Below are 72,089 nucleotides of genomic sequence, written 5' to 3' on the forward strand. Positions count from 1 at the left end.
AGTCAACAAAATCGGTCAAAAGTCAAACTGTCCAACCAAGTCAAACGATATATATCAAATATGTCAGAATATATCGCCGATATATATCTTTATATCGGTTTAAAATTAATTTAATTTTCAGAGTCGATATATTCTGACATATTGTCCTCATTGCCACTCTGAAAATTAAATTAATCTAATTATCTTCTTGCATGAACTATATCCACGAGTGGAAAAATATATCAGATATGAGGACAATATGCAGAAGAAATCTAAGAGGTCAGGGAAAGTAGTGTTATTGTTGGAGAAAGACAGGGAACACCGAAAGGCATGCGTAACCGAAAAGGAAGGCGGGGTACCGGATACCCACCAAGGATAGAGAGAAGCCGGGAGGGGATTCGAAGAGAAAACAGAGAAATGAAGTTATACCACGAGATAGAAGTGACGCCATTGAATAGACCCCTGAGTGAAATATTATCGTTGATCAAGAACCTGCAGAGATATGAAGGGTCGTGAAACACCCCAGGAGAATTACCTGATAAACCTTTATGCGGCTATCACCAGATACGTAATCATGAGACCGACGACTGTTATGTACTAAAGTGGATGGTTCAACGTTTGGTGGAAAAAGGGAGGATGAGAGAGTTTGTAAGGGGAGCGCAGAATGAGGAACGGGGGCCGCGTCAGGATCGTATACTAGGAACTATTAATGTGATTTTCAGTGGAGAGGTACTAAGTCATAATGCCCATAGAGACAGAGTGAGGAGGACCGCAAGCATCCAACAAATCAATGATGGGTCAGAAAGGCCGCGACCTAGGGTAGTGTCAGCGGAAGACAGAGACAGGATTGTTTTTAGCAATGCGGATCTTCGGGTAGTGGATTCCCCCCATGAAGACGCGTTGGTCATCATAGTAGCAATGGGCAATTATATGGTGAAGATGGTCTTTGATCGATTGTGGTAGTGCAGTGGATTTGCTGTTTAAAGGAGCTTTGGAAGAAATATATGGGGATTGATCCTAGACAATTGAGACCTCCGCGAACCAATTTGTATGGGTTCAATAGGAGTATGATGGAGCTTATGGGAGAACTCTTGTTGCCGGTAGCTACGGGACCAGTGACGGTTATCGCGCGGTTTATGGTGGTAGATTCCTCTTCTCAGTACAACGCGATTTTAGGGAGACGGTAGATTCATGAGATGAAGGTTGTTCTGTCTACATACTACCAAGTGATACAGTTTCCTACCACGACAGGCATGTATGAAGTTCGCGGAGATCAGGTGACATCCAAGAATAGCCATCGGGGTACAGTGAAACGGTTAATCCGCGGACTAGAAGAGGAGAACTCAAACCCCAGGAAGAGGCAAACATAGCAATTACAGTGTACCACTGGGGAAATGGAAGAGGAGTCAATGGTGGGGCCGAAGACGCTAGATGAGATTGAAGTAGTAAATATAGGAGAGGGGGGGGGGGGGAGGAGAAGTTCACATCGGTAGGGTCCAGTTTGTCGGAGGAATGGAAAAGTAAGTTAATACAATTTTGTTAGAAAATAGAGATGTGTTTGCGTGGACAATTGAGGATGTTACGGGATTAGACCCAGAGTTCGCATGTCATCGGTTACACATGAAGGAAGATGCCAAGCCAGTAAGGCAAAGGATGCGGAGCATTAGACCAAAATATGTAGAGGGCATTTACGAAGAGGTGGCGCGGTTAAAAGGGGCTGGAATAATACGAGAGACGGGATTCACCAATTGGCTATCCAATGTGGTCGCGATACCGAAAAAGAATGGCAAAGTTCGTATGTGCATCAATTTTACAGATGTGAATGCAGCGTGTCCGAAGGATAGCTATCCCATGCCGCGGGTAGATGAGTTGGTGGATAGGACGGCAGGCTACAAAATATTCTCATTCATGGATGCATCTATGGGGTATAACCAGGTCGCGATGTAGGGACTGAATCAGGAGAAGACAACATTTGTGGTAGAAGGCGGCACGTACTGCTATACAAGGATGCCATTTGGGCTGAAGAATGCCAGAGCCACTTTTCAACGGTTGGGAGAGAAAATGTTCGAGAGCAAGATTCGGAAGGGATTGAAATATACATAGATGACATGGTGGAAAAAAGCATGTCTGAGGAGGAGCATTTAGAAGGCTTAAAGGAGACATTCGGGATACTATGGAAGTATAATTTGAAGTTGAATCCGGAGAAATGCACATTCGGAGTGACCACAGGAAAATTCTTGGGCTACATCGTTACTCATCGGGGAATAGAGGCTAACCCCCGAACAGATAAGAGCCTTGATAGAGATTCCTTCACCGCAGAATATCAAGGAAGTGCAGCGGTTTGCGGGCAGGGTAGCGGCTTTGAATAGGTTCATTTTCAAATCGTCTGATAAATGTAGACCGCTGTATCGGTTGTTGAGAAGCACCCCTGATTTCTCATGGACCACGGAATGCGAGGAGACGTTTCAAGAGTTGAAGGGTTACTTGGACAAGGCTCCTCTGTTGTCTCGGCCAGAATAGGGGGAAAAGTTGTACTTGTATTTGGGGGCTACCGAGTATGCAGTTAGTTCAGTTCTTGTCCGTCTAGTCGACAGAGTGGAGAAGCCGGTGTATTTTCAAAGCAAAACATTGCTGGACACGGAGGCGCGATATAGTAGAATTGAGAGGTATGCCCTTGCGTTAATCTTTTCGGCCTTAAAGGTGAAGCCCTACTTCGAGTCACACTCGGTGGTGGTGGTGACAAACTTGCCTCTCAAACAAGCATTAAGGACTGAGAAGTCAGGGAGAATGTTGAAGTGGGCAGTGATGCTTAGTGCATACGAGATACAATACCAGATAAGGACAGTGGAGAAGGCGCAGGCGGTAGCAGAGTTTCTAGCTGAGTTCCCCGTAGAGGATCCCACTTGGGGAGAAGAGATGTTCATAGAACCGGAGAAGGATGGGGATCCCAACTTACTAGATCCTTGGGATAAGAAGAATGGGTGGAGAGTATTCGCGGATGGATCTGCCACTGACGCATGTAGCGGCATAGGAGTTGTGTTGGTTATGCTTGATAATAACATAATAGAACAGACCATGAAATTAGGGTTTGTGACATCCAGTAACGAAGCAAAGTATGAGACAATGATAGCAAGATAGAGAATGGTCTAGGATTTAGGAGTAAAGGAACTGACTGTGTATTCTGACTCGAATCTAGTGGTGTGTCAGGCTAATGGAGGGTTCGCTGCTAGGTGTCTGCGAATGGCTAAGTATTTGAAGGTGGTGCACGAAAGGTCCAGCAAGTTTGCGAAGAATTGATTTGTACACTTGGGTCGTGGAGAGAATAGGCATGCGGACGCCCTGGCATATGTGGCTGCAGCCATACCTGGGTCAGAGGAAAGAACAATTCGGGTAGGAAGACTGGATAAGCCAAGCACGGAGGAGGTGACAGAGGTGTGTCAGATTGCAGAAGAAGAAGGAGAGTGGATGGATCCTATAAAACAGTTCTTAAAAGGAAAGGAGGTGACCGATAAGAAAGAAAGAAGAAGGTTGGAACAGACTGCTCAGCGATATGTTTTGTTGGAAGGTGAACTGTATCGAAAGAACTTCAATGGGCCACTGTTGAAATGTCTAGGACCGCGGTTAGCCTTGGAGGTGCTCATAGAATTGCACGAAGGGGACTGTGGGAGTCATTCCGCTGGGAGAACTACGGTACACCGGTTATTAACGCAGGGCTATTTCTAGCCCCACATGAAAAGAAATGTAGTAGAATTCGCTAAAAAGTGTGACAAGTGCTAGAGATTTTTGCAGCTGATATTTGCTCCTGCGGAACCTCTACATAATATCTCAAGTCCGTGGCCTTTCGCTATGTGAGCGAGGGATATCGTAGGACCGTTGCCCATGGCGAGCGGCAAAAGGAGATATATGTTGGCAGCCACGGACTATTTCACCAAATGGATAGAAGTCGTACCTTTGCAACAGGTGAAGGAGACGCAGGTGATTAAATTTCTATGGGAGAACATCATATGGCGGTTTGGGCTGCCACATACCATCATTGCGGACAATGGGACACAGTTCACGGGAGCGAAGGTGACTAAATTTCTTCAGTCATACAAGGTGAAACAAGGGTTCTCTGCCCCATACAACCCCAAGGGCAACGGACAAGCGGCGTCTTCCAACAAAATAATAATGAACAACCTGAAAAGGAAGTTGGAAGACAAGAAGGGCGCGTGGGTGGACGAGTTGAACCATGTTCTCTGGGCTTATTGAACCACACCTCGGACAACCACCAAGGAGACCCCATTCGCCTTAGCATATGGCGTCGAGGCTGTAATTCCTTCAGAGATGGTGGTAGCTACAATGAGAGCCAGGGCCGTGGAAGATGGATCGAATTGGCGCATCCTGGCAGAGGATTTGAATTTGGCAGAAGAGAAAAGAGACTCAGCTCGCATCCGGTTAGAAGAGTACCACAGGCGACTGCAGAGACAGTACAACAAGCGGGTCAAGCCGCGTCAGTTCAAGATAGGAGAATTGGTGCTCCGCCAGGTTACTCCAAGCACAAAGAGGGAAAGGGATGGGAAGCTGGGCCCAAATTGGGAAGGGCCGTACACCGTGGTGGAGGTGGGAGGATCTGGAACTTATAAGTTATGTACAATATATGGGGGACAAACTGATAGAGAAGCCTTGGAATGTAAGAATGTTGAGAAGATTTTACAATTGAATGTAACGAGGTTACAAAGCAATGTAAGGAAAGTCCAGAGCAGAGGACTAGAGCTGTTTATAAATATATAAAACCACAGCACTTTTGTGAAAGTAAATTTGATTACTATGTATGGTGTCTTAATGAGAATGGGAATCACGAACAAGAGATATGAGAAGCACATGGGGCAAGGAGAGTGACCCCGTCGGGCTTCAATGCCCATCAGAGGGAGAAGCAGCGGAGGGGACGAGCCATTCGCTGACATTAGAGCTGGGGGGAGCCTGGAGCAAGATGAGATGTTCTAGCAGGCTTCATGGCCTGATCGAGCCACGGATCAGAGAGGCAAGAGACAAATGGGGCAAGGAAAGTGGCCCCATCGGGCTTCCATGCCCATGAAAGGGAGAAGCAGCGAAGGGGATGAGCCCTTTACTAACACTAGAGTTGGAGGGAGCCTGGAACAAGATGAGTTGGTCTAGCAGGTTTCATGGCCTGACCGAGCTCGTGGAGCGGGGTGAGCCCTCCATGAATTAGGGATGCAAGAGACACCTAGGGTAAGGAGAGTGACCACATTGGGCTTCTATGTCCATCAGAGGGAGAAGCCGCGAAGGGGATGAACCCTTCGCTGGCACCAGAGTGGGAGGGAGCCTGGAACATGATAAGTTGTTCTAGCAGGCTTCATAACCTGATAGAGCCCGTGGAGTGTGGTAAGCCCTCCGTGGGTTAGAGATGCAATGGACACATGGGGCAGAGGAGTGACCCCATCAGGCTTCTACGCATATCCGAGGGAGAATCAGCGGAGGGGATGATCCCTTCGCTGACACTAGAGCTAGAGGGAGCCTGGAACAAAATAAGTTGTTCCAGCAGGCTTCATGGCCTGGACGAGCCCGTGGAGTGGGGTGAGCCCTGCGCGGATCAGGGATGCAAGAGACAAATGGGGCAAGGAGAGTGAACCCACCAGGTGTCCACGCCTATCCGAGGGAGAGTCAACGGAGGGGATGAGCCTTTCGATGACTCTAGAGTTGGAGTGAGCCTAGAGCGATAGGAGTCATTCTAGTAGGCTTCATGGCCTGATTGAGCCCGCGGAGTGGGGTGAGTCCTCCATGGATCAGAGATGCACGAGACACATGGGGCAATAAGAAGGACCCCATCGGGCTTCTACGCTTACCAGAGGGAGAAACTGTGGAGGGGAAAAGCCCTTCGCTGACACTAGAGCTGGAGGGGGCCTGGAACAAGATGAGTTGTTCCAAGAGGTCATGGTGTGATCGAGCCTGTGGAGCGGGATGAGCCCTCTGCAGATCAGAGATGCAAGAGATACATAGGGCAAAGAAATTGGCCTACGTCTTACTGTGCCACCTGACTGGGTACGTCGCACAACTCAGTAGAGTCAGCAGAGTGCCCTAATGAGAGGAGGAAAGATTCGGGGGTGAAAATTTTAGGAATGCGCTAAGGAAAGGGCAAAGGACTGACCAGAGATGTGGAGAATTACATGTGAGTAGACTTTGCAAGTCAAACAAGTATATAGAGCTCGAAGATAAAAGACAACATGCATGGTAAGAGTAATCAAACATCAAAATCGCTAAACATGGGGTGAATCAAATTGCGAGTTAGTAACAAGGTTTTAATACAAAAGAGATCTAGGGCATTCCCTAGGTGGACTCCTCAACAATCATCTCCTCGGTAGTTCCTTCAGCAGTGGCAGCGGGGGTCTCCTCAGTGGCTGTTGCGGGGGAGGTGTCTTCGCCCATCACAAGGTTCTCGGGAGTGACATCAGGGGCCGAGACTCCTTCCCCGGCGAGCTCCGGGGATTTGATCCCCGGGATGGCAAGTCTTTTGGGGAGAAGGCGGGCTTCCTGTGTGAGCCACTCAAGTTCTTCCTGGATCTTCCTGTCCACCCTCTTGTCAGCCAGGGCCTTGAAGCGGTCGCGAAGAACCGTCATGTCCGATTGGTGCTGCTCCATCAGCTTGGCGGTATCATCTTTATGGGTCTGACTGAGGGCATCCACGGTCCTCTGATGTTGTAGAGTGAGGGCGTCCAAATCGATCTGGTGTTGTTGGAGGAGCGTTTCTCTTTGATGGCTCAGGCGCTCGTTGACTGTATCCATGTATCATTGGTGAGATGACTCCGTAGATATGAGTTCATCCTGTGCCTTGAGTTTGGCCAAATTGGCAGCTGCTAGATTTGATTGAAGTCTGGCATAGGCAGCTCTCAAGCCAGTTGGGCCGTTACGTTCTTGCTCTAAGGCTGTCACCTTAGTCTTGGTGCTGAACAGGCCGCGGATCATAAAGGAGATATCCAGGCTCACCTGGGATCAAAGAAGAAGATAGATATATATATATAAAAGAGAGAGAGAGAGAGAGAGAGAGAGAGAGAGAGAGAGAGAGAGAGAGAGAGTTGTACCCTTTCCCAGTTGGTATACAATAAGGTACGTGCTGGTCAAATGAACCCCCGTCCGCATAAGCTATGTCTTTGGGCAAGTGAGTGTTATAGAACAAGGAGGAGGTTACGGCAGCATTGTCCAGAGTGGAGTCCGTCGTATTCACCTTACGGTTGCGCACCTTGAAAATCGGACAGAAGTCCTCTGCGGTGATAAGATCAGATGCCGGGACAGTCGGCGGGACGGGTTCTTTGCCAGACCGGCATGTGCGGGGGGAGGAGACGGTAGGGTGAAGGGGTGAAGAGGTAGGGTCTTGTTCCATGGAGGCGGAGGCCCGCTGAGTGGTATGGGTAGGTTCTTCAGATGCAGTGGTCCGCTGCCTCTTGGAGGGAGGCTGGTCAACAAAAGTTTGCACCTCGCTGGAAGGAGCTTCCATCACCACATCTTCATCAGAGTCACTATCGAACAACTTCTATTTATGAACATCCATGTCCGCAGAAGGTGAGTGTGGAGAAATATATTGGTCGCCCAGGTGGAGATAGAGCGGTATGATGGGACGTGTTCTGGGACAGAGGAGTGGGGAAAATCTGGAGAATCAAGGGAGGCGGGGGAGTGAGGGGAAGGTTGGAAAGGCTGGCGGCGTGAAGTATGGGGGCGATGCCTATGCTTGTGAGGAGGGGATGCTCGGGGCTTGCGCTCCTTGGGAGGGGGAGGACGGTAGAAAGGTGCAGATAGACCACTGATATGTTGCAGATTGGGGATGGGCAATAAGGGAGTCGCGGTAGTGGGATGTATACCCAGTTGATCTGCCTGAGCAGAACCAAGGTCGCGAAGTCTTTGAATGATAGGGCAAGAGATCCCGGCGTAAATTTGGGATTTTAAGTCTGGCCGCCAACCTGCAAATAAGAGAAGTTGTGGACTAGTGGATAACTTGAAAAGCGCAACAGGAAAAGGGGAAAGATCTAGGATACTCACCATCAGTGATGAAGGTGAGATGATTTAATATTAAGTCAGAAGGAAGGTCCGCAGATAGAAAGTTGCCCGATACATATAGCGGGTAGTGATGCCACACCTTGTCAAAGATAGTGACACGGAGGACGAATGATTGCTTCGAAGGACGTACATAGAAGGACTGGTACCCGACACCTACATCTTTGGTACTTTTCTTGATGTAGTATTGATAAAAAATATCACGGCTAGTTATCTTGGGTTCGCCGGTTTTGTTATATGAATTCGCAGCATACATAATCCTCCAAAAATTTCTGATGCCTTGGCAGGGGGGGATGTTGAAATGGTTACACACCTCGACATCAAGGAGGGTGAGTGGAAGCCGCAGATTGGTGACAATTTGGCCTACAGTAACAACAAGATACCTTGGGCGGCGAGGAACCAAGTGAGGGTAGTAGGTGACGGAGGGCACGTGCTCCAATTCTATGTTGGCTGGGATCCCATAGGTAGCCCTAATTGCATTCAAATTAGGTCTACGAAACCGGGATGGGGGTGGTAGTAGAGTTCCCTGGCGGCCCGAGGTGGAGGGGGCCGCAGCAGGAGGAAGAAGGGGGGAGACACTACCTCAATAGAACGGGGAGAGGAGGAGGCGCCAAAACCAAGGTCCGACATCGGAAAGGGAGATGAACAAACTCTAGATGCAGACGTAACTCAAGTACAATACAACTTAAAGAGGATAAAGCCTAGGAAACTTACCGAGCAAAGGGAAGAATGAGATGACAAGCCTGGAGGAAGAACCCGAACGAGGAAATGGCCACCAAAAAGATCACAACGGAAGGGATCACTGTGGAGGTGGAAGTGAACCGGAGAAAAATCGTGAAAATAAGGTAAAATGGGAAGGAAAGCAAAGAAAGAGGGAGAAACTGAGAATAAAGTGAGGGAGGAAGGAGAAGGAGCGAAGTTTAAATAGACTGAGGGTAAAAGGGTGAATTCCAAGGGGTGAGAAAATCGAAGGGTCGGCTGGAGCTCCAGTCAAAGGTTGACACGTGGAGGTTCGAGAAACGAGGGGTTGCAAAAAACACGCGAGATGATTTCCCATCCTATCACACACGTCTCGAGAAGAACTGACCTCGGTTAGAGAAACGAGGTGGTGGGAATTCTCGACCCTGGACCAATTAAATGGTCGTGGTGTCGAGAAGGGGCATTTGTAGTAGCCTAATAATGAATAGTAGACTGGGTCAGTGGAAAAGGAAGTGGGGGCAGCATAATAAGGGACGTCGGGAGTATGGAATAATGTCCGTGGAACCCTAATCAGCGGATAGGGACCGTGTACGGTTAGAAGATGAATCGAGGGATGGAGGGAGAGACGGACGGACTAGCTTGGAGTGACCCCACATGGGGATGGAGACCAAGTCAGCAGGACAAAGAGTGGAAGGCTGCTTAATAAGATAACCTGGGGAGCAGGAGAACATAGCCATGGAACCCTAGGTTGCAGATGTGGCCTAAGTATGACAAAGAGGGGAGCCACCAGATGAGAGGACAGATGGACGGTCTAGAAACGAAGGGAAGGGGTATAAAAAGAAGAGGATAGGGAGAGAAAAGGAGGAGGCCGCACAGGAAGAAGGAGAGGAGTGAAAAAAAAGAGTGAAGAGTAAGTTTGAGGTTGTAATCTTAATGTTCTTATCATTATAAGTTTGTTTAGATTTTAGGTTCTTACAACAACCATAACCATACATCAAATACTAAACATTGTAAAATTGAAAGAAGATAACTAATCTGAAAGTTTCGTACTTCCAAATGGAACTCGACGCAATTACTACAGCAAGTCAGCAACAAACCATTAAAATTTCCACATTACTTTGTAAAGGTTCTATAAAAGTCACACTTCAGCTATTGGTATGACTTTTACTAAAAATAAATATTTAAACAAATTAGAAAAAATAAATATAAAATTTGTACTAAAAATTGATTGACTTAGATCCTGCCCCTAGTGTAATGGAAGTAGATCCAAAATCGTATCATAAATAGTAGTGTAACTTTGCTTGTAAGCGGTACACATTATTGCTCCTAGTAGTCCCAAGAGCACCGGGCTTCATTGCTAGAGGATCCTCCATCAACTTCTTGTTCCTGATTGACTTCAAAGGTGACCTCATAAGGATTAGGCAAATTGGTAAATTCGCTGTCCAATGGATGTAGACATGTAGTTTATCACTTCCTGACGTATTGTTAGTCTTTCATTCGCCTTTTCGATTTACCCTTATAAGAACTCTTCTCAAACTACTTCGTTTTTTACTATTGTCCCAGAGACTTCCTGTCATTGGATTGGGGAGTGGAGTTGCCACTATTATGAGGGGAAGTGACATCCCTATAGGCTCTCCTGTCCAACTGGTCCTCCTCCAATTTGGCATACTTGTCGATCTTTACTTGTAACTCTGTTGTGTTCCTATGCTTATTTATATTCAACCCCTTCCCAAAAAACCATAATGGCAAGGGTCTCATCGACATTGTCAAAATGCAATTAAACTTCATTGAATCTCTTGGTGAAATCCCTGATAGGCTCATCCTTCTGGATACTCATGTTAAACAATGCGTCTGCGATCTTCGTATATGGCTGGTTGCACTAAATTTTGCAATGAAGTTCCTAGATAGCTCGTTGAACTCGTAAATGCTGCCTCTAGGCGTTGAAAGTCAAGCCTGTCAAACTTGAAGCGAAATACCGACACAAGTAATGGTCTTCATTTGAATGACTAACCATAACTTAGCAATAACTATGCACATGAGAGGTTGGATCTCCTTTGCCATTAAACATAAAGAATTTTGGTGGCTTAAAATCATAAGGGATGTACCCTTTCATGATGTGTTGTGAAAATGGAGTTCCAACATCTCCTTCAATTGCTGATTGAACGAAAGTCTCGTTCATCTTAGTTCGTTTGGAACTTTTTAGTTCCTTTAGTAACTACCCCTTTAGTTCCCAAAAGTAGTTGGCTCAGGAACTCATATTTTTTCATTGTTGAATCCATTATATCTCAAACCTAGACTTTAGTAGTTTACATATGGATGATATCTCAGCTTCGACTCTAAAGACCTTGTGGAAGTTCCTCTAGAATTTGATTGCAGAATTGTGGGAATTCTAGGAACTTAGAGTTGTCTAGGAACTGAAGGTCCTCTAGGAACTGTTGGTGACTTTGAGAGTCGAATGCTTCGATGGAACATGTTAAGAAGTTCACGTCTATTACCTTAAGAGCTTGAATACCAAGTGAAGTCAGTTGTGTGTGAACTCAAGTACTAGGTTGGGTCTAGTTCTGGATTATAGTCTAAATCTCGTTGGTCAGTTAGTACTCATCGAAGTAAGCAACATGGGCTTTACGAACTTGAGGTTCCACCCTAGGGAAATCATCCATCAACACGGCAGAGACTTGGTGGCAAGAACTGCCCCCCTCGAGTTCTCATAAGTAGGCAACGTTCTTGGAGGTGAACGTCCCTCCATCATTCGGTAGTAATCATGGAAAAAACGCAAACGAACATCATGGCATCCATGTTCGGCCATCACATCATCCATGATGGCTTGGCTTGTGATAGCAGATTCGGGAGTGTTATTGTTGGGCTCTTCTTCACGCCCTTGCAAAAAACGACGAGCTCCTCTATGTCAAGATTGTTTTTTTATCAATAATATATAGGTGGGTTATTGATCTCATCACCTTGGCTCTTGTAATAATAACCATGATTTTGAATCAAAGTGAAGAAAAGAAAAAATATCTTTTTTTTCCAAGAACAAAAAACCCAAGAAAAATTGGTGGGTGGAGAACCTAGAACGGAAAAAAAATTCGACCAAAAAGTCAAATCAATTATGTATACTTCCCACAGACAGTGCCAATTGTGTAATGATTTTTCCTAATACAGAAACACAAATATTTTGTTGATGATCAAGGAACAATTAGATGTATTGAATCAAGAAGAAGAAGAGATCTAGAAGATGATGAGTTAAACCATGTTATTTAATGGCTGCCTACGTATCTTGTGAAGAGAAATCAAACTCAAAACGGAGTTCAACTATTCTATTTATAAGAATAGAGTCGGTTTCCCATAATTACTTGTGAATTAAGTAATTAGTGTTTAACTAGAAAACAATATCTTATTAAGTGTTATCTAGACTTTTCTAGAAGATTATGTTTTCCAAGTTAGTAAGTCTTCTTTATTGACTTGAATAACAAGGAAGCATGTTCAAACTCGGATTGGGAGTTGGAGTTCTGAACTTGGTAGTTCCGGATTTGGAGTTCCTAGTCAGGAGTTAGTTCACCGAACCTGCTACTCCAACCAGTTTCGAACCTCCTTTTCTTATTTCACTTATGAACCTAGGAAGTGAGTTAGTCAGGACTTGGACTTGAAGCGTGTTTTGGTACTTCCTACCCACACACTTGAGACCATATTCGAGCAATAAGAATATGTTGCCACGTGTCATAATATATGTAAATTTGTTGTTATGTAAAACACAACACTAAACCTACACGTGTATCAATACCTTACTCACAAAATCATGTTGTCGTATAACTTGAGCAAGAATTCGTACCCATACCTAAGAATTGAGCATGTTAATTATGATAATAAAGATGAATTATTCTCTTGGGAAACCTTGTGGTCCTAAACACGTTGAACTTATCTTTAAGAACAACCTGTTAGTTTAAGGAATTGAAGTGATATTTCATCTATGAAATATCCCTTTAACTCCTAGTCTTACTCTATACCAGACATCCAAAAATTAAAGTCTGTTACTACAAGGGAGTAGCGCACGCGATGCGTCCCAGTGTCACCTGGGTTGTGCGCATTACTCGAACTTGCATTCCAATCTCCAAACTTGGACGTACTATGAATATCCCTTTAACTCCTAGTCTTACTCTACACCAGCCATCTAAAAATTAAACTCTGATACTACAAGGGAGTAGCGCATAAGATGCGTTCCAGTGTCACCTGGGTCGCGCACGCTACTCGAACTTGCATTCCGATCTCCAAACTTGGAAGTACACTATTATATTATGACAGGATACAAACTAAGGCTTGTTCTATCTAAGCAATTTACTCCAACCACTACAAATCAAACATGTTCCTCACATTAGCTTCATCAACCCTCCACAAGGGAGGGTTTAGCGCTTATGATCCTAGGAAATAAATAACTAGAAAAGAATGAAAATAAAGAAGAAGAAGTTTCTTATTTCCTAAACTATATAATTATTTTCCTAAAAATGAAACTAAAATAGAGAGAAGAAAAGAGTAAAGGACTACAAGGCCACAAATCACAAGTAAATTGGCAAATTTATTTAGAGCACCACCCCTTCTATTTGTAGTTACAAAGGAGTGAAATGGGTGGCCAAGATTACATCTTACATTTTCAATCCAAATGTTACAAATTAATCTACTTTTATATTGAAATTTATTTAATCTAAGTGGAGAAAGTGGATGAATAGTAATTTCCATTACAAGATAAATAATTAGGAGTGGTTTGTGAATTTATTAAGTGGAGAAAGTGGGTGATTACATAAGCTTCTACTTGATCATGATGAATAGTAATTAGATTTTTACTTTGTCTTAGTTCGGACATGTTTTAATCCCAGTCTAGTCAATTGATAGAACCTATATACCATTGCGTAAATCTTGTTGCGCCGATCGTTTTGATAGGTCACACGCCCAAAACGGAGTTCGGAGTCAAAAGATATGATTTTTTGAAGTTTCGTTGATTTTTCTACAAGATTTGACCAGGGTTGACCTGGAATTAACTATTTTGACCAAGCTTCATGGGATTGATTATGATCTTTTTAAGCTTCCCATGGGCGTGCTTTGTACTTGATAAAAAGGCTTTGTCTCCAATTAGCATATTCACCTTGTTTCCATGCTAAAATGCTGATTTTTTCTGAAATTTTATCATTATGTGTCGTAATCTGCAAAAACATAAAAATACAATTAATTTGCATTTATTACACACATAATTAACCAATATGTAATATCTTTACGTGGTTTATATTACAGTTTTGGGTGCTTATCACACCACCCCCAAACAACACTTTGCTTGTCCTCAAGCGAAAAAGAGACACTAAACAGATAAATGGGCAAAAATGTGTAGTCTAAGCTAATTCTCATTTCGTAGAATGCGATTACATTGACCATATGCAACAAGGCCTTAAACCACTAGGAATTCCCTAGTGGACGATTTATAGCCTCGTGAGAGTTTTCTAGAGAGGATACTCACAAACTTCACTTATACTACAACGACTTAGTAACAAGGGCTTGTTCCTTTAGTTAATCTCAGATATCTATATATCTCTTTCACAGGGAACAAGAACTAATTCCTTTGAGACGTAAGTTAATAAATACATAATAATTAAAACATCTACATGCATGCAGTAAAATTTTACAATAAAATGTACCAGCAGGGCCATTTCTGGATCCTTTGGAGAGCATCCTTAAATAGGTACGGTTCTCACAAGCATGTGTCGAAACACAAATTTTCTCATAATTTCCACTCAGGGTTTGCTTACTCCAGTGTGCAGTAGGCACACGTTTCCTCACATACTCAATGACACATTCAGAAGAGCTGAGGTTGATAGATCACAACTACTACTTATTATCATATACCATCCTACTCCTAGTTGAGCTGGAGGTCTTTAATATAAAAGAACTCATATATCTTAATAGTTATTTTCCACTAGGTACTTTAAGGGAATAGTTGTTTCTCATTGATGAAGAATAGATTGCTCAATAAATAAAAGACCTGATTCTATGTGTGTGGCAGGGTAACAAGTCTCTTAAAGGCAATAAACTGAATTAGATATTATATATGCACACCAAGTAAACAGAGAAAAAAGAATGAGCATAACAAGTTTTTAATGCAGACATATATATTTATAGTGAATGGCCGGATTAGACAATATATATGTTAAGATATAATAAAATAATACCTTGAATGTGTGTTGCATTAAAAGCAACTAATAGATAAATGTACTGAACAAGAATATAAGAGTACAAAGTTATACATAAGCCATCAAAGCCAGCACAAAGTCATACATAAGCCATCAAAGCAAGTTATATAAAAGACATTGACTTCACTCACAAACAAGTGTTGTAATGGTCGAATTTGCACAATCATCACACAAATTCAATTCCAATATCCAAGTATTCAGACCAATAGAGATTCCACGACAGTAAATTAAAATGTTCCAGAAATAGAAGCCAATATGACCCATGTGTTTCGATCAAATATGATCAAAATACTAAGTGATGATGAAAGAGATGAAGAACATAGAAAAGTAGTTAGAAAAGTAATGGTGATTGGGAGAATGATGAGATTGTACCTTTCAGTTGCCTATGTACCCAAATTATCGATGGGATTAAGTCTCAAGAACGTAGTTCTGTATGAAAAATAGTTTGGTATTTATATAGGTAGAGTAGAGACTCCTATAGCTCAAGTATTCTTGTAGCTTAAGTAATTGTAATTGAATATAACATACTCTCAACTGATAATTATCCCTTCGATAAGAAACGAATCTGGACATAAATTAATGTACGTTAGTGGCAAGCCATGTGGCTAAGGTTCAGCCTTAGACACATGAGTTAATGGGCCTGTAGATTGATCCATGATATTGAAAATTGGGCTTTAGCCCTGTTGATTAAACGAATAAAATGGAGACTCCTACTAATGGACGTTTGCCACGTAGGTGGGGGTCGAAACATCGCCCCCTCTTTGGTATGTGAACGCAGTTCATATGACAAAGAAGAGAAAAGAAAATCAACGAGGAAAAGTAATGAGAAAAGAATAACCAGGAGTTTTGTGAATTTAAAAGAATAGTTATATGTGAAAATGCAATGGGTTGGTAAATATGATAAATATGCGTGAATCAATGTAAAACGAAATAATTTGGGAAATCTAATATGCATGAAACAATAGAATAGAAGGCAAGCTCGAGAAATAACAAAAGCGGCAAGGCCAAAAACCGATGTGAGAATTGGATTTAAATAAGTAAAATCAGGTATTGGCAGGAGTGCAGGACAAAAGGGCATGAATGCACAAGGTACTGGAACACGGAGGCATAAACAAGATAACACCTTACTTGGCGTAGAATATAAACACGAGGAATGAGAAGTGTATAATATTAACTAGAAACAACAAAGAGATAGACTAATGGGTCCCAAGACAATAAAAGACAAAAACAAAAAAACTAAGGGATGTGGGACACAGTACCCAAAGGATTGTAGTACCCAAAAGATTGTATAAGGAAATGGATTGTATAAAGGAATTAGTGTCTGTACATGATTAGGGAACTTCTTCTTAGCTTCACTAAGCTATATATATATATATATTATGCCTTGTGATACTGTAGAAGAACGGACGTCCTCTTTTCTTTCTAATAATAATATCTGAGGAGTATTATCAGAACATATATAGATTCCGATCTTCTCGACTTAATGGATCAGATTAAGGATGTAGATGTAACATGCTTTGGAAGTCTAATGAAGTTGGACCAATGTTTGCATGTCATCATATGGACAAGAGGATTCAACGAAGAAAATCAAGCAAGTGTTGCTAGATACTGGACGAGCTAGGCCTAAAAAACTAATGGACTAGCTACGAATCTCAAACAACAACGAAAACAATATCGAAAAAGCTTTGAAGCCAATCCTCAAGGCAATCTAAAATTAAGTATCGAAAAAGCTATATATGTCCAAGTGTAACGCACATTGAAAGTCATGATGTTAGATTTTCTTCTCTTATTGTTTTGTACATGATACTGAGCTAATGAAACTTATAGGTGGGGTTGAGATATTTAATGCTGGGGCTAGACGAGGAGAACTATAGATCACCGGCAAAGTTAAGCACATTATAACCGAACATGTGTCGAATTAAAGAACAAATCGTCGAGATGACGGGAAAAAATTGAAAAAAGAAACGAGTGCAGAAAAAAGGGCCTTGCACGCGAGCTAGAAAAATAAAAGAACCAGATTGTAAAGGAAAGAATGATAAAGAATGTCGGGCCGACTATTCGAAAAGCAATGGCTAAAGAAAAAGTGTCGTTCACCGTGGATGAGCTCAAAAAATACTTTAAGCGGTGTCAATGATTGTCAACAGCATGAAATAGGTATGTTAGTATTTTTTATCAGTTATCTTAAAATTTTGGTTAAGTCTGAAAGACTGATGAAAAGATTTGTATTTTTGTCGCAGGTTGAAATGGAGGAATTATGAGCAAAAGATATTGAAGAAAAATTTCGAGCGGAAAGATCTCAATGCCTTAGAAAAAATAAAGAAGTTGAAGAAAGGTTTTGCTCAAGGTGATTATGCCGCAATGCCGTAGCAGAAATAAAGAAGTCGAAGAAAATTTTTGCTTAGAAAAACCGACAAAAAGTCTCTCTCAGAAATATCGGCCCAATGCCTTAAAAAAAATAATGAAGTTGACAGAAAGTTTCACTCGGAAAGTTCACTCAGAAATATCGGCTGAAGGCCTTAGAAAAAATAATGAAGTTGACGGAAAATTTCACTCAGAAAATTTCTCTTAGAAAGATCGGCATAATGTCTTAGAAAAAAGAAAGAAACTGGAGAAAGTTTACGCTAAGAAAGTTGAAGTAATGCGAATTTTTGCCGCACGGAGAAACGGCGGTATTACGAGCAAATTATATTCACAAAGAGTCGACGGAGAAAAGTTTCGCACAGAAAGGGGTCAATTAATGTCGTAGAAGAATTAAAGAAGCTGACAGAAGTTTCGTAGAGAAAGTGCAGCGCAATGCCTTAGAAAAAATAATGAATGTGGAAGATAGTTAACCGAAAGTGCTAAGCGAAGCGAATGCAGATTTCGAAGAAGAAAACGAAGATTTAATCGAGCGACCATAAGACAATTGACAGAGACAATTGATTAGATAATTGTGTGAATGTAATACCATAGAGCTAAAACTTCTTTTAATAAAAAATAAAAATAAAGTATGGGTTTGCTATTGAATATTGTTGTTGTGTCAGATAACATACCTACGGAAAACTGACAATGTTGTCGATTTATGTAGTTGAAATGAAATAGAACGAGACGCCCCCAATGCTAACTTAACTTGGCAAAATTAGACAAAGCGAGCGTAAAAACGTTCAAACTTAGACTAACGAAGCTAAACGTGGTAACTTCGTCAGATTTTGTCGTAGTAATAGTAACGTACTAAGCGAGCGTAGAAGCGTTCAAACATAGACTGACGAAGCTAAACGTGGTAACTTCATCAAATTTTGTCTTAGCGATAGTAACGACCTAAGTAAGCACAAAAGCGTTCAAACTTAGACTGACGAAGCTAAACGTGATAACTTCGTCAGATTTTGTCGTAGGAATAGTAATGAACTAAGCGGGCGTAAAAGTGTTCAAACTTAGGTTGACGAAGCTAAACGTGGTAACTTCATCAAATTTAGTTGTAGCGATAGTATTGAACTAAGCAAGTGTAAAAGTGTTCAAACTTAGACTGACGAAGCTAAACGTGGTAACGTCATCAGATTTGTTTGTAGTGATAGTAATGAACTAAGTGAGCATAAAAACGTTTAAACTTAGACTGACAAAGCTAAATGTGGTAACGTCGTCAGATTTGTTCGTAGCGATAGTAACGTACTAAGCGAGCGTAAAAGCGTTCAAACTTAGATTGACGAAGCTAAACGTGGTAATGTCGTCAGATTTGTTTGTAGCGATAGTAACGTACTAAGCAAGCGTAAAAGAGTTCAAACTTAGACTGACGAAGCTAAATGTGGTAACGTCGTTAGATTTGTTCGTAGCGATAGTAACGTACTAAGCGAGTATAAAAGCGTTCAAACTTAGACTGATGAAGCTAAACGTGGTAACTTCGTCAAATTTTGTCGTAGCGATAGTAATGAGCTAAGCAAGCGTAAAAGCGTTCAAACTTAGACTGACGAAGCTAATCGTGGTAACGTCGTCAAATTTTGTCGTAGCGATAGTAACGAACTAAGCGAGCTTAAAAGCGTTCAAACTTAGACTGACTAAGCTAAACGTAGTAACTTCGTCAGATTTTGTCGTAACGATAATAATATTGCGATGGAAACAAAATTATACCATTAGAACTGAAGTGAAAGAAAGACTTTATTAATCACCAAATCTTGGAAAGTGCAGAGATAATAATGGAAAAGAAACTATTAAACTAGAAACAGACTAACAAATTTTTGTCCGGTTTTTCGTTCAACTTGTCTATTTTGTCCGCTCACTTAGTAAAAAATAATTTGTTATGATGAGCAAGAAACGAACACTGCCAGGGCTGTCGGAAATAAACCAAAGTTTATGGATTGGATAACGCTTCATCGCGGGAAGTTTGACCCATATCACATATCATGTTTTTGACAAGGCATACACTTTTTGGACAAACGCTTAACATCCTTTGGTATGTATGGCCACCAATATCATTGGGTCATTGCTATGTGAGTGAGACTTTGCCCCCGGGAGTGGTGTTCACATAGTCCTGAATGAATTTCTTCGAGGCCTAGTAAATTGTCCGTTCTGCCCAAACAACGAAGGATAGGATTGAGACTTGTGCTACTGCGAAAGAGTTTTTGGTCATCAGGAATTTCGGAGTATCGTCAGCTGCATGTCCATCGTCGGTAAATACCGAGACATTATCAGTGCCAAGTTCATTGGAATCATCTGACAGCATAAGTGGTTAATCCAGTGTTGTCATGATAGCGATGACTTGATTTTTCACAGATAAGTATGCGATAGAATCAGGATGTCTTACATCATAACACGGATACTATATAATACTGATAGATGTAAAATTTCATGCAATTCATTGAACTAAGTCCAAATAAATGCCCTTTCTATAATCGCGAGCTGCATATTATCATTCAAAGTGGGTAGTGACTAACTTAGAATAATTAATTATAACTTAGTCGCCCCCAGCTGAAGAGTTGTGCGTATATCGCAAATGACAGTTTCGTACTTGGCCATATTATGTAAAGCGTCAAAACCCAAATGTAGAGACCTCCCAATTATGTCTTCATTCAGCTTTAAAATGACAAAACCAAGACCAGAGGCAGACTTATTATGCAAACAATCGGTGTAAATCTAACAATCAGCTGATATATCCGATAAGTATTTCAAGTCATCGCCCCTGGGAGGTAATGACAATTAGGGATCGATGTGTTCCTCATCGAGTAATACGTTCGACATAGGAATATCATTGATAAGAAAATAAGCCATTAGCGAAACCAAAGTTTGTCTCTTTTTAACTGAATGAGTGTCAGAGACAATATTGTAAGCGCTAAGGTAATTTTTCCATTCTGCGACTCAATTCGTAGACATTGCGAAAAAACTTGCGCAGTGGATATTCGATAAGTATAAACTTTGACTATTCCTTATTTGAAATAAGCTTAAGACGTCTGACAGCATGAAACAAGTCCAATGCAATTTTCTCAAAGCAAGAATGCCTCCATTCAGCTGATATAAGAGTCGTACTAACAAATAATATAAGACGACCATTGTCACTATTAAACGACAATGGACAAATATAAATTAGATACGCTTTGCTGAGATTTGTGAAAAGTAACTATTGCGAAGTCCGTATTTATTGTCTTGAACTCGTAGGTAACCTATAACACCCCGTGTTTTTATTCTTTTATTTTCCTAATAATAATAATAATAGATAATAGATAAAATAAAATAGGATAAGTGTTAGTGGAAATAGGAGACGTGGGTTTATGGGATAAACCTTCTTTCCTATTTTGGGGGTTTTGTTTTTTTTAACAGAAAGGAAACAGAATAGGATTGGTAAAAAAAAAACACAGCGAGAGTTTTAGAAAAAAAAAATGGAGTTTTACTGAAAGAAGAAAAGGTTTTGAACGAGGAAGATTGTCCTTTCGTGCAACAGTCGACTTCGGTCTTTCAGGATTTTTCTCATTGTTCGGTTTATAAACAGTGAATAGTTTTTCTATTTCACTGAATCTAGAGTTTGACATGTATAAAGAAATAATTTTGCTGTCTACAGTTTCTACGCATTTTACTATTATCCTTGTTACTGTCGTTGTATCGTTAAAACTTGTTAAATGCTAGGATATTGCTCGATTGATATTAAACCGTGAAACTCTGAAAGTGAAGTGTTTGTTAACTCTGAAGTGAATTGTTAACCCTGTTGAACTCTGAGATTTTAAAGTGAACTGTTAGAAGTTGACTAGTGAAACTAAGAAGTTTACTCGTTAGAGCTCTGACGAGGTCGTTAATGGCGCCGCCAAGCCAATGTAAGGAAATTGTCGAAAATTGTTTTAGTTTGAACTTCTTTTGTTTTGATTGGAAATTGTTGGTGGTCTATCGGTGATGATTTGTTGTTGTCGCTGATATTGGTCATTGAAGTCTCGGAGGAGCAGTAATGGCGTCTAAACAAAACCAAATCATCATGATTTTGATTGTTTGAATAATTTGGTTTGTTGGTTTTGTTGTAAGTTTAGGCTATAGCTTTGATTGTTGATTGTTGAAGGAGAGATTAATCTTGGAGAGTGTGAAGGGAAGCTTTTACAGACATTAATGGCGTAGGTCGCGATTTTTACAGTATAAGGAAATTATGATTTGTTGGTATAGGTACATAGGGTTTTTCCCCATGAACCAAACCGCTGGGTTCTTGTTGGATATGGATGGGCGGTGGTGGCTGCATAAGTGGTGGAAGCGCTGGTGAAGTGAGGAAGAAGAAGAAGAAGACACAGTGTTGGTCGTTTCTTTTGTTGGGCTTGGGCTTGGGCTGAGAAGGCTTGTGGTCTTAAGTGTTTAGTTGGGCATGGAAAGGTTAAGACTTTGGGCTTTTGGGTTAGAGGAGTTTGGGGCTGGTTGACTGCTGTTGACCCTTGGCTGGTCGACTTTGACTTTGACCAGGGTTGACTTTGACCAGTTGACCCAATTTGACCTTTTAACTCGGATTATGATTTGGGCTATTAGGATAAGTCTAGGGGTATTAGCATGCTTGGCTTTAGGCTAAGACCTTTATATATACGTGTGTATGTGTATTAACTACTATGTGATATTTGAGTTTTTATGTTATACAACGCTATGACACTTAGACATCGATATATTAATAACGCGTAAATAATAATACATGAATCTAGATACTCCTTCGTTCTCTGAAATAATATATGCAATAAAGTTCAATAATGCGTAAACAAATTACCACCTCTTTTAGAACTCTCCACGCCTCAAGTTTTGGAATTGAGTTTTATGATTGTTGATGTCATATGTTAGGTGGGTATTTATTGAATGTGCCATAAATGGCCCGTTAGCTTTATCTATGGGTATTCATTGAATGTGCTATGAATGACCAGATTCTTTGGACTGCCCTAGAGAGGAACTAAGGTATTCGCCTTGCGGGTTAGTTGTATTATTTGATTATGCGAGTGTTTGGGTTTACTTTTGAATACCTAATATAATATCTACGTAGGTTATATAGAAGTTCTAACTTTCTTTTGCAGGAGGGTAGGACTTAATAACATTTTGTATAGGGACGCGGTCCTACCCTTATACAGCAGTGGATATCGGTAAGTTTTAATTCAATGATTTAGATATTAAAACGAGTTATTAGAATGAGTTAATATAATGGAAGTTTTGGTTGGGAAGAAACTATGCCGGTTGAAATGATGGACCTACCTGTCTTCCAAGCTGAGAATGATTAAGTTATGGAAAAATATAACGTGATTGTTTGGATAATTAAAGTATGATAATGGTTATATGTGGTTAGTCTACTCATACCAGCAAATTCCATTTTGCTGACCCATGTTTGCTTTGTTTTGGCAACGTGGGTGTGCTCTTGGGAACATAGGTGGAAGGCAGTGGAACCACGGCATTTGATTTGGATTTGTTCTGGAGCAGTACGGGAGTTTATTTTATTAGGTCTGATCTTTTGGAAGTATGTAATAACGTAGTTTCCTATTCATATGACATGAAAATACGATGTTGAAGACCTGTTATTCTTAGAGTGGTTTGATATTTTATTGGGATGGAAGATAGACTTTTTATAAAGTAATAAAGAGAATTTTTGGAGATTATTTTGTTGTTAAGTTGATTCTTTATGATGTGGGTTTTAGGTTTTGACATGTGTTGTATCCACCCCGTCATAGCCTGGGTTTTTAGACAATTGAACCGAGTGATGTTTGATATATTTATATTTCAAATATTCATTTTTTTTAATTGTTTAGAAATTCGGGCTGTGCCATAACCATTGTGAACAATGAGAATCTAATCATCACCACTTAAATGATCTCACACGCAACTATGTTGTTGGCGTGTGTTACGTTGTGGTGTGACAGATAAGACACCATTTTCGAGAACCTGTGGATGACGTACGTTGCGAACAACAAGAATCTCATCCTCACCACGTAAACGATCCCACATGCTACGATGTCATTGGCGTGTGTTACATTGTGGTGTGACAGATACAAGATCATCTTCGAGAGGAATGGTTCGTTTTAGATGACGTTTGTAGTAGTTGTTATGTTTGTCGTACACTCGTGCACTTTTGAAGAAGTGTTCCTTGAGATATATGACTGACATTATCCGCAACAGATGACAAAGAATCGTCAGAGGCAATAACTTCGTGCTGAATAATTTGGCGCATCGGTGGAACGGTAACCAGGTCGCATGCAATCGGGTGTTGAAAAGGAATAAGAGGGAGTATTCCGATATCGCCAGGTTGACCTTGAACCTCACATTCGCGATGATCGTCAGTAAGTGCATCGAGAACTTAGGCTTGTCGAGTATTCGTCATAACTTTTGTAGAACGTGATCGTCGGTTTTGAATAAGAACCGCAGACGCCGCCAATTATGTTTCGACCAAATATGATGAAAACACTAAGTGGTGACGAAAGAGATGAAAAACGTCGAAAAGTAGTTAGAAAAATGATGGTGATCGGGAGAATGATGAGACTGTACCTTTCGGTTGCCTACGTATAGACCTAAATTATCGATGGGATCAAGTCTCAAGAACGTAGTTCTGTATGAAAAATAGTTTGGTATTTATATAGGTAGAGTAGTGTAACGCCCCGAGACCCATCACACATCCCGAGGATGTGGAGATGAATCTCGAGGCAGTCATTAACCATCTCTGGCCCCAACATAATACTATCTCCGATTTCAGTCCAGCAGAGAGGTGTTCTGCAAGGTCTGCCATACAACGCTTCAAACGGTGCCATACCAATACTAGATTGGTAATTGTTATTGTAAGCAAACTTAGCCAACGCCAAATGAGTCTTCCAACTACCCCCAAAATCAAGCACGCAAGCCCGAAGCATATCTTTTATGATTTGAATGACTCTTTCCGATTGCCCATCGGTCTACGGATGAAATGCTGTACTGAATTTCAGTTTGGTCCCCAATTCCCTTTGAAGACTTCTCCAAAATGAACTAGTAAATTGAGTACCTCTATCTGAAATTATCGATAATGGTGCCCCATGCAATCTCAGTATCTCTGACATGTAGATTCTACTTGGCTTTTCAGCAGAGTAAGTAGTCTTAACAGGTATGAAATGGGCAGACTTGGTCAACCTATCAACAATGACCCATATAGAATCCATCCCTTCACTGGTCCTCGGTAACCCGGATACAAAATCCATGGTTATATTCTCCCAATTCCATTCCGGAATCTCCAGAGGTTTCAGAAGACCAGGTGGTCTATGGTGTTCAGCTTTCACCTATTGGCATGTGGCACACTTCTTAACATATTCCGCAATGTGTCGCTTCATACCCGGCCACCAAAACTGACGACGCAGATCTCTGTACATTTTGGTACCGCCAGGATGAATTGTATACTTCGATCTATGTGCTTCGCTCAAGATATCATTCCTCAAAGAGTGATCAAAAGGTACCCAAATTCTTCTTCTAAATCTGATACTTTCGTCTCCGTGTTTTTCCCAATCGGCATCCTCGGCATTCTCCACATATCCTCGGTACCTAGGTCTATCCTTCGATGTATTCTAGGCATTCACAATCTCCTGAACTAAGGTGTTTTCTGAGGTCACGGTCATCTGTGCTAAATAACAGCACTTCCGAGAATCTCCACTTCCATTTCCAGTGAGTTCAAAACCATAAGAAGCAACAGACTCTAGCAATTGCCACTCCTTCATCATCATCTGCGCACAAACATGTTCTTGCTTTTCTACTCAATGCATCGGCAACTACATTTGCTTTACCCGGATGGTATTGCAATGAGAACGTATAGTCCTCCATGTACTCAACCCATCTCCTCTGTCTCATATTCAAATCTTTCTGCGAAAACAAGTACTTAGGACTCTTGTGATCAGAGAATATTTCAAACTTTTCACCATACACATAATGCCACCATATCTTTAAAGCATGAATAATCGCAGCTAACTCTAAGTCATGAGTAGGATAATTCTTCTCATGGGCATTCAATTGTCTTGATGCATACGCTATCACTTGGCCTTCTTGCATTAAGACACATCCTAACCCGGTGTTAGAGGCATCAGTATAAATCACATAACTCTTCTCCAGATTTGGGATAGTCAAAACTGGCGCCGTTATCAATCGAGTTTTCAGTTCTTGGAAGGCTTTTTCGCATGCCTCCGTCCATTCAAACTTCACATCTTTTTGCGTCAATTTAGTTAAGGACGACGCTATGCTAGAGAATCCTTCTACAAAACGACGGTAATAACCTACAAATCCCAAGAAACTTCTGATTTCCGTCGCTGACGTCGGTTTCGGCCAATTATTCACTGCCTCTATCTTTGAATGATCAACTTTTATTCCATTCTCCGATACAACATGCCCTAAGAACTTCATTTCATTCAACCAAAACTCACATTTACTAAACTCGGCGTAAAGCTGATGATCAACTAATGTTTGGAAAACACTCCTCAAGTGTTCCTTATGTTCAGCCTTAGTCTTGGAATAAATCAATATGTCATCTATGAATACGATAACAAATTTATCTAAGTATTTCCACATCACTCGGTGCATGAGATCCATAAATGCAGCTGGAGCATTTGTTAATCCAAATGGTATCCCATCACGCATCCTGAGGACGTGGAAATGAATCTCAAGGCAGTCTCTATCCCAATTCTATTGAAATTTCGGCGGAGTTTCCTTTGTTTAATCGACATTTCGTATACGAAAACCTGTCATAAAACCTGGACATTGCATAATACCTTTCCAACAACCATATATATGTAAAATCTTAACTTTATACACAACAGTGATGTCCATATACATATCCAAAAAAATTCGCAACCCATCTCTTGTAAACACTAGAGTCAAGTGTGAAGCTTCAAAATTAATTCAAAATTGCGTCGTATCACAACGAGGTGAGTTTAATTTCGTATTTAGATTTAATTTTGATAGGATTGGGTTGTGTTAACGAAATTAATTGAATGGGGTGGTGATGTATTCGGTAGTAGCTTGTTTGGAAAAGGTAGAGCTTAGCGAATTGGTGGCGAAGAAAGCTAAAGGGGATATCTTTACTTGCTTGGTAAGAATTATTGTTTATTCACTCCATTTTGAGAAATTCATGTTGGTTCTATACCATGTTTACTGTCATGTTGATTATGGAGTGGAGGAGAAGAAACACCCACTAATTTTATTAATAGAATTAATATGAATTGAAGGGGGTGGAATTTGTTGTAGTTGGAATTGGGATGTGATATGATTGGCGTTGTTAGGAGGGCCTGTCGTGGCTCGAAATAGCCTGTAGAGACCGTCGAGTAACGAGGCTTTAAATGGCCAGAAGCCAGTTGACCGATGGTTATAGGAAACGATACCTGAAACCAAATTCTTAGCGTCGAGATTCTTTTCGACTTACGTTAGATAAAAATTTCGCATTCGTTCGATAAATTCTAATAACCTACGTGTATATGCTATTATAGGAGTTAAATAAGAGTGGATTCGGTTAAGCGGGCTTGATTCGGTTAAGTGGGCTTGAGGGGAACGGAGCTTGCTAAGGTAGGAACTTACATACCAATATATAGCATGCTTATTTTCATGCATGATTTGATTGTTTTAAATTGGAAAAGATAGTTTGCTTATCAACCATGCATGTATATGTGCTATTCATGTTTTGCAATTGTATTTTTCCTCGATAAAAACTAGAGATATAAATAGCTTTTGTGTGAAAAATTGAGTTTGCGAAATCTGGGTAGCGGTGGATTGTTTTCTTTGTTAAAAGAGCATAACTGGTTTTGGGAAGGGCTCTCGTCTCTTGTCTCATTAAGGAGACAGAGAGATGGATTTTGTAATGTGGGTAAGGGTTACTCGGTTGTTTGTAACTATGTGTGAGGTTTTGGATTGTTCCATGGATATAGTTCGTGTTATTTATGATGATTCACCGGTTGGGAATCATCGGTTGTCATTTAGTATGACTGGCCCGTTTGGGAGTCATAGGTTGTATTTACTCGATTGTTGGAAATCCAGGAACTCACACATACAGGACCAACAGTTTAAAAGGAAAACTAAATATGTAATTATAGTATTTTGAAATAACCAGTAATACGAGTATATAGTACTATTCTTATCACGAGGGGATTTGGAAAAGAATTGGTGAATTCCTGTAAAGAAGGAACTGTTGTCGCATTTTCGGAGACGGCAGTTCGCTCTAGGATTCCAACTGTGGTGTACACCTTTCGAGGTGGTGGGCCATCTTTAAAAGGATGCATCACTAGATGTAGTCTGGGAATTCCTTTTCTACTTTTCTAGATAACCATGTTTGTACGTGTCACGCTGTATGGTGCTTAGCTTATGTGAGGTTACATGTTACCTCGATGAGGTTTAGACGTGAGGAGTGAGAGTTTAGTCCACTCCTGGATGTGTGTCAGGATCCTGTGCAGTCTACAGTCATCGAACGGTTGACCACCGTAAGTTAGGTGATAGCCCGTATGGGGGTCGTGGTCACAGGGCCCACCTGAGCCCTGAAAGCTTTGGGGATTTTGTGTGTACGAACACAACAACGACATTTCAGCTCCCTGCCGGTAAAATCAGGAAAACAACGGTGCATGGTTCACAATGGGAAGTACTGAACCGAGATATGCCTGTGATTGGGGCTGAGTACCAGTCGTACCCTCACCATTCTAATAGGATGCAGCGGCCATAATAGTTGTATGATGTTTGTGAAAACTATATTTTGAATATTAACGAGGCATGTCGAAATGATTTCTGCTAGTTAGTGATGTATTATATAGTCACGATATTTGGATATTATTATGGAAACCTGCATGTTTTAAATGTTTTGCTATAAGTAGTCTATTTATTAGCTATGTGCGTTTCTACTGGGCATAGTTGTTTGCTCATCCTACATTAACATTTCAGACGAGCCAGTTGCGGAGGAGACTTTCCCTACCACCGATGATGATGGGTATGGGGATTTGGATAGTTTCCCCTATGCTTGACGAGGGCAGAGTCAAGTTCATTTTGGGTTGTATAGAGTCTAGTTCATTCTTTGGTTGTATATATTGAGAGCTAGCTCATTTTGGATGTAATAACCGATGTATTGGAGTGTAGTTAATCTTAAACATTTTTGGATATGTATATGGACATCACTGTTGTGTATAAAGTTAAGATTTTACATATATATGGTTGTTGGAAGGATATTATGCGATGTCCATGTTTTATGACAGGTTTTCGTATACAAAACGTCGATTAAACAAAGGAAACTCTGCCAAAATTTTAATAGAATTGGGATAGTGACCGCCTCGAGATTCATCTCCACGTCCTCGGGATGCGTGATGGGTCTTGGGGCGTTACAAGTAGAGACTCTTTGTAGCTTAAGTATTCTTGTAACTTAAGTAATTGTAATTGAATATAACTATCAACTGATAATTATCCCTTTGATAAGAAACAAATATGGACATAAATTAATGTACGTTAGTGGCAAGCCATGTGGTTAAGGTTTAGCCTTTGACATATGAGTTAATGGGCATATACATTGATCTATGATATTGCAAATTGGGCTTTAGCCCTGTCGATTAAACGAATAAAATAGAGACCCCTACTAATGGACGTTTGCCACGTAGGTAGGGGTCGAAACACCGTGTATAACAACTCATTTAAGTATCATTAAAGAAAGTAAGCCATCTTATGTGAGAATATCAATTAGAACACCGTAAATTACTTGAGCAAAAGAAAAATAACTATAAGTTTATACCAAAATCAAGGACTACATACTCTAAAAGTTTGATATGAGGAAGTCTAATGCATGTTGGTGTCTTTAATTACTGCTTGTTGGGCATACATTCTATCTTGCGTGTATGTACACAAAGCTTCTATATGGCTATATGCATCCTCCACCCTCCACAAAATACAATTTGAAACAATCAAAATGCAACCTTAAGGAGTTGTGATACACACCACATAATAAAGGCATGCAATTAAATAGATCGACAACCAAACTAGAATTTTCAATCAAACTTTAACTGATGTCATGCACACTTCCAGAGAAATCTCACGAAACCAATAAGATGATGGTTGCGTGTTACTCTATATGACTCTATATAAAGACAACCTATATACAATGGGGCTTATCCCTTTATTTCAGTCAAAAGAGATGGAAAACATGGGATAGCAAAGTTTCATTGTCAATTTCGTATTTCGACCTCCTTGGGAGGATGAATTATATAGGGCCAAAATATTCGAACAGTTGATAAAAATCAAGGAAGATTAAACACTTGTGCAGCGTTGTCACAATTCCTAGGTAGAGAGAAATTACTTATCCTAGGAAAATGTTGTAGAACTTGATGTTGCCTTGGAAAGAATGAATGAAGAGATAGCAGTTACAACAAGACTCGAAATTACAATTCCTCGGGGTTCAAATTATGAAGACACTTAGCTTCAACTAAATGATGAAATATATGTATGTCGTTTCTAAGTATCTAAAATGTTTAACCATATAGGGCATGTAAATATGTGTCGTTTATATCGTTTTTGTCTTGTTTTAAGATAGTGGCCTCAACGAAGTCATGTTGAGGTAGAATTACCTTTGACGAGTTCAACATATGCAACTGTGTTTACATCCTTGTCTGCGCATGTAGCTTTCAATGGGTTATTGTTTTGTTGCCAAATATTCTAGATCGGAGTAAGTATACCAAAAATAATATAAAATACATGAAATACATAAATAAATTGAAAGTCTTATCCAACTATGAAATCTCAAAATACGAATATGGTAAATGATTAGACGAATCCGAATCACTTCGTTTAATTATCGCCATGCCTACCCTATATATATATATATATGAAGGGATAGAGCCACATTCTTATGCGCACATTATAGCCACATTTTCTACATACAAATGAATTAATGTCTGGTTTTTGGTGGAGATGATCCCCCCACTATGAAGATCATTATCACAATTGTTTTTAATATTTGGATATATCTAACCATGTAAAAATTAGTATTCATTTTTGAATTTTTCATCGAAATGTCCAAATTTTTTGTGAGCATGTTTTAAGGTTAGACTTCTTTGAATGGGCTGAATTTTTGTGAGCATGTTCTCCATGGTGGGGAGCTCATATCTACAAAAATTTAGCCTTTAATTCAACTTTTAAGTCCACGATTTTGCTTGGATCAGTTTACAATGTGACTCGAATGTGACTACGGCTCTATCCCTCCCCACCAACTTTTTATGGGGGAATTAGCGATACCCCCCACATTTGAAGATCTTTTTTTGCGATAACCCCCACATTTGAAGATCATTTGCGATACCCTCCACATTTGCAACTTATGTCGGTCAACAGTTAGTTGACCGAGTCAAACCATAAGAAAAAAACTCAAAAAAAAAATGACCTAATTAAATAGGTGAGGTTACCAAAATACGCTTCCACTAAACTGACCATTTTATTAAACAAAAAAGGGGAAGGAAAAGGAGTGGTCGTGAGTTTAAGGAGAGTGTTCTTATGAACAGAAAAACATAAAGGGTGTTATGTGGTCTCTAGTTCTCGATCTTCAGTTAACGGTAATGGTGAGGAGAAGAAAGAAAATAGTTAACATTGTTAGTAGCAGTGATGAACAAGATTATTCTGACAACTTTAGTGAAGATTGTGGTTGTGGTGAAGATAGTTGTGGTTGTTTTGAAATGACTAATATTAGTGAATTAGTGAAGGTTATGGAGGTGAATGGAGAAACCGAAGGTGAAATTAAAGCTGGAGGCTTTCATGGAAGTTTATATGATAGAATTAGGGGTGGGTCCAGAATTTTATCAACCAACCCTAGGGTTTTCTACAAAATCAAAGAAGAAACACCGAGATTAACTGTTCTTAATTTGGTTGATATGCAAACAAGTTGGAGCAAAGTTTTGTAAGTATTTTCATATGATCGAAACATTTAATGTACATAGTGTTTATGTACACTAAATGTTATTTATGTAGTATCTTTTATGTAATTATTAACACAAAACCATTAATAATATGTTAACATTTATTTTTGCAGTGAGAAGTTCAAATTGGATTACGATACACTACAAGACAGAAATATTAGGGTGCATTACAGTGGCAACTGGAGTGCAAGTCCTAAGGTTGTTGGTGTTTGGATTGAATCAGATTACATAGGAGGTAGAAGTTTTCTACTTGACATTACACCATAATAGGATATTTGCAACACAGACCTTTTTTGCTTTGCAACTGTTATTTACTGTTAGCAAGTTGCCAACGCTATATAAGCGTTAGCAATGTTATAAAGCGTTACTTTATTTAGGTGAATTTTAGGAATTAATTGCTAACGCTTAAAAATCGTGTGAGAAGTGTTGCAAATTAAAATCTTGAAATATAAAACATAACTTTACTTTCTCTCCTCTCTCTCTCTCTCTCACCGCCTCTACACTCTCCAGTCTCCTCCCTCTTTCTCTGCCCACACACACTCTCACTGTAAGAACCCTAACTCCTTCTGAAAACATTTTGGGTTTTTCTCATCTTTTCCAATTTTCTCAAACTTTCTCACGATGGAAAATAGTAAATAAAGTAATGCCGAATCGAAATCGAATAATAACGAAAACCCTAATTCCATTACAGCAGAAATCGAACCCGAATCGAATTTACCTAATTCTAATAGACAGACTTCAAGAACCCCATTTACCAATTTAAGTCAAGTCGATGCTGACATGGCTCTTGCTCGTACTTATTTACAAGAACAGGTTTGTTCAATTAATTAAAACTAATAAATTAATTATTGTTTTTTTGTTTACTAATTAGGGTTAGTGAATTTTATTGTGTTTTAAGGAAATGGCTTATATGATGTTGAGAATGAATAGTGTAGAAGGGAGTGATGATTAGGGAAGTTCAGTAACTATGGACGTTATGTTGAAGAAGAAGATTTTGATGATTCAAATGATGATGATAATGAGACTGATGATGATGAAGAGGAAGATGCATTTGATGTTCATGAGAATTTAGAAGAAAAGGAAAATGAAGAAGTAGTTGAGCTTGATCTGGCTGCGTTTAGTAGTGACGAGGCATTTGCTAGAGCTCTTCAGGATGCCGAGGAGAGAGAATTGGCTGTGAGATTGATGGCTCTTACTGGTGTAAATGATATAATCGGTTGTGAGTGTTTCTAGACTTGCCTTTTATAAGCATATGATAATTGAAGGTGTTGAGTAGTTGTTTAATTATGTTTTTGGTTTATATAGGGGTTGCGGATGATACTGAGGACAATGATGATAACTCTCAAATAATTTTCCATATCCTTGATTTTGATGTATTATGAGATTCAAGAATCGTGATAAGTTTGTGGGATGCAGAGTGCATGCAGTATTAGCTCTGATATGTACTTTTGCTACACTGAATTGAGTTTGATATTATTCACCCTTAGTGATTAGTACAACTTCCAAATATAGAATTTTCAAGGTATAAAACCCCAAGTTAGTGAGGTGAGACTCTCTCGATTTCGATTTGGAACATGTTTTTAAGTACCGGTTTAAAAATCAATTTTACAGATTGAAAATGCTTTTTTACCAATTTAATCAATGCTTTCTTCAAAACGAGAGTAGAGAAAAATTCTAGGGTTTTGTAAACTAGTAATCAAGAATGAGTTGTGTTTATATACTAGTACAACATTCAGATGAAGAAGTAAGAGTAGTTTTAAATCAACTACCTCTTGGTGCTAATGATATTCTTGATATTCTTAAAGCTGAACAAGCTTCTCTTGATCTCTGGCTCATCATTGCGGTAAAAGATTCTATCTTTACTACTTTTTTTAACAATTGACTGTTTTATTTTTATTGTTTTGATTGATAAAGTTATTTTGTTAACCCGTTTATTATGGGTAAATATATAGAGGGAATACTTCAACCAAGGATACGTTGAACAATTCCAACAAATTTTGGAGGAAGGATTGAGTCCTGGTAATGTATTTCTTCTTACCTATCAAATTAGTAAAATGAGTTACGGGCCAAATTGATGAGTACTATGCTGATGTAAAATATGACCGGATAGCCATTTTAAATGCTCTTGGGGCCTATCATAGTTACGTTGGAAAGTGTGAGAGCAAGGGTGCGAAAAAAGATGACCATTTTATTTTTGCAACAAAGTACTATAAAGCATCCAAGATCGACATTCACGAGCCTTCTACTTGGGTTGGCAAAGGTGTTGTTAATCAACTTATGCTCTAAATTTATATTTACAAGCCTGGTCACCGTAGTCTCTTGCATCAACTTATGCCAAATTTATATTTATATTCACATTGAGAGCCATAGTAACTCAATAAGCATCACTTACATTGATTTGTTGAATTGACACAGTAAACTGATTTAATGATGATGTCACTTAGAACCCCAAATAATAGGATTCATTTGAGTTCCTTGTTGTTTGGTTTGGAAGCAGTTAACTAGTGAGGATGTGGCTTCTGATGGGATATAAATGGTATAAGATTGTTGATTTGTACTCGAGCAAGGCATAAAATGTGGCTATAATTATTTTATCCATCCTTACTTTGTACTACTACTTTTGAATAAAGGAAAGAAATGAAAAATAATAATAACAATCACTTTATGTACACAGGTCAGCTTTTACTAGCCAAGGGTGACTTGGAACAGGCATCCGGTGCATTTAAAATCGTACTGGATGGAAATAAGGATAATGTTCATGCTCTTTTGGGTCAGGTGCATGGATTGATTAGCCCTTTTTGTTTTCCATTTTTTAAGGGGATAAATAGGCCTTTCAGTTTTGCAAGCACCATTTTCGGGCATGTTATAGAAGAGTAAGTCCCTTGCAGACTTTCTCCTCACAGATTCCAAGTATGTGTTTGTAGGATATCCCATCCTAATTTGTCTTATTTATATATACGAAATATAAATAAATGTTACTATATTGATGTGATTCTGTCATTTTGTAAAACTGTTATCAAAATATCCAGTAAAGGGAATACTAGTGTCCTTTGATAAACCATTGTAGTCATATGTAAACTTCTTGGATATCTCGGAATGGTACTAGAACGATAAGTCCATTTTGGCCCTTCCCCCAATCCACCCCCTAAAAGTAAATGAAGTAATAATAGTAAGACATGGTGAAATCTGATTATCAATTTTTTTTTTCTCTTTTAAAAATTAATAAGATTCGTTATTTAAATTTTACTTTTAAATTTTAGGTTCAACCACCTCTTTCCTCTTAATCGTTGTTATAGAGAGAAAAGTATATTTTCTGGCTTGAAGCCGTGTGAAAAGCATAAAGTATCAGTCTATATTGTTAGGGTGGGGCAAGTTCCACGTTTCATCAATATTTTAATTCCTTTTATATCGGTATATATGTACCTTGCCTGATTGGTGCGTGCTCTTACTCACTATTTCTCACCTCCATATGCCTTTGAAACATTATTTGAGTTGCATTGGTGGTCAATGGTCATTATAATTTTCAAATATTCTCATTAATACTTTCTCACTGTATGGTACTATATTAAGTCAATATTTGCTCAGTCAATATTTTAATTTTATCAGTTGCATGGTGTTTACTACTTTTCTTATTGTAATTGATTTTCGCTTAAACATTTATTAATAGGGTTGGGACAAGTCCAACTGAAGTTGGGGGATTTCAGAGATTCTCTTTCAAACTTTGAGAAGGTCTTGGAGGTTTATCCTAAAAATGGTGAAAGTTTAAGAATGATGCTTTGGAGTTTAAGAATTATGCTAGTGTTCAGGCTAAATCTAAAAAGGAGTTGGTGAATTGTATTTCAACGCTTCATTCATTATTGGAAAACCCACCTAGAGACTTCCCTGATAATATTAGAAAAGAGATGAGGGATTACATGCGATTTGGTCACTCATAAGGTACATTTGAATTAGTTCCTGCAGGACTATTGATTATGTGTATGAGCTTGTTTCCAAATTATATTGTCTCTTACTGTTGCTAAACTTTTCAGTGACGAGGGAAATATCTCTCACAAGTTGATCAAGTGCATCAATACGTACTTGTTAAATGATGGGCCAAATCTGGATTGTGAATATTTGGAAAGAATCCATTCAGCTGTGCATGGCTTTGCGTTTCGTAGTTGGCCTAAAATCCAAAACCTTGGGTTGAAGGTATCTTTTGCAAACCCATTCCTATCAAACTTTTGAGAAGTGCTGAGATGATTTTATGGGTTGAATGAGTTAGATTCTAATATTCTACACTTATCTGCTCGATTCCTAAATTGCAATGGGTGGTAGTCTGGTAGATACTAGTGACCTTCGTCAATCATTCAATCATTCTAAATACGACACACATATCCGATGGCTTAAAGTGGGCTAAGGAAGATGTAACGGCAAAGAGTGTAGGTATGCAAAATTTGGAAGGGCAAAGGTAAAAGAGGAAAAAGACAAAATGTAAGAGGGAAGTGCACGTGGCAGAGAGGATTTCTGTACTATTTTTGAATTAGAAATACAAAGTGAATCGACAAAATTTATTTTCTTTGAACACTCTATCCATGAGACCTTTTAAGTCAGACCTCCTTATGACACAATTTATTGTATCCTCGGCAAGGCTGATCAATATTCGCTCAGCCAGACGTTAATTCATCTGTCTGTCCTCTTGGATTGTTTGATGGTATTTCAGTTCTCCCTCTATAATAATGTAGTTGGAGCGGGTTCAGTGAAAGACCATTTAGCACTGTGATATACGTGTAGTCTCTTCCAGAGGCAATCAGTTGCAGTGGAGTTAGAGGCATGTTGACTGTTAAGTAGGTTTTTTCTTAGTTCAGTATTAAGAGCAAAAGTTCTTATGCTATATTGTGGTAGAGGAACTTGACAGTACTCTGTTCGATTACTTTGTTTTATATGAGATACACCACCCTCCAAATTTTGTCCTTCATCAGCTGAAATATCAAAATTCAGCCCAAGTCCAAACCGCCCACCCAAACACCCAGAATCAACTCTAACTCACCATTATTCTCTCGCCAGGTCAGCATTTGAAAAGCCCAAATCAAGATTCATTGAACCATTTTCACCAGTAGTTAAAACCATAAGTGAGTATTGAGTACATTTTCTTTGATAATTTTCTGCAGTCACTTCTAAATCCTTATGGATATACCATTAACATGGTGGATGATCCTATTTTTCTTATAAGGGGAGTTATGGTCCCTTTGGCAAATGATAGGGATTGTTTGATGATGGCAAGAGAAGCAGATATTGATGATAGTGGGTATGTAAATGTCTTTATTACTTTTGAGGCTATTGTTAGGGTGGAATAACAACCTAGTGTATTCTGTACTCCACCGATTAAGAGGGAAAAGAAGAGTGATGATGTAAAGAAGAGTGATGATGTAAAGAAGAGGAAGAGAACTATTAATTATGAGAAAAATGATTTGTCAGAAGAGGAATTGGATATAATTCCAGATTTGGAGGAAGATGAAGTTCCAACTGTGGTTGTAGAAGAATTTGATGAGTTGAACCCATATAATGTCTATAATGATCACATTGATCATGAAGAAGTTTATAGGTTTGAAGAGTCTGAAAGTGAAGGATCAAAGGGATATGAACCAGTTTATGAAGATTTTGTTTAATAAACTCATGAATTAGTTGATGAAACAGAGGGTGAACTAGTACTTACACAGATGGAAGTTGAAGAGCCATTTGTAGGCATGGAATGGTCTACATTGAAATCTTGTAGGACCTATTTGAGGTCATATGCCATTGCAAATAGGTTTGTTTACAAGGGGTCGAAGAATGAGGGAAACAAAATTAGAGTTAAATGTAGGGGAAATGAATGTACATGGTTGTTTTATGTTAGGGTAATCAAATCAAGGAAGAGTGATGGATTTACTACTAGGTGTAATAAGTATGAAGGGCAGCATAGTGGGAAGAGTAGAGGTGATAGCAAGTTTAAGAATAGGTTGGCTGATGCTATATGGGTTGCTGAGAAGATGTTGGATACAGTGAGAACACATCATAAGCTTTATAAGCTCGGATGATCAAAGCAGATGTGTGGAGCAAATTTGGTGTGAAGATTTTCTACTACACGGCTTGGCATGCTAAAAAAACATTTATGGAACTGATAAATGGTAACTACGAGGATAGTTATGCAAAAGCTCCAGAAATGTGTGTCCAAGTGTTGAGAAGAAATTCGAGTTCTATGGCTAGATGCTCAAGAAATGATGGAACTATTCAATTAAATCATGTGTGCATTGCCTTTTCAGCTAGTATTAGAGGGTTTGTGGAGGGATGCAGATGAATAATAGGACTTGATGGTTGCTTTCTAAAAGGCAAATATGGTGGTGTGTGTTTGAGCATGGTAGCTTTAGATGGAAACAATGGTCTATTCCCAATGGCAGTGTTCATATGCAAAGGAGAGAATAAAGAGACATGGGGAACATTCTTGGGTATTATTCATGAATACTTGTCAGACCATGAACAGAACCTCACTTTCACGTCAGATATGCAGAAAGGACTAAAGTAAGTGCTTCCTCTAATCTTTCCAAGAGCAGCTCATCGATTTTGCTTCAAGCACTTGTACAAAAACTTCAAGAAAGAGTACAAGGGAAGCAAGCTATTTGAGGAGTTGTGTTTGGGGGCAGCTAGAGCATATAGGCTTAATGACTGCAATAAGATCCTTGCTGACTTGGAGAAGCAAGATAAGAATGCAGTTGATTGGTTGAAGAAGAGAGATGTTACAATATGGTGTTGATCACATTTTTGGAGTCATGCAAAATCAGATCATGTGACTAACAATTGGAGTGAGTGTTTTAACAATTGGATAATGGATCTAAGGGACAAGCCAGGGTGCACATTTGTGGAGGAATTGGATTTGATGTTGATGACTCTTATGAGGAAAATAAGAGATAAGGCAATGGAATTGGACATTAATGATGTTGTTCCTAGGGTGAATGCAATACATGCAAAACAAGAAAAATACATACAACACTACACTTACAGATCTGCAACAGATACACAGTTTACAGTGTTTAGTTCACATGGTAGCCGATGATTGGTTAACCTAGATAGGCAAGAGTGTGAGTGTAATGTATGTCATATTAATGGCATACCTTGTATACATGCTACTTGTGTCATTAATCAGATGAGATTGCACAATGCCAGGTAACTTACATTTTCATTCTCACTTCAATTTTTCTTTTGGTCTTCCACTGTCTTACTAATGGAGTTTTTGAACTTGCCAGCTACTGTGGTGAATACTTAACAGTGAAGGCATACATGAGAACATATAGTAGGCCTGTCTTACCTATACCCAATGACAAAGACTGGGGTCAGGTACTTATTTATTGTTTTTAAATTCAATTTTACACTTGAAACACGTGTGTAACTAAACTAAAATCAATAACATGTAACAACCAATCACTGAAGTTCTACCACCACCATTGGACAGACCGGCAGGAAGACCAAATAAAAATAGAAGAAAGGTTGCAGATGAGAGAACAAAAACAATGGAGGGACAAACCTCTGCAAACCCAAAAGCCATAAGAAGATGCAGCAAATGTCAGTCTACAAGCCACAATGTAAGGACTTGCAAGGGCTTAAGTAAGAAGGAACAAGAAGAAGCTTAGGCAGCAGTAGTGGCTAGTGAAGGACCTGAAAGTAGTACTGCACCAAGGAAGAAATCACTACCCAGGAAGACTAGTCAAGTTGAAGGTGGACTAAATTCTACTACACCAGTTGAGGAAGTTTAAAGTGAAGTTCAAATTGAATCTACAACTGAACCAGTTCAAGCAACAAAGAAGAATTCTACAAGACAAGCTTTCAACCCTCCAGCAACCATGTGAACTTGTCTTGTTGTTTTGTTTTTGTTCATTAAACAAAGAGATGTTGCTTTGTTTATGTTGCATTGTTTATTGTGTTGAAAACATGTGAACATGTCTTTTGCTGTCATGTGCACATGTGAACATGTCTTGTTGCTTTTTCTGCTTTCGTTAGTTTCCTCATCTATTTTCTGCGAAGATAAGAAAAATAAAGTCTGACAGAGTTAGTTTATTAGTTTTAATTTTGCAGAGTTAGTTTGTTAGTTTTATTTTTGCAGAGTTAGTTTGTTAAAGAGAGTAGTATAAAGCTTGTTCTTTACTTATAGTAGTCTCACATAGGTAGCTCTTCTCAGGCCATTGAAAACAATTATTACAGTCCAAGTTTTACCTTCTTGACTACATGTGTAACGGTGATGTTTGGATTAAAGGGAGTTAAGTTATGTGGAACCCTTAGAAGAAAGTTGTTAGTTAAAAGTTTGTTCTTGGAACTGATACGTTGAGTAGAAAATCCAAATTGTGGAATTTACCCAACTCGTTGATTACTTCCATTCTTGTCATCTTTGTTGTGGCTCCTAATTCCAATTTTTATTAGCGAGTGGTTTTGTGTCTCGTTATCTACCTCTACCTCCAAGAATTCTAGTGTCCACTTGCTCATAACTATAGGGTCATTCAACTAAGATGCCACATGCAAAGTAATTAGGCTAGCTTGTATTTTCCACTTTTATCAGGTAAAAATTCTGGTTAGACTAAAATAAGGGACTCTTTAATTACTGACAGAAAACTTCTGATTTGTATTTGTGAATATGTCTAACGTGCAGTGGTTTAAGTTTTCCTTTTCTTTGAAATATTGCAGGTGATGGGAAAATTACTTATGACTTAACAAAACTAAGCAGCCACATTGATCATCCCAAAGAAGCCTATGTAACTGTTCTCCACACTTAAGAGGAATATGTATGTGTTGCGATAGTTTTGGCTCAAAGCATAGTTCAAACAAATTCGACCAAAGATCTTGTGCTACTAAAGTTGCCAGGTCCTTTAGTTCTTGCCATTCCTTTCCCAGCCCTTTTTTTTTTAACTAGGAATTAAATTTTTTTTGACAGACTCACCATTTATGACAGACCATGTCAACAATTGAAAAGAAGACGAGAGCCAGTGACGCTCGACTATGCTTCAGAGAAGGCTTTTAACTGCCTCCTAATCAGCTCTTGAAGTTTGTGTATTGATAAGAGCCCAAAACTGTAGTTTAAACCCCTTTAACAATATCACTTTTGACCAATTATGTCATTAATAAGTAAGAGTTAGTACTGTTATCGTGTTCTTATGTATTTCAGGCATTGGAGTCAAATATGTGCAAAAAATGCGCCCCTTTTGTGAGATAAAGTAGCAAGGGTTAGTTGCTAAAAAGTTCTATGATAAAAGGCCAAGATTCAAGGAGAAAAAGCCTTTTTAAAGCCCGGTCAAAGCTGAAAAGTCAAAAGTCAATGCGGGCAGAAACAACACACAAAAGTCAGCAGAACTTCCAAAGGTTGTATCTTTGGACTCAGACCTCGGAATTGAGACTACCTTATGTCAAAACGACCGGCTTGGAAAGAGCTTTCCAATGATCCCCACCTTGACCCAATCAGAGGAGTAGAAGTGGATGAAAAGGATGTTGAAGTCAAATCTAGCTGAAAAGCCCTTTGTGGACTGAAGTACTGAGATTTTGGGCTCGATTTTTCGGCCCAAAATAGGCTCCTCAGCCCATGCACGATTTTGTGGATCTGGTCTCCTCCATTTAACAAACAAAGACTTAACTCTGAAGGATAGCTAGATCTAGATCAAAAAGTTTTTTTTATATACTTAGTTTTTAGTTAGTCAATAATCCTATAGTTAGTTTTTGCTTAGCTTTACTTAGTCTAGATCAAATAGTTAGTTTTAATTCTATTAGTTGTTAGAAAAAGTTTTGAATCTTAGAATAAAATACTTAGTTTATATTTCAATCTTCAAATTTGAATTCAAGTTATTTTAATCAAGTTTAATTTAATTTAATTATGTCGTCTTATTATTGTTTATTGTTAATGAACCCAATGAAACTAGGCTAAAAACTCCATTAGAGGAGTTTTATGAAGACTATGTGAGGGTTGTGATTGTTCTTCTTTAGTTTTCTTATTGTCTTATGTGCTTCAAGTTCAAGTTTTATAGTTGTCTAGAGATAGAGATTATAGAAGTTGAGGTAGAGAAATGAAACTCCACAAAGAGATTTGTGGAGGAGAATTTCTCTTATGGTAATCATATCTTAGTATAGAGATTGCTAGGATTGGTTAGGGATCAATAATAAATTGTGGCTTTTGTTGTTTTACCTTATGTAGATTAATAAAGGTTAAGATTAAAACATGAGAAACTAGTTAGAATAATCATAGCTTCACATAGATGGATTAATTCTTCCTCTATGTTCTTCCAATTCATTAAATTCACTTTTTAATTGCTTAGTTTAAATTAGTTTAATTTATAATTAGTTTATTGCATTGTTAGTTTAAATAATTTATAATTAGTTTTAGTTTAAATAAATCATAACACTACTCTCATTGTTCTCACTATTGTTTCTTTGTGTTTGATTAATTGAATTCGTTTAGTCTTGATAGATTAAGAGTGGAACGAATTCGTACTCTTTATATATTGCATAATGAATTGAGAGTAGGAATACTGATCTAAGCACTTATTTATGGGATTGATTATTTGTGTTTACACATAGATAATTAGTTTACGTAAATCTGTCAATATCATGTATATTGATGAGTCTTCAAAAGAGTGTAAGAAGTGAGGTCCATCCTAGATTGTTTGGGCTTGAATGATAGGAGTTTGATCGAAGATAGGAAGGTAAAGTTCTTATCTTTAGGACTTGTGTTTTTATCTAAGTTATGAAGAACATTGAAAGCAAAGTTAAAGTTGTTGAATGATTGAAAGAAATATAACTTGGAAACAAATAAATGAGATTGATTGATTGAAGAACTAACACAAAGAAATAAGATTGATTGATTGATTGAAGATGTAAAAACAAGAACAAGATTGAAATGAAAGAAATGAAGAACAATTAAGTAAAAGACTTGAATTCAAAAACAAGAAAAATAAATCCTAATGACACTAGTTAAAGTCTAGGTGCATTCTCTCTCCCTAACTTTTGGATTATATACCCCTACTTTTGCCTTTTACTGATTTGCCCTCTTCAATTACTTTTGAGACACTTCACACTTCACTTTTGCTTTATGCTTTCTTCTTGACCAAGGTAGCTTTTTGAGAATGCCAAATTTTGAGAGAAGGGCCTCCATCTTTGGACTTCTGAGTTGAGGGCTTTGACTTTTGACTTTGACCGTTGACTTTGACTTTTTTAGCACTTTTTTATAGCAGCTTATGTAATTATTATTATAAAACCATTAATAATATGTTAACATTTATTTTTGCAATGAGAAATTCAAACTGGATTACGATACACTACAAGACAGAAATATTAGGGTGCATTATAGTGGCAATTGGAGTGTGAGTCCTAAGGTTGTTGGTGTTTGGATTGAATCAGATTACATAGGAGGTAGAAGTTTTCTACTTGAAAATATTAGTACTGAGTATATTTTCTTTGATAATTTTCTGCAGTCACTTCCAAATCCTTATGGATATACCATTAACATGGTGGATGATCCTATTTTTCTTACAAGGGGAGTCATGGTCCCTTTTGGCAAATGATAGGGATTGTTTGATGATGATGAGAGAAGCAGATATCGATGATACTGGGTATGTAAATGTTTTTATTACTTTTAAGGCTATTGTTAGGATGGATGAACAACCTGGTGTATTTTGTACTCCACCGATTAAGAGGGAAAAGAAGAGTAATGCTGTAAAGAAGAGGAAGATAATTGTTAATTATGAGAAAAATGATTTGTCAAAAGAGGAATTGGATCTAATTCCAGATTTGGTAGAAGATGAAGTTCCAACTGTGGTTGTAGAAGAATTTGATGAGTTAAACCCATATAATGTCAATATTGATATCATTGAACCTGAAAAAGTTTATAAGTCTGAAGATTCTGAAAGTGAAGGATCTGAGGGATATGAATTAGTTTATGAAGATTTTGTTGAATAAACTCAGGAATTAGTTGATGAAACAGAGGGTGAACTAGTACCTACACAAATGGAAGTTGAAGAGCCATATGTAGGCATGGAATGGTCTACATTGAAATCTTGTAGGGCCTATTTGAGGTCATATGCCATTGCAAATAGGTTTGTTTACAAGGGGTCGAAGAATGATGGAAACAAAATTAGAGTTAAATGTAGGGGAAATGAATGTATATGGTTGTTCTATGCTAGGGTAATCAAATCAAAGAAGAATGATGGATTTACTACTAGGTGTAATAAGTACGAAGGGCAGCATAGTGGGAAGTGTAGAGGTGATAGCAAGTTTAAGAACAGGTTGGCTTATGCTATATGGGTTGCTGAGAAGATGTTGGATACAGTGAGAACACATCATAAGACTTATAAAGCTCGGATGATCAAAGCAGATGTGTGGAACAAATTTGGTGTGAAGATTTCCTATTACACGACTTGGCATGCTAAAAAAAAAGTTATGGAACTGGTAAATGGTAACTACGAGGAGAGTTATGCAAAAGCTCCAGAAATGTGTGTCCAAGTGTTAAGAAGAAATTCGAGTTCTGTGGCTAGATGCTCAAGAAAGGATGGAACTCTTCAATTAAATCATGTGTGCATTGCCTTTTTAGCTAGTATTAGAGGGTTTGTGGAGGGATGCAGACTAATAATAGGACTTGATGGTTGCTTTCTAAAAGGCAAATATGGTGGTGTGTAGCATGGTAGCTTTAGATGGAAACAATAGTCTATTCCCAATGGCAGTGTTCATATGCAGAGGAGAGAATTAAGAGACATGGGGAACATTCTTGGGTATTATGCATGAATACTTGTCAGACCATGAACAAAACCTCACTTTCATGTCAGATATATAGAAAGGACTTAAGTAAGTGCTTCCTCTAATCTTTCCAAGAGCAGCTCATTGATTTTGCTTCAGGCACATGTACAAAAACTTCAAGAAATAGTACAAATGAAGCAAGCTATTTGAGGAGTTGTGTTGGGGGGCAGCTAGGGCAAATAGGCTTAGTGACTGCAATAAGATCCTTACTGACTTGGGGAAGCATGACAAGAATGCAGTTGATTGGTTGAAGAAGAGAGATGTTACGACATGGTGTAGATCACATTTTTGGAGTCATGCAAAATCAGAGCATGTGACTAACAATTAGAGTAACAGTGTTAACAATTGGATAATGGATCTAAGGGACAAGCCAGGGTGCACATTTATGGAGGATTTGGATTTGATGTTGATGACTCTTATGAGGAAAAGAAGAGCTATGGCAATGGAATTGGACATTAATGATGTTGTTCCTAGGGTGGAGGCAATACATGCAAAACAAGAAAAATACATACAACACTACACTTACAGATCTGCAATAGATACACAATTTACAGTGTTTAGTTCACATGGTAGCCGATGGTTGGTTAACCTAGATAGGCAAGAGTGTGAGTGTAATGTATGGCAAATTAATGGCATACCATGTATACATGCTGCTTGTGTCATTAATCAGAGGAGATTGCACTATGCCTGGTAACTTACATTTGCATTCTCAGTTCAAATTTTCTTTTGGTCTTTCACTGTCTTACTGATGGAGTTTTTGAACTTGCTAGCTGCTGCAGTGAATACTTAACATTAAAGGCATGATAAGAGCCCAAAATTGTAGTGAATACTTAACAGTGAAGGATTTTGAACTTGCCCGCTCCGCTAATTCTTCTTCCACAGCCAAGGCTGCCAGTATGTTTGAGGTTAAATATGATCCTGAGCTTAGAACTCTATTTGAATTTCACACAAAAATAGTTGGCGCCATCTCTATTCAACATAAGCCTACTCCTGTCATGAACATCAACTCTCTTCCATGTAATTTCTGTTGTAGCCTTGAGCATACCGACTCCTATTGTCCTCTTGTCTATGAACAACTATCACAACCACCATCACAGCTGGATAATGTTTGCTCCGTTAATAGCTTTCCTATTCCTAACGCACCTTGGAGACAAATCCCTAACTTTGGTTGGCGAAATAATCAACAAGTTACACCTCCGGGGTTTAATAATCAAAATGTTAGGCTAGCGAACAATTACAACCCAGCTCTATAAAGACAAGTACAAGGACAAGGTAATTATAATAATTACAATAATAATAATAATAATAATAGAGGTATCGTTCCGGTTAATAATAACTATCACAACCCACCCGTTAATAATCAACGTGAGACAGTTCCTGTCACACCACCTGTGACCACTACACATCCATTACCGGATCGTTTCAATGCCTACATGCAAGCTTAACAACAAATTCAACAATCCATACAACAGTTAACCCAAGAGAAAGCCCAACCAAAATGTGTGTTTCCAGGTCACGCTATACCTAATCCTAAATCACCAAACATAGTCTTTAAAGTAACCGGTAATACTAGTAATGAAAATTTAAACGTAGGTGAGTTAAATGCCATCACCACTCTCCGTTATGGCAAAGTGATTGATAACGCCATAACTATTCGCATTGTTACATCACCAGTGGTCAATGAAAATGAAAATTTACTAGATACCGAAATAGAAACTGAGGATCCTACCCCTGTAGAGGTACCAGTTAAACCACAACCCAAGAGGAAAGCAGCCAAGGTTAAAACTCCTATTAACCCATATGCTAAATATAGAGAGAAACCACCGTTTCCCCAGAGACTAGCCATGTTAAACAAGGATACAAATTTTGATGAGATTAGGGAAGTTTTTAAAAATCTAACGATAAACCTACCTTTTCTTGACGCTATTAAAAAATTACCACAACATGCTAAGTTTCTAAAAGAGTTGTGCACTACTAGGCGGAAAACAAATATTCCAAAAGACGCCTTTTTAACTGAACAATTTCCCACTCTATCTGAACATAATGGAATCGTTAAGTACAAGGACATTGGTCATCTTACTATACAATGCACCTTAGGGGATACCCACACAACAACTGCTCTAATAGACTTGGGGGCGAGTGTTAACTTACTCCCTTATTATCTATATAAACAAATAGGTTTACAAGAGATGCAACCAACTAAAATGATGTTGCAATTAGCTGATCATTCTATTAAGTATCCTAAGGGTGTTGTTGAAAATGTGCTGGTTAAAGTTCAAGATTTTTACTACCCAGCCGACTTCGTTATCTTCTACACAAAAGTCACTAACAACTTTGTTCCTATCATTTTAGGGCGTCCCTTCTTGGCAACTGCCAACACGCTCATAAACTACCGCGATGGTTCAATGTCCATGTCCTTTGGCCACCTTTCTGTTGAGGTGAATATTTTCAAAATGATGCAATAGTTACCCGATACGACTATCGATGGAGAAGTTAGCATGATGGAGAGCTTAGCTCATGATAATTTCAACAACACGTTTCTAGAGAATCAGATGCACCAATTCCTTTCCTTCGGAAGTTCCAACTTCGACGATGATTCCCTAGATGTAGATGAAATCGGGAAAGATTTTCTTCAACTCTTTTGCAACTCTTCTTTGCCACCTCGCGAGTCCTTTCTTTCACCTTCCATCACTAATATTCCCCATCTTCCACCTTTTCAAAGGAACCTTGAGTTTGCACTTGACCCTCTTGCTTCTCTTATGCTTCATGATTATTTAAACCCTCCTGATACGGAAATAATACCCAAGGATAAGACACCCAACCCTTTCATTTTCAGATATGTGATTATACCAATCCACGCCATGAATGAGTTTTGTGCTAAACCCACATTCTCATTTTTTCCATTCCTTACTTCTAAATTTTATCCATATCCAACATATCTTCCACAAACATCCATTTTTTCACGATCATTCACTTGGTCACCCTTTCGTTGGAGGAAAAAAAAGAAATTGCATGCTAGGTTAGGTTCTAGATCCATCAGTATTCACTCTCATTTCACTACGCCACGCCATAGAAAATCTTGGTGCTTAATTATGTTTGATGGTGCTTTTCGTGTTAACTTTTGATGGAAAGATCCGTAACTCTTTAGATTGTTGATATATGGTAAACTACATGTTAATATATGTTTTAGATAAGTCTCGAGTATCTGACTATAAAAGACTCATTTTATTCTTCGGTGTACTCCATTCTAATATTATATTATGGGAGTGCACCATTAAGGTAACCAGACCCTCTCTTTGGAGTGTGTGACTGTAAGTACCGGATCTTAAGTCCACATGTAACGTAATTCATGCTTTACACTCTTGTATGTTTTCTCGTTTTTGAGCCGTGTTTCTTTATGGAGTGAATTATGTCCTTATTGCTTTATTGTTTCTATTATATTAAACCTTATTCATAAAAAGTAAAAAAATATTTAAATTCGATAAACATTAGTTTAGTAAGTCTCGGGAATCTGACTTTAAAAGACCCACGTTTTAAAACAAATTTTCTAAACCCTGTTTTCAAAAATTTGTTTGGGGGGTGGGGTGTTTGGTCTTTCCATTCTTGACCACTCAACTTCCTATTCTTATCCCTTCCTCATCTCGTGGCTAGTTTCATTGTATTATGTTTAGGAAATTTCCCTATTTTTAGTAGAATTTGATTCCCAGTTGTTTAGTTAGGTAGTTAATATTGGATTATGTATTTGGTTGTTATTTGAATTTCAAGTTAGTTTAATTTTTGTCTGAGCATGCTATCTATTTTTCATGAATCCCACCTTCCCGACTTGTTTGGGGGTGGCATTATTTGTTTAGCAATGTATTTTACCATATCCACATATATTTTTTTTTTGGAAATTAATATTGCAAGGTTAGAAATATAGTTTATGTGAGCATGTTGTTATGGTGTAGCTAGAATTAGTTATTGTTGTTTGGTGCAACATAAAAGAATAAAGGAATTGAGATTGCTATTTTGATAGGCTGTTAAAACCATCTAGAATTGCTATTGAGCATGTGCTCTCAGCTGTTTCTATTTTGGTTTTTAGAAGCCTTTTCTTATTCCATCTATTTCCTTATCAATTTGGGCACCTTAGGTACATTTGTTTAAGAAACTAGTGCTCTATAAATACATGGCACACCATATACTTCACACCGCACCTCTAAATTTCACCTCTCACGTCATACCACAGACAGCAATCGGAGCATGCACGCCCTTTCTTTTACCTTATAACAGAGTGCGCCCGCGCCAAAATTCCTGGATCGCAGCGTCAGAAATGAGCGCGCCCGCCCTATTCCATAGGCCATTCTGAGCGCGCCTGCGCCCTTACCTCAATGATATCTGTAAAAATAGTAGAATCCTAAATATTAATGTTAACAACATTAATACGTAATCCTACCATTCTTACGTTTAAATCAATTCTTCTTACTCTCAAAAAATAATCATGCAATATAATGAGTAAGGATTCGTTCCACTCTTAACTGTCTAGATTTAAATTGAATTCAACTAATCAAACCCAAAAGGAACAATGGTGAGAGTAATGATTTGATGTGAAATTTCTATACTACCATTCCCAACACAAGAACAATAATAAGAACATGTCATTATGGAATAAGTAATTAACTTTATAAATCTAATAGAACAATAAGAACAAGATATGATTGAATGAATAACAACTACTTATTAATCTAATGAACAATAAAAACAATGATTCAATACTCAAGAAATAAACTAATTAATTAATCTAAAACTAGATCTAGAACTAAGGTTTAATGGCTACTTTTCTTATCCTAACCTAATTTATTTTCTAACCTAACTATCTACCCCTTAACAAAGAGTCAAACTTTTGTTTTTATACTTTCAGATCCAAAAATCGTGCATGGGCTTGGAGCCATGTTTTGGGCCGGAAAATCGGGCCTAAAACCCAATTTCTTTAGTCCAAAATGGGCTCTTCAGCTGCAGTTAGCTTCGACAGATATTTCGTCCACTTTTGCTCCTCTGATTGGGTTAAGGCTTGGACCATTGGAAAGCTCTTTCCGAGCCGGTCGTTTTGACATAAGATACTCCCAATTCCGAGGTCTGAGTCCAAAGATACGCCGCCCGGAAGTTCTTGACTTGTGCAATCAATTTACGCCGTGTTGACTTTTCAGCTTTTGACCAGGCTTTACAAAGGCTTTGTCTCCTTGAATCTTGGCCTTTATTCACAGAACTCCTTAGCAACCGACCTTTGCTCCTTTATCTCGCTAAAGTGGCACATTTATGCACATAATGGACTTTGAAGCCTGAAATGCATAAAAACACGAATCGATATTAACTCTTAATTATTACTCACATAATTGGTCTAAAAAGTATGATGGTTAAGGGGTTAAAACTACAGTTTTGGGCTCTTATCAAACCACCCCAAACAGCATTTTGCTTGTCCTCAAGCAAAGATGAGAAATTAGAATAAGTGACCAAAAATGGAGTTCTATCTACTCGCTTTGAGTTGAAGCGATTGCATTGACCATATGCAACAAGGCCTTAAACCACTAGGAATTGTGGACGAGTTATAGCCTCATGAGAGTTTTCCAGTGAAGGTACTCACAAACTTCATCTATACTACAACGACTAAGAAATAAAACTATTGTTTCCTTATTCATGCTCCCAATTATCTATACATCTCACTAGTAACGCATACAGAATAATCAAGTCGAAACTTAAACTAATATATGCATAATAATCAATCATCTATGAATAAACATATATACAATGAGTAATACTATGAAATGCAGTAGCAGGTCCGTTTCTGAAACTTTGGAATAGCGTCCTTAAGTAGGTTCTCACATAGAAGTCAAGACAAAAATCACTCTGATTTTTCCACTCAAGTTTTGCTACTCCAGTGTGCAGTGGGCATACTTTACCTTACAATCTCAATGACACACAAGGAAGCTGAAGTTGATCAAACACATCTGCCACTTACTATCCCACTAACCTATTCCTAATTGAGCTAAAGGTCTTTATTAGGTGTTGCGGGGATTAGGAGATGGTTTAAGAATGAAGGAAATGGATATTCAAAAAGACAAGTCTGAGATAATAGGGTCTTCATATTACGTAACTAGAGAAAACCTTGTTCTTTTTCTTCTACACTTTGTTTCCATCCTTAGCTTTTTTCTTTTGGCTTTTCGACTCCTTTTATTCTATTTTTGGAGTGTTTATTTTATTTCTATTTTTCTTTTTCTTTTCTTTTCTTTGGATGTAAACTTCTTTTCTTTTTCTTTTCTGAAGCAACTAACTAATTTCTGTTTACACAGGTTTTTCTCTTCTCTTTTCTTCACTCATCCTATTCTCAGACTTATTCTAAAATGGGTAGGTTTTTTTTTTTTTTTTTTTAAAAATATATATATATATATATATATATATATATTTTGTTTTGTTTTTGTAATAGGGTAAAGGAATTGTGGTTTATGGAAGGGCTAATGAAAGGCTCAATGGGGCGACTAGCGGAAAATATACTTAGGTCAGAATTTCTAGCTATATCGATCCAAAAAGGGCCTAAATTCTCTCTTAGGACATGGTATAGTGGTCAAGCAAGTGGACGTGTGATTTCTCTATTCGAATATACTTCTCCCTTGTGTCATTTCTCAAATGTTTCACTCATATAAGGCTTTAGGCTATATTCTCACGGGATTTGTAGAATAAGTACTCTAGCCTAGATTTCAGAAACTTATCTTGCCAAACAATCATAGATACTCATGTAATATATTTATAGATAGATGCAAAGATTATTACCTACATATTAACCTAAGTTTCTAAAAACTATTCTAATGCAAAAAGCTACGTGAGACTTCTAGACTATTAAGAGCATAGAGAAAGAAACAATACCAATATTCCTAAGTGTATAGCATAAACTTTTTATTTTTATTTTTATTATTTTTAAGACAAATAATCGTAATATACAACCTAATATGTGCTTAACATTTATATCGTGTTTCTATACCACCCCAAACAATTTGGGAGAAGGGGTTCATGAAACAATTCAATAGCACAATTAAATTATGTAACTAATTAATTTTTATAATTTTTAACATTTTATAAATAAAAGTCGTAATTTACATCCTAAAAGTGTCTAATTTTTGCAAATGTTTCTATCCCACCCCCAAACAATCAACGCTTTGTCCTCAAAGTGTAAAGAGATAAGAAAAGAATTTACCATAGAAACGTGGCAAAAATTGGCAAGACTGTGAATGAGAAATATTGTAAAGATGATATGATAATATGAAGCACAATTAAACCGGGTGCGCACTAACTAACACAAACTCTCTATGGAGTAAAACATGATAGGCTTAGGGTGGCAACATGATTTGAAATGAATACCAAAATCGCACCCCCAAACAAAATTGGAAAACTCTTTTTAAGTTTGAAAATTATGTTTGGCCTATACTCCGTAAGGTTGGTATTGTCTTAAAAACTTGGGTCTTTTAAAGTCGATTCCCTAGACTTACTAATATATGTTTATGTTTTTATATTATTTAGTTTTTATATGTTTGATTTTTAGAAAAACAAAACAAAATTACGATAAAGAAATAAAAATGAAACTCACTCCATAGAGAAGCACTACTCAATCCACGAGAAAAAGTGCAAGAGATAAATGCGTGAGTCACATGAAACGTAGACTAAGAATCCGATAGTTACAACCACTCACTCCAAAAGGAGGGTCCGGTTGCCTTAATGGTGCACTCCCATAACATAAGATTCGAATGGAGTACATCGAAGAATAAAATGAGTCTTTTATAGTCAGATACTCGAGACTTTATCTAATATATATGTATTAAAATGTAGTTTACCATATATCAACAATCGAAAAAGTTGTGGGTCTTTCCACAAATAATTAACATGGAATGCACCATCAAACATAATTAAGCACCAAGATTTCCTATGACGTAACTTAGTGGAATGAGAGCAAAGCCTTATAGATCTAAAACCTAATCGAGCAGACAGTTTCTTCTTTGTCCTCTTACGAAGGGGATGCCAAGTAAATGAACGTGAGAAAATTGATGGTTGTGGAAGATACGTAGGATGTGGATAATTTTGAGAAGGAAAAAATGAAAAAGTGTCAGGTGGCTTGTCCTTGGGTGTTACTTCTTCACCAGTTGGTTTTAGATAGTTATGAAGCATAGGAGAAACGCCAAGGTCAAGTACAAACTCAATGGTTCTTTGAAAAGGTAGAGGGCGAGGAACATTCGTGATGGAAGGTGAATGAGTGACATGAGGATGTGAGGTGGGTGAATGGTGTTCAACTAGTGTTCTTAGGTCTATATCATCAGAGGCCTTGAGATATGCAAGACATTCCTCAATAGGTGGGTAAGAAGAATCACTGGGATAGAGGGCGAAAAATTCTTCTTCCGTCATGGCGTCAAGAGATGAATGGATGTCAATAGGAGAGAACTCGCAAGGCGGCAAAGAAGGGTTGCAAAAGAGTCGAAGGAAATCCTCCTTGATGTTATCTACGTCTAGGGAGTAGAAATTGTGATCCTTGTCTTCTTCCATAAGAAGGGTATCTACTAGTGTGGGGACTAAAGTGTCAGCCGCACTAATATGAGGTACAAAACTCTCAATGGACTTCACTTCCCCTTCTACAGGCAAACATAATTGTCCCTGTTTTTGTCTAAACATGTTAACTTCTACAGAAAGATTTCCAAAAAAAAGAGTCATTGAGCCATCCCGACAATTGATTTGGGCATTGGCGGTTGCCAATAAAGGACGCCCTAAGATGATGAGAATGGAATCATGAGCAACTTCAGTGTCAAGAATAACAAAGTTGGCTGGATAGTAAAAATTTTGAACTTTAACGAGAATATTTTCAACTACACCCTTGGGATACTTAATAGAACGATCGGCTAACTGCAAAGTCATTTTGGTTGGTTGAAGTTTTGTTAGACCTAGTTGTTTATATAAATAAAAAGGGAGTAAGTTAACACTCGCCCCCAGGTCTAATAAAGAAGTTGTTATGAAGTTATCACCTAAGGTGCATTGTACAGTAGGACGACCAGGGTCCTTGTACTTAACAATTCAGTTATGTTGAGATAAAGAGGGATATTGTTCAGTTAAGAATGCTTCATGAGGTATGTTGGTTTTCCTCTTCTTGGTGCACAACTCTTTTAGAAACTTAGCGTGTCCAGGTAGACTTTTTATAGCTTCTAGAAAAGGTAGGTTTATAGTCAAATTTTTAAACACTTCCCTAATCTCATCAAAATTCTCGTCCTTTTTAAGCACAACAAGTCTTTGGGGATTTTGTGCTTTATCGCTATTTTTAGCAGAAGGGATAAAAGTATTATTAGTCTTTGCTTTATCTCTAGCCGTTTTCCATCTAGGTGTCCATATTGGAACCTCTACAGGTGTAGGGTCTTCACTTTCTATTATTGGGTCTTGTAATGTTTTCCCTTTTGGTTGTGGTTTAACTAGTACATCTACAGTTGTAGGGTCTTCAGTTTCTATTATAGTATTTGGTATGGTATCATTTTTAGTTTGCGGGTAATCTTTGGGCATAGTCACTTGGTTATCAACTACCGCCTGAGCGAAGGGTAGTGGGATCACCTGTAGGTCCCCTTTGGTTTATATTACCATTACAAGTAAATATTTATTTTATTTCAAAGGCGGTGTTTGTTGACTTAGGATTAGGTAATCGCTTGACTTGGAAACACCGGTTTGGTTATTATTTTGGTTAGAAGACATGCCAATAACCTTTTGGCACAAAGATCGCATCATTTGCATCGTTTGTTTCATCATATTAGAGTTTTGATCATCTTTGATCTTTCATCAAGTTAGAGTTTTGTTGCATAATTTGATTTTGTTTCTCCAACAAGGTCACTACTACTTTGTCTGTAGATGGTTGTATTGGAATTAAAACTTGTTGAGCGTTCATGTCTTGATGTTGATAGTTCTGGGTTATGGGTACTAAACTTCTATTCTGGTCACCTAAGTTCCCTTGTCCTTGATGTTGAGTTAACTGGTTGAAGTGTGATGGTTGTGGTGGTGTTTGTGCATAGATAAGAGGACAATAGAAGTCGGAATGCTTAAGACTACAACAGACATTACAACGAGTAGAGTTAATGTTCATGACTAGAGTGGGTTGTTGTTGAACAAAGATGACATCTACCTTTTTAGTGAGGGCATCGATAAGAGTTTTAAGCTCGGGATCATATTTAACCTCAAGAGAAGAAGGAGAGGAGCGGGAGGAATTGTTACCTCCCCAATTGTTGTTCTTCTTAGATTGAGCTTCTAAGAATTTATAAGCCTCCAAGGCTCCTTTACTAAGAAAACTACCCCCAGTCATGATATCTAGAACCTCCTTATGATAATGTGAAAGCCCCTTGAAGAAAGCACGCACAAGCGTGTCTTGCTTAAAGATTATGATCTTGGGCATTCAATGAGAAGATCAGTGAAACGATTCCAGGCCTCTGAAAAGGATTCATGAGGATTCTGGCTGAAGAAATGAATCTTGTGAAGCATTTCATCTGTCTTCAATGGTGGGTAAAACTGTTCATGAATAATTGAACAAGTTGAGCCCATGAGTCCACAGAGTTTGGCGTTTGGGCAGTTAACCAAGTCGCCGCCTTATCAGCTAAGGTGAAAGGGAATACCCTCAGTTTAATTTGTTCCGCACCAACCGTGGGATGGTGGAATGTTGTTAGGACTTGTTCAATCCTACGCATGTGCTGATAAGGTTTTTCATGGTCTAACCATGAAAAACGGGTAACAAATTAAAATATTGTGGGGATTGAGAGAAATCCCCACTGGGTCTGCTAGAACGATGCAAGATTTAGGGCTATCTCTCAAGGCTTTGTAGAAGTCAGAGAGAGGAGTCTCTCTTTCTTCAGCCATTATATCAGGTGGTGTGTGTAAAATTCTTAGATAGGCGTGTGGTATTTATGTCTACGAAAAACAAGCCTGATTATACTAGAATTAAAACTCCTCTGACAAAAGAAACGAGAAGTGGAAGAAGGGAATACCTAATTGCGTCCTTGCTTCGCTTATAAATAGCATCTTGTTCACGCGTGTTCAGTGTATATAACAAGTTAGAACACTGAAAAACTTGAAAATTGAAAATTTGAATCAACCCCCGAAATCCGCAAAATCACCGAGGGGCTGAGGTGTGCTTCACTTAAAGCGCAGTGCTTCGGTGCAAATTCAAGTTCCAGTGTTTTGAGTGTGGGTCATGCTCGGTATGGGCGCAGGTTGCGCTCAAATTCTAGTGTTTTGAGCGCAGGTGCGCTTGCTTAGGGCGCGGGTCGCGCTCAGGGTTTTCGAATGTCCAGTGTTTTGAGCGCGGGTCGTGTTCGGTATGGGCGCAGGTCGCGCTTGAGGGTTTTCGAGTTTTAGGCCTTTTATCTTACTCCAAAAAATTTGAAATTTTTACAGTATATTGATAAGATGTCTATCAAGTAGTCTGTAAAATTTCAGATCAATCGGAGCTATGAAAGTCCCTCTACTTCTCTGAAATATTTGCGAAACAGTTTTCGGACACAATACAAACAACCGAATGGTTAACCCATCAAAATAAAGCCAAAAATTTCCAACTTTTTACTGCAGACTCCTGACAGATCCTACTTGTTCCTGTAAAAATTTTAGAGCAATTGGAGTTCTACAACCTCTCCTTATCGTCTGGTGTTCCAGATATTAAGTGTTTGCAATACTGCAGAAACACACTGGAAACACTCTACTATTTAGGAGGTCAAAACAAATCAAAAGCTCGTCAAATTTTTACTACAAACTCCTGACTTAGGATAGATACTCCTGTAAAAATTATAGAATTTTCAGAACTCCCTAAGTAACCTTACTCATCTGTTTTTCAAGAACATACGGTGTGAAAACTGAAATGCAGCACTGTAAAGATCGTATTTTTTTCACAAGGTAAACCAACTTTGAAAAATCTGAAAATATTCCAGTAAATCAACAACACATTAAATATTATGTATGAAAATGTTCAGGATTTTCAAAAATTTAGAAATACCTTCACCGCAGTGTTTTTCTCTGTGAATCCGCAGCCCCTATGCCTAAAACAGTGAATAGTTCCGAAAATTCAAGAAATAAGAATGAAAAATTAAAATGGTGGGTGGGTAGAGAATGGGGGATTGCCCCTTGGATTCAAGCAATTGAATTCTTGTCTTGAACGAGATTAAGATGGCAGCGGTGCCATTTGATATCCGTAAAAATAGTAGAATCCTAAATATTAATGTTAACAACACTAATACGTAATCCTACCGTTCTTACGTTTAAATCAATTCTTCTTACTCTCAAAACATAATCATGCAATATAATGAGTAAGGATTCGTTCCACTTTTAACTGTTTAGACTTAAATTGAATTCAACTAATCAAACCCAAAAGGAACAATGGTGAGAGTAATGATTTGATGTGAAATTTCTATACTACCATTCCCAACACAAGAACAATAATAAGAACATGTCATTATGGAATAAGTAATTAACTTTATAAATCTAATAGAACAATAAGAACAAGATATAATTGAATGAATAACAACTACTTATTAATCTAATGAACAATAAAAACAATGATTCAATACTCAAGAAATAAACTAATTAATTAATCTAAAACTAGATCTAGAGTTAAGGTTTAATGGCTACTTTTCTTATCCTAACCTAATTTATTTTCTAACCTAACTATCTACCCCTTAACAAAGAGTCAAACTTTTGTTTTTATACTTTCAGATCCAAAAATCGTGCATGGGCTTGGAGCCATGTTTTGGGCCGGAAAATCGGGCCCAAAACCCAATTTCTTTAGTCCAAAATGGGCTCTTCAGCTGCAGTTGGCTTCGACAGATATTTCGTCCACTTTTGCTCCTCTTATTGGGTCAAGTCTTGGACCATTGGAAAGCTCTTTCCGAGCCGGTCGTTTTGACATAAGATACTCCCAATTCCGAGGTTTGAGTCCAAAGATACGACCTTCGGAAGTTCACGACTTGTCTTGTTGTTTACGCCCGTGTTGACTTTTCAGCTTTTGACCGGGCTTTACAAAGGCTTTGTCTCCTTGAATCTTGGCCTTTATTCACAGAACTCCTTAGCAACCGACCTTTGCTCCTTTATCTAGCTAAAGTGGCACATTTATGCACATAATGGACTTTGAAGCCTGAAATGCATAAAAACACATAATCAGTATTAACTCTTAATTATTACTCACATAATTGGTCTAAAAGTATGATGGTTAAGGGGTTAAAACTACAGTTTTGGGCTCTTATCACTCAACCAATTTTTGGTTTTCCACAGTCACTTCTAGGAGTTCAGTAGTGTGTTTGTTTGCTATGAAATTTCCTCAAATCATACCGGAGCAGTCCTTTGAAGAATTGCTTGAGAGTGACACCGATGGGTGTTGGTTCCGCGACTTGATTATACAGTCAGGATGGCAGCCTCTAATGGTAAGCGCTGATTAATCTTATTCTCCTGCACTTACTACTTATTTCTATGATCATTGTAAGTTCTTTTATCGACCAAATGAGGAACAAGTGTTCTCTGTCGATATTGATGGTAAAACAATAGATTTAAGTAAGTTCTTATTAGCCTTTGCGCTTGGACTTTCTATGCTTGCTGCCCAAAACTCATGGGGCTATATGGCTGATAATATATACATCTACAACTATGAGTATTTGCATGAGACCTATGGGGCGGGGATTTTTTGTGTAGAGGACCAAAGGCAATATAACGTAGCCCTTGGTAGTTTGTCCCTTAACATGGACACTATTATGTTCCTTATCATGTTGAATATCTTAGGGCAATGACATTTTTCTTCTTTGAATAATGCCACTTATGACGTCTTCCTTGCTCTAGTTGAGGGATGTATGCTGTATGACCTTCCCTAGACCTTAGTGTCTAGTTTAGCACGAGCCCAAAGTATGAAGCATGATAAGAGCCCAAAACTGTAGTTTTAACCCCTTAATAATCATACTGTTAGACCAATTATGTGAATAATAAGTAAGAGTTAATACGATTACGTGTTTTTATGCATTTTCGGGCTTCAAAGTCCATTATGTGCGAAATGTACCACATTAGCGAGATAAAGGAGCAAAAGCCGCCAGAACTTCGAATGCCATATCTTTGGACTCGGACCTTCGAATTGGGCCTACCTTATGTCAAAACGACCGGCTCGGAAAGAGCTTTGCAATGGTCAAGCCTTGACCCAATCAGAGGAGTAGAAATGGACGAAAAGTCTGTGGAAGCCAACTGCAGCTGAAGAGGCCTTTTTGGACTGAAAGAATTGGGTTTTGGGCCCGATTCTCCGCCCAAACCATGGCTCCAAGCCCATGCACGAATTTTGGATCTGGATGTATAAAACAAAAGCTTAGCTCTTTGTTAATGGTAGCTAGTTAGACCTAAATTAAGATATAGAATTCTAGATCTAGTTTTATTAATTAAATTAAGTTTTAGTTCCATTTAAATTCTTGTTTTAGATTAAATCTCCGAATCATTGTTCTTGATTGATTAGATAAATAAAGTAGTATTTTTATCAAGTTTGAATTTTGTCATTTCCAGTATAGATCTAATTTCAATTCTTGTTCCTATTTCATTCCAGCCATTAAGTTAGATTCATTATTGTTCAAATTAAGTAAATCTAAATTTCTTACATTATGTTTAGTTTAGATTCAATGGGAAATGTTAGATTGATGATTCAAGGCTAAACCTCCATTAGAGGGGTTGATGAAGCCTTGATGAAAACTTAGTTGTTTAGTATAGAAACGTTTTAGCATCTATTCCACTCTAGAAGGTGTGTTTCGCCATGAGAATGGGTGGGCGACCTCACATGCTAGTTAGTACTTGGTAGAAATGCCATGAACACTAGGGATTAGACTCGGAATTCTTGCCGTGAAAACGTAAGAATCGAGATACCATAATCTGTACTAGGTCATTAAGTTGGATTCGAGGTGGATTCAATCCCTCTAATTCCTTTATCTAGAGTCAAACAATAGTATTTCCATAGCATTTGTAGTTAATTTCTAGTAATCATCTTAATTAAGTATCGTAGTATAATATTTCGTAAAGCTCTCATTGACTTAAGAGCGACTAGTTAGACTTAGAAAACAATCCATGCTAGGGAACTAGGAGTGGAACTTAACCGTGACTCCATTTAGTGCAATTCGCATTGAGAGTAGAAGCTTTGATAATCGATTCGTAAAAGAATAGTTCTAGTTTACTTACGTTGTGAATTCATAGTTCATTTTCGTAGGTAGACTACTCATTTTATAGTTATCAAATGGCCACCGGCCATCTTAGTTGCACTTTAGCATTGTTTTCTTTGTAGAAGTAGTTATTTTTAAGTCCCATTAAACCCACCCACCCTTGTTTGATTCATCTTGTGGTTGCCGTTTCAGTTTTGGAAAAATTCGAAAAAATACGAAGGCCGGCCACGCTTCAAAGAGCGCGACCCGCTTATCTTAATCGGAATTTCGTTCAGACAACCGCTAGCTACAAAGAGAGCGCGACCCGCTAAGTTATCGGCTTCGACTTTGCCTCGAGAACCAAGGCGCTAAGACGAGACAGCGCCAGCGCTCTTTAGCTGAAATTTCAGGATTTCCGCGGTTTGATTCGAACTTCGAGTTGTCAAGTTTTTCGGTGTTCTAATCTCTTATATACACCGAACACGCTGCACATTACAAGACGCTATTCATAAGCGAGGCAAGGACGCTATCAGGTATTCCTTTCTTCCATACCTCGCATTTCTAGTTAGAGGTTTTATACTAGTACATCAGAATTGTTTGGAGTGTTGCATGTTTAGTTAAGCTCGACTTAGTCTTGCATGAGATTAAGGTCTGGCCGAACAAAAACACCTAACGTAAATACACAACAACATCAACAAACAAGTCTATCTAGTACACCACCCACGACACCTCTAGCTACTATCACACACACCATACCTGACATAATGGCTGAAGGAAGAGAGACTCCTCTCTCTGACTTCTACAAAGCTTTGAGCGATAGCCCTAAATCTTGCATCGTTCTAGCAGACCCAGTGGGGGATTTTCGAATCCCCCCAAACATTTTTAATTTGTTACCCGTTTTTCATGGTTTAGACCATGAAAAACCTTACCAGCACATGCGTAGGATTGAACAAGTCCTAACAACATTCCACCATCCTACGGTTGGTTCGGAACAAATTAAATTAAGGGTATTCCCTTTCACCTTAGCCGATAAAGGCGTCTTGGTTAACTGCCCAAGCGCCCTAATTCGTGGACTCGTGGGCTAAACTTGTTATTTGTTTATGGAACATTTTACCCACCCCTAAAGACGGATGAAATGCTTTCCAAGATTCATTTTTTTCCCATTGAACCCTCATGAATCATTTTTCGAGGCATGGAATCGCTTTCACCGATCTCCTTATAGAGTGTCCACACCATAACCTAGCAAAAGACACGTTAGTTCGTGCCTTTTCAAAGGACTTCAACATCACCATAAAGAAGTCCTTGACATAATGAATGGGGGTAGTTTCCTAAGTAAAAGGAGCCTCGGAGGCTTACAAATTTTTAGAAGACCAAACTAAACGGAATAATAATTGGGGAGTGATGATATCCCCGCCCGCTAGTTCTTCTTCAACGATCAAGGCGCCGGTATGTTTGAGAATAAAACCGATCCGTAACTTAAAAATTTACTTGAATCTCTAACTAAAAAGTAGAGGCTATTTTACGTTCAACAAAAGCCTATCCCCGTCATGAATGTAAACTCCAACCCATGTAATTTCGTTTGAGTCCAGAGCACCCCGACAATTATTGTCCTCTAGCTTATGAACAACAACCACCCGAGCAAGATAATGTTTACTCTATTAATAACTATCCTATTCCTAACGCCCTTGAGACAACATCCCAACTTCGGTTGGAGAAATAATCAACAAATGCGCCTCCGTGGTACAATAATCAAAACGTTAGGCAAGCAAACAATTATAACCAAGGTCCACCTAGACAAGGACAAGGTCAAGGGAATTATAATAATTATAACAACCAGGCGCAACCACGACAAGGTCAAGCACAAGGTCAGAATAATTATAATAATTATAATACCAATAGAGGTATCGTTCCGGTTAATAATACTAACTATCACAACCCACCCATAAATAATCAACGAGAGATAGTTCCAGTCGCACCACCCGTGACTACTACACCTACACAACCGGATCGTATCGACGCCTTTATACAGGTTACCCAACAACTTTTCCAAACAATGACTCAATCAAACCAACAGATCTTACAATCCATAAATCAGGGCATACAACAGTTAGCCCAAGAGAAAGCCCAACCAAAAGGCGTGTTTCCAGGTCAAGCGATACCAAACCCTAAAACAAAAACCAAACTTTTGAGGTAAACGGTAATTCTAGTACGGAAACTACAATCGTAGGTGACCTAAATGCCATCACCACTCTCCATTCTGGAAGAGTGGTTGATAACAAAGTAACTACGCCTATAGTTACCCCATCAGTACTCCCTACACCGGATATCGAACTAGATACCGCAATAGAAGCGACGAGCCTACCACGGTAGAGGTACCGGTTAAATTACAACCAAAGAAACCGAAAGCCAAGGTTACACAGCAAGTAGAGCCATATCACGAAATATAGTTTTAAACCACCGTTCCTCAAAAATTAGCCATGCTAACTAGGGATACAAACTTTGAGGAAATTAGGACGTTTTCAAGAATCTAACGATAAACCTCCCTTTCTCGAAGCTATTAAAAGCTTCCTAACCACGCTTAAGTTTCTTAAAGAGTTGTGCACTACTAGGTAAGATCTAACATACCCAAAGACGATTTTTTAACCGAACAGTTTCCCAACTTTATCCCAAAAATAATGGAATTGTTAAGTACAAGGACCCCCGGTCGCCCTATCTTGTCAAATGCACCTTAGGAGATTCCTACACGACGACGCTTTATTAGACACTGGGCGAAGTGTTAACTTACTCCCGTATTACTTGTATAAACAAATAGGTCTACAGAAATGCAACCTACAAAAAGTAACGCGTTGCAATTAGCGGACAAAGTCAATTAAGTATCCTAAAGGTGTAGTGGAAAACGCGTGCTTGTTAAGGTTCGTGGATTTCTACTATCCCCGCTGATTTTGTTATCCTCGATCTGTAAGTCGCTAATGACTCTGACCGATCATCTTAGGATGCCCTTCTTGGCAACCGCCAACGCGCTTTATAAATTGTAGCGATGGAAAGATGTCCTTATCTTTTGGCCATCTTTCGTCCGAGGTAAATGTTTTAAAATGATGAAACAGTTACGATTCGATCTATAGATGGGGAGGTTACCATGATCGAGAGTTTAGCTCAAGATTATTTTAACAACACGCTTTCACGAAAACAATATGTACAAATTCCTTTCTTTTGGAACTTCTGATTTTGTGAATGACTCCTACTTAGAGGAGGTCAACACCATCCTGGAGTCCACACCAATTGTAGACCCGTCGGTTGCTCCATTTACTGAGTATGAAGACTTGCTACCTAAGCAAGTTTTCATTACGCAAGATAAGGACACTTATGAAACATCAACGGACATTCTCGTCACACATGCTTAAACCTCTTCCCCCGGAGTTAAAATATATTCAACTTGATCCGGATGGTAGTCACCCGATAATTATATCTTCTCTGTTAACTAAAGATGAAGAGACATCTTTAATAAGGGTGATTAGGGAACATCGGTCTGCGATTGGTTGGTCCTTAGTCGACATTAAGGGCATTGACCCTAAATGTCCGCACTCATCGTATCCATTTGGAGGATAACGTGAAGACTTCTCGAACCTCGGCCGCTTGAACCCCGCCATGAAAGAGGTGGTTAGGGAAGAAGTCTTGCGATTACTCGATGCGGGTATTATATACCCAATCTCCGATAGCGAATGGGTAAGTCCCATTCATGTAGTTCCTAAGAAATCGGGAGTTACCATGGTATGTAACGGGAAGGGTGACTATGTTGTCACTCAAGGTCCTATGAAATGGAGAATCAGTATTGATTCTGAGGCGTTTAAATGCTATGACACGAAAGGATCACTTTCCCTTACCATTTATAGATCGGATGCTAGAACGCCTCTTTGGTCATGCCTTTTATTGTTTCTGGATGGCTACTCTGGCTATTTTCAGATTATTATTGATATTGATGACCAAGAAAAGATAACCTTCACATGTCCCTTCGGAACATATGCCTATAAAGCGAATGCCTTTTGGCCTTTGTAATGCTCCCCGGTACCTTCCAAATGGTGTATGCTTCATATATTTAGTGACATGGTAGAGCTTTATGGAAGTTTTCATGGATGAATTTTCTATCTATGGAGACTCCTTCACGATCGTTTGTCTAACCTGTCTAAGGTTTGACACGGTGTGAAGAAAGAGCCTCGTTTTAAATTGGGAAAAGTGTCATTTCATGGTAAAAAGGGCATAGTACTAGGTCATATTGTATCTAGTGATGGCATCAAGTAGATAAAGCCAAACTAGTTAAGATAGCTTACTACCTAAACCACGGACTGTCCGCGTGAGATTAGAGCCTTTCTAGGCCATGCGGGGTTTTATAGGTGGTTCATTAAAGATTTTTGAAAAAATAGCTAGGCCTTTAACTAACTTGCTTTTGAAGGATGCAATCTTTGATTTTAATTTTAATCAGAAAACAGGCTTTTGAAACCTTAAAAGCGCTCTAACCATCGCACCTATTATACAGCCTCCTGATTGGTCTAAACCTTTTGAACTCATGTGTGATGCTAGTGACTATGCAGTTGGTGCTGTCTTGGGACAGAAAATAGATAATAAGTCCGCGGTTATTTATTATGCTAGTAAAACATTAAACGACGCTTAACGGAATTATACAACTACTGAAAAAGAATTCTTAGCTGTCATTTATGCTTTAGATAAGTTTAGATCCTTATTTGGTTGGTTCTAAAACTTTAGTTTACACGGACCATGCGACTTTTAGGTACCTTCTTGCAAAGAAGGATGCTAAGCGAGATTAATCCGATGGATTCTTCTCCCGCAAGAATTCACATTAGAAATAAAGGACAAAAGAGGGTCGAAAACGTAGTTGCCGACCACTTATCTAGACTTACAAATGACGATAGTAGTGATTCCGAGTCCATCTGGGACTCTTTTCGATGAGCATCTCAGTATGCTATTTTTCATCACCATGGTATGCGGACATCGTAAATTATTTAGCGGCTGATGTTATGCCTTATAATTGGTCAAGAAATGAACGTAAGAAGTTCTTGGCGAGTCAAGTTATACCTCTTGGGATGAGCCCTACCTTTTAAGTATTGTCGCGGATCAGATTATTCGTCGTTGCATTCCCGGTGGGAATATAATGAAGTTCTATCGTTCTGCCATGACAAAGAGTGTGGTGGCCACTTTAGTGGAATGAAAACAGCCGCTAAAGTTCTTCAATGTGGATTTTATTGGCCTACCCTTTTTAAGGATGCCCAAGTGCATTCAGAAGGCGTGTATTCGATTGCCAACAACTTGGGCGAATCCTGGCGTAATATGATGCCATTAAATCCAATCTTAATAGTAGAAATTTTTGATGTTTGGGGTATTGATTTCATGGGCCCTTTCCTATTTCCCACGGTTATATTTATATTCTAGTTGCCGTGGACTACGGTCTAAATGGATAGAGGCCCTAGCTTACCGTGAGAAGAAATGACCATAAGACCGTTGTATTTTTATTAAAGAATATATTTTCTGCGGGTTTGGCATTCCTAAAGCCATCATTAGTGATGGTGGAACACATTTTTGCAACATGAGTTGTTGCATCCCTAGTTAAAAAGTACGGAGTTACACACAAAATAGCAACTCCTTATCATCCACAAACTAGCGGACAAGTAGAAGTTTCTAATAGGAAATCAAAAGATTTTAGAAACAACAAGTAAACCCCGATAGGAAAGATCGGGTGAAGCGTCTATCGGATGCCTTATGGGCATATAGAACTGCTTTCAAAAGTCCTATAGGTATGTCTCCCTTTAGACTTGTATTTGGGAAACCATGTCATTTGCCCGATTGAATTAGAGCACCGTGCTCGTGGGCTATAAAAAGCCTTAACTTCAATATTGATGAGGCGGGCGCCAAAACGCAAGTTACAATTAAATGAGCTTGAAGAAATCCGTGGCGATTCTTACGATCTCGCCAAGGATTATAAAGCCAACATGAAACGTGTTCATGATAAGCATATCTTGGCGTAAAGAGTTTGTGGTCGGACAAAAGGTTTTGCTTTACAACTCCCGCCTACATATTTTCCTGTGGAAACTAAAACCCGTTGGTGCGGTCCTTTTCTCGTTATCTTGAAGTCACCCCCTTACGGGGCAATTACCTTGGTAAATCCTAAGGACAACATGGTACCTTTCAAGTTAATGGTCAACGGTTAAAACATTTTCACTTAACTTTGTCCCCTCGATGTGGAGGAAGTCCTCTTACGGGACCTCGCCTATGAGATGACCTTGTCATTGGTGTACTTACTTTCATTTCCATATACTGATAAGTACACCATTCAGGTAACCGGGCCCTCCCTATGGAGTGTGTGGCTGTAAGTACCGGATCCTAAGTCCACAGTTCACATAATTCACGTTTTTCCACTTTCGCATGTTTTTCGATTTTTGAGTCATGTTCCTCTATGGAGTGAATTATGTATTTATTGTTTTTCGTGTTTCTCATAATAAACAAATAAAATAAATTAAAATTCTTAAAATCATAGACATAGCAATCCAACAAGTCTTGGGAATCGACTTTAAACGACCCGTTGTAAACAAATTTTGTGTTTAAAAATTTGTTGGGGGTGGAAATCGATCTTTCCATCCGGATTGCTCGAACTTTCTAGTTGTGTTGTTTAAGTCCATTAGTATAGTTCATTGGGGTTGACGTCATCTAATTTAGTGTTCATTAGTTCGCATAACTTACGTCATGCACGCACTACGAGGCATTTTCCACTATCTTATTAGTCACCCCCGGTCGGAATAGAGTAGTTTATGGATCATTGGATTGGAAATTCTCTCCTGATCATTTCCATATCTCATTCGAAAGAATCGGACCGATAACGAAGCGGGAAATCTAGTTTGAAATTGCGCTAAAAATCGACGAAAGTCGAAAAATACGAATTGGGCTTGGGCCAACTCAACTCAAGGCCAATGGCAACAGCACCACTCTTTCAAAAACAAATCGCGACCTTCATCTTCTCCAGCCGCTTGACACAAATTAAAATCCAAACCCTATCAACCAAAATAAAAAAAATATATAATAAAAATAGAATACATCACAATAAGAAGACCACCCACGCCCATTGTGAAACACCAATCTTCCACACAATCCAACCGTTTCCACCAAGAAACCACCCACCAATTCAAGTTTTCGAACCTGCCGCCGAACCTACCATAACCACCACTGTTGGTTTGGTTAGTTTTCATCAAACTCGAATCCACCACCATCTACAAACCCCAAATCAGTTCAAACTTCAATGGCGCTACGACGTAGAATTCTGCCGGAAAACGCGTTTGCGCCCGACAGTTTCGCGCCATTTTATGACGCGGAGATGTTTAAGAGAAATTGGAACGGACCGTGGTATTCGATGAGGATTTCTATCACTATGATTTGGTAGAACAGTTTTATAAGAAACGAGAAGTGGAAATAGGATTTTCATTAGGATAGCAGGAGCGGAGGAAGTTACGAGGACAGTTGTTGTTGGTCGAGCTATTAGGAATCGCTGTAACCAACCTAGATACGACCATTCGTGAACCCCGCGATACCGCAGTTCCTGTTTTGATGAAAGATACGGGTCATAGAGGGTGAATACAATACGATATCTCATTGCGTCGCCAGACCACGAGAACCAATCAACCGGTCAGAGCTTCGGTGGATTGGTAAGAACGCCCCTGAAAGACAAAGTCGGCGACATCGGACTTCATGTTTGCACGTTCTCGAATTTGCAAACGAAGGAGTATAATTTCTGCATCCTTGATTTAATTTTGAATGTGATTAGAGGAGTGGGAAAGAGCTTGGCCTCTTCCCGTGATTGATCACTAAGATTATGCTCTCATTTAGAGCCGCCGCTAGATCTCGCTCCTATTAAGATCAAATTGCCTTCTAATGCAAGTATTTATAAGGAATGCATCCAAAAGACTTGGCCGTTGTCCGCAGAGAGAAGGAAGTTGAGTCGGATAATGTAGGGAAGATATGACATGGTTGGTTGAGGATAATTTTGATAGTCATACTTCTAATTTAGAACGAATGATAATGCAAAAACCGGTTTCATCGCGGTTATCGTGATCGTGGAAGATATTAGACATAGACAAATTGTATTTGAAATAAGCAAACGAACCTTCGGACGAGTTGAAATGCTTGAAAGGGGTCGAGGGAAGATATCTTGTCGACTTGGAGGTTATCCACAAGAATCACCAAGCCCAAGATGCAGACTCAAGATCGAGATGGAAGCCGGTACGCTTTGTTCAGGATAGATGCTACGACGCATGCCACTCGTGGATGAGTCCGTCTCACCGAAGTCCGAGAGGCATGGCGTCGCCGTCGTCGCCAGATGGATGGCTCAAGCCATTCGTCACCACAGAGCCGGGGTCTCCATCTCGGGGACCATCTTCTTCACCGCGCCTAGGTGTTCACCATCGGTTATTGTCTGTTATTTCATCGCTTTTTATTGTTTAGTTAGTGGAATTTTATTTCAAGTAGTTAGATTTAAATATTAAGTTGTTTGTTTTAGATTGCTTGGATTTCATATTATTTTAATATAATTTATTTTGATCATCTTTCGTAAGGTTGTCTTGGAGTAAAAGTTGAAAATAGTGGGAGCATGATATGTAGGAGAGTTTAGATACCGTGGTTGTTAGGAAATCAAAACTATGGTTAGTTTTCGGTTTCGGTTTGGCGAGTTTTCTATTTCTCGAAATTGCCTTAAAACAATTTGGCAATTTGCCGATTCGTTTTGGAAACCCGTAACCTATTTAAACTTCCATCATACTACACTCACAACCCACACTACACACCACAATCATCTTTCACTTTTCACTCCAACCTTTTTTCTTGTTTTTCTTAGAAACTCACTTTTTCGCACCTCTGCTACGCGCCAAGCAGAATGAGCGACTTCGCCCTATTACATCAGAATCGAAAAATCCTTAGGGCGCGCTAGTAAGTAGAGCGCGACCAGCCAAACACCGAAATCGAAAAAAATCACCGCCGCGCCAAGTAGAGCGCGACCAGCGCTAAAAACGTAATTTCAAAACCAAAGAGCGACTTCGCTTCTATCTGGCAAGCCAGCGCCTCTCCAATAATCACAAAATTTTTCGGATTTTTCTCGAGGTTCTTCCGGTTTTCGCAGCTATTCTACAAGTAGTGTTGAGATGACACCACCTATAGTGATTCCCGACAGTCTTTTGAAGACTTGATGGGAACCTATACCTATGGAGCATCGTTAACGAGCGGATCGTACAATTAGGATGGCGGCATCTTCCGGTGAGTGATGACGATTCTTTTCACTAAAAGCTTAACTGAATTCTTCTATAATAATATTACTTTTTGTACCCAAGAAGGAGAACAAAAATTTTCCCTTACTATTGATGGTAATGCGACTATGGAATTCAATAAACACTTGATAGCTTTGGTTTCGGGATTGCCATTACGACCCTATGCACACGCATGGGGATATATGATGAGGATAATACCTATATGAATATGCCTATTTCCATGAGTATTATGGGGAGGGGTGTTTATTGTATCATGGACCAAAACCAATATAACATCGCCTGCGAGTAGCCTATCGCTGAATGTAGGCACAAACCATGTTGTTCATCATGATGAACATTCTAGGAACGGCGGTTTATACGCCAATAATATCGCCGGGTGACGTTTTCCTTGCTTTAGTTTGAGGGACGTCGTCGGTATGACATTCCCGAAGTTTTAGTTGCTACTCGGGGCGAGGCTATTCCTTGAGGCATAAGTACCTTCTTATGCCCTGTCTTGGTTTGCCGCCTTATCGCGGCTTGCCTACCCGTGATCACGATTACCGCATTACTTACAGTCGGGAAAGGGTCGAAATCATGAGACCCACCAATCGATAATGGTAAGATCATTCCGAAGCCATGACTTGGCGGGATGGCGGTGCAACCACATTTGGTTGCCCCTTACACCCCATCAGACCAAATAACACTAGAGAGGTTAGCACTAGTTGATGATACCGCGGCGTAAAGCGTGGCAAGTTGTTATGGCATGGCGGGGATGCTAAAAGAACCTCATATAGAAGAGGAGGATGACGGAAGTAGATCTTTGGGGTGCGGTAAGTTTTAGTTAAGTTAGTGTATGCTATGTCCCAAGCAATTTAATTCTGTTAACCCCATAATGGGTGGAACTCTTATAGAGTTCGTCAAATATTTTTATTACTATATTTGTATGTTTTAACCTTGTTTTGCAGATGTTCCTGAATTTCACGCGTTTCAATGGTATTTTTCCTACCCTCTTTATTTAAATGCTTTGAGGACAAAGCATGCTTCTTGTTTTGGGGGGGCATAGAAACACGTGTAATTAAGACATCTGTTAGGATATAGCACTTGTTTTCTAGTTAAAATTTCAAAAACTCAAAAATAAAAATAAAAAGTATGCTATACACTTAGGAATATTGGTATTGTTTTCTTTCTCTATGCTCTTAACAATCTAGAAGTCTCACGTAGCTTTTGCATCAGAATAATAGTTAGGAACTTAGGTTAATATGTAGGTAATAATCTTTGTATCTATCTATAAACATATTACATGAGTATCTATGATTGTTTGGCAGTAATTTCTGAAATCTAGGCTAGAGTACTTATTCTACAAATCCTGTGAGAATATAACCTAAAGCCTTATATGAGTGAAACATTTGAGAAATGACACAAGGGAGAAGTAAAACCGGATAGAGAAATCACACGCCCCATTTTGCTGATCACTAAACCATATCCTAGGCGAGAATTTAGGCCCTCTTTGGATCGATATAGCCAGAAATTCAAACCTATGAATTATTGTCCGCTAGTCGCCCCTCTGAGCCTTTCTTTAGCCTTCCATAAACCACAATTCCTTTACCCTGTTACAAAAACAAAACAAAATAAAAAAATATAATAAATCAACCTACCCAATCTAGAATAAGTCTGAGAATAGAATGAGTGAAGAAAGAAGAAGAGAAAAACCTGTGTAAACAAAAGTTAGTTAATTGCTTCAGAAAATAAAGAAAAGAAGTTTCCATCCAAAGAAAAGAAAAAAATAAAAAATAAAAAAAAAATAAAAACTCCAAAAAAAAAATAGAATAAAAGGAGTCAAAAGCCAAAGAAAAAGAAAAAAAATATGGCTAAGGATGGAAACAAAGTGTAGAAGCAAAAGTAAATAACAAGGTTTTCTCTAGTTACATAATATGAAGACTCTATTATCTCAGACTTGTCCTTTTTGAATATCCATTTCCTTCCTTCTTAAACCATCTCCTAATCCCATGACACCTAATAAAGACCTCTAAATTTTCATTAGGAATAGGTTAGTGGGATGAAGTAAGTGGCGATGTGTTTGATCGACCTCGCTTCCTTGTTGTTATTGAGATTGTAAGGTAAAAGTGTGCCCTTTGCACTCGGAGTAGCTTAAACTTGAGTGGAAAAATCAGAGTGGTTTTTGTCTTGACATTTATGTGAGGACCTACTTAAGGGACGCTTATTCCGAAGTTTAGAAAACGGACCGCTTATTACATTTCATAGTATTACTCATTGTTATATGTTTATTTTAGATGATTGATTATTATGCGCATATATTAGCTTAGGGTTCCGATTTGGGTTATTCTTATGTATTTGCTAGTGAGATTTATAGATAGTTGAGACATGAATGAAAACAATAGTTTTATTTCTTAGTCGTTGAAGTATAGATGAAGTTTGTGAGTACCTTCCTTTGGAAAACTCTCCGCGAGGCTATAACTTCGTCCACTAGGGAATTCCTAGTGGTTTAAGGCCTTGTTGCATATGGTCAATGCAATCGCGACTGTTTAAACGAGAGTAGTTAGAACTCCATTTTTGGTCACTTATTCTAATTTTCATCTTTGCTTTCGGGACAAGCAAAATTTCGTTTGGGGGTGGTTTGATAAGAGCCCAAAACCGTAGTTTTAAATTTTAATAATCATAATTGTTAGACCAATTATGTGAATAATAAGTAAGAGTTAATACTGATTACGTGTTTTTATGCATTTCAGGCTTCAAAGTCCATTATGTGCAGAAATGTACCACATTAGCGAGATAAAGGAGCAAAAGCCAGCAGAACTTCCGAATGCCATATCTTTGGACTCAGACCTCGGAATTGGGCCTACCTTATGTCAAAACGACCGGCTCGGAAAGAGCTTTGCAATGGTCCAAGCCTTGACCCAATCAGAGGAGCAGAAGTGGACGAAAAGTCTGTGGGAAGCCAACTGCAGCTGAAGAGGCCTTTTGATTTGAAGAATTGGGTTTGGGCCCGATTCTTCGCCCAAACCATGGCTCCAAGCCCATGCACGAATTTTGGATCTGGATGTATAAAACAAAAGCTTAGCTCTTTGTTAATGGTAGCTAGTTAGACCTAAATTAAGATATAGAATTCTAGATCTAGTTTTATTAATTAAATTAAGTTTTAGTTCCATTTAAATTCTTGTTTTAGATTAAATCAATCATTGTTCTTGATTGATTAGATAAATAAAGTAGTATTTTTATCAAGTTTGAATTTTGTCATTTCCATTTATAGATCTAATTTCAATTCTTGTTCCTATTTCATTCCACCATTAAGTTAGATTCATTATTGATTTCAAATTAAGTAAATCTAAATTTCTTACATTATGTTTAGTTTAGATTCAATGGGAAATGTTAGATTGATGATTCAAGGCTAAACCTCCATTGAGGGGTTGATGAAGCCTTGATGAAAACTTAGTTGTTTAGTATAGAAACGTTTTAGCATCTATTCCACTCTAGAAGGTCGTGGTTTCGGGCCATGAGAATGGTGGCTAATTCTCACATGCTAGTTAGTACTTGGTAGAAATGCCATGAACACTG

The 72,089-nt window shown here is 38.6% G+C and overlaps 1 protein-coding gene, 2 long non-coding RNA genes and 1 pseudogene across 3 annotated transcripts; 3 read left to right on the plus strand and 1 right to left on the minus strand.

Annotated features, from left to right (window-relative positions):
- Positions 1-430, minus strand: part of LOC147487746 (PKS-NRPS hybrid synthetase cheA-like) — a 3,074-nt pseudogene extending 2,644 nt beyond the window's left edge.
- Positions 431-31,556: 31,126 nt separating this feature from the next.
- LOC147487747 (uncharacterized) lies at positions 31,557-32,683 on the plus strand. The gene is made up of 3 exons (XR_015203284.1): positions 31,557-31,820; positions 32,172-32,492; positions 32,579-32,683. It is a non-coding gene; the product is annotated as an uncharacterized LOC147487747 (long non-coding RNA).
- A 228-nt stretch (positions 32,684-32,911) lies between these two features.
- Positions 32,912-35,137, plus strand: LOC147487748 (uncharacterized). Its single transcript, XR_015203017.1, has 3 exons — positions 32,912-33,116; positions 33,226-33,533; positions 33,948-35,137. It is a non-coding gene; the product is annotated as an uncharacterized LOC147487748 (long non-coding RNA).
- An 8,124-nt stretch (positions 35,138-43,261) lies between these two features.
- On the plus strand, positions 43,262-43,930 carry LOC147487749 (uncharacterized). The gene has a single exon (XM_086574125.1). The coding sequence runs from the start codon at positions 43,262-43,264 to the stop codon at positions 43,928-43,930; it is 669 nt and encodes a 222-aa protein (XP_086430251.1).
- Positions 43,931-72,089: the final 28,159 nt, after the last annotated feature.

Source organism: Coptis chinensis, chromosome 7 (assembly GCF_015680905.1).
Source record: "Coptis chinensis isolate HL-2020 chromosome 7, ASM1568090v1, whole genome shotgun sequence".
NCBI lineage: Eukaryota > Viridiplantae > Streptophyta > Magnoliopsida > Ranunculales > Ranunculaceae > Coptis > Coptis chinensis.

What these genes read in the sequence shown, in the direction of transcription:
- LOC147487749 (XM_086574125.1), top strand. Translation starts at nt 43,262, where the DNA reads ATGGAAGTTGAAGAGCCATATGTAGGCATGGAATGGTCTACATTGAAA.